The sequence below is a fragment of the Magallana gigas genome, chromosome 4, assembly GCF_963853765.1.
Source record: "Magallana gigas chromosome 4, xbMagGiga1.1, whole genome shotgun sequence".
NCBI lineage: Eukaryota > Metazoa > Mollusca > Bivalvia > Ostreida > Ostreidae > Magallana > Magallana gigas.
The window spans coordinates 40,943,418-41,015,506 of record NC_088856.1 but is presented as its reverse complement, the minus strand read 5'-3'; the positions used below and the strand labels follow the sequence as shown (position 1 = coordinate 41,015,506).

The following is a 72,089-nucleotide window of genomic DNA, read 5'->3' as shown; positions in this document are numbered from 1 at the left end:
ACGATGTTGTTTGTCTGGAATTATGATCAAACTCTTTAAAGGGGCATGGTCACGGTTTTGGCCAAATTCTATTTTTATGTATTTATTATTTACAATGCTTTGGAAATGCATTTCTAATGATCAAATGAATTTTGAGAGTCATTTGTAGAGTTATAAGCAAGATACAGGGCTCACAATTATTTGTCATGTAAACAATGCTCGTGCCCTGTTTTTGTTTACATAGGTTCAATATACCAGTAAAAATTCTTTTTCCAGCTTTTTTTCTATCTTTTTATTTATTTTAAGCATAGATAAACAGTTCCTAACGTTTAACACATTCGTTTTGGGTTAAAACTGAAAATTTTACTTCAACGTTCAAAATGGAAACAAACGCTTTGTTTACATAGCGAAGAATTTCAAGCTCTGTAACTCGCTTATAACTCAACAAATAACACTCACATTTCGGTTGCCTATTACAAATACCTTTCTTAGGCATCGTAAATATTAAAATCGGAGAAAACAAATTTGACCAAAATCGTGACCATTTAATCATTTTAAATTTCCTTTTATCAAATTTATTTAGATTTTTATTATGGTTTTTTTTTCATTTTTGAAATTCCAATACCTTTTTATTAATAAGGATGACTTTAAATGTGTAGCTAAAATGTTTTACTCGAAATGATGTAGTCATATCTAGAGACAGATTTATTTGATCCTTTCATTCCATTTATTGGATTATTATACGCGTTATGCGTCCCTCGTTTTAGGTTTTCTTAACTCTGATTTGATATTGCGAAAACTAAGAAATCATTTCTCACAACAATAGATTTTCAAGGTTGTGAGGAAAGCGCTATATGTATTGATTCTACTGTAATGACCACAAGCTACACATATTTCGATTCTTCTCATGAATAATTTGAAGCATACGTACAAACGTATTAAAAATTTGCGATTACTAATTAAACTCACTTGTGTATGCTTTTGCTAAAACGGAGTTCACACAAAGCAAAGCAACCAAACTAGCTTAATGCGCTTTTCATCATACCTGCGTTCTAAAACTTAAAACAAAATGTGTCTAAGAATAGCGTGATTTGTAGATTTTTTAATTTGAAAATAAATTATATGATTGTTTTATCATAGGAGCTAAATGCATGATACCTATTTTTTTTTACCAACTTGAAGCTGCATAATTAGTGTCAATATTTAAGGTGAATAACTGATTAACAACACCATAAAAGGGGCGTCAGATGTCCGGTGTAACAAAGAATATTGACCCGGGGATCAATTTTCAACGTTGAAAATTGAGACAAAAGTTTTGAAATTTAAACCCGGGTCATTTTTCAACAGCTTGAATTTTTTTTTCAAACTTCTTATGACATCGACACGTTGAAAATTGACGCTGTTGAGAATTGACTCCAACTTCAGAGTGTTGAACTGTCTTTGAACTGAACTGGAACTTGTTCTTCACGGTTTAAATATTATACATGTTATTATGTACTTGAAAGTTTCAGGTTCAAAACTTTAACTCTTTCATACTGTCCACTACATTTGCCGACTTGGGCGATTTGACATGTTTAAGATTGATTTTAATAACGACTACAACCATTTAATATTACACTGAAAACTTGGTATAATTGTATATCCATTCATTATACTATATGAATATGGCTTAGAAGAAGAGCTTAATTTGCTTCTGAATTAGACGGGTGGGTTGAGGTAGCAACTCAATTTTTTATACATAGCATATGCATGGATTTTCATGGATTTCTGTGCTTGCTCACATAGTCTTTTTGGGTTGTTTTATTTTTTGTTTTGAAAAATGAACTTGTTCTTGAGAAAATTACACCGAGATAATTAAATTCTTTAACTATTTCAATAGGTAAACCATTATAAGAAAAGACATATTTGGGTTGACGACCTTTAGAAAATAAAACAATTTTTATTTTACAAATATTAACAGAAAGTTTCCATGTATCACAGTATCTATAGAATTCATTAAGGGCAAACTGTAAATCATTTGCAGACTCAGCTAAAATAACAGTATCGTATGCATATAAAACAGGATAAACATTTTTAAATATAAAGAAGTTCCTTTTCAATTCCCTCAGTAATTGTAGACAGTCCTGAGTGAGTTACGTTTTTATCTAACAAATAATCTTCTAGATCATTAATATAAAAGGAAAACAAGAATGGAGATAGTCGTACACCGACATTACAAGTAAAAAGATCAGATGAAAAACCATTAATACATATTTTTGATGTATTATTTTTTATTTTATACCTTTGTACATATTTTATGTATTTATTTATGGTTACATTGAATTTAATGTTAAAACGGGCTTGGCCCCTGTGTGTAAAACATTTACCAATTATTCCACTTTTAAGAAGTTTGTACTAGAGCCCATCCTTCCATACTGTATCAAAAGTTTGTTTGAAATCTACAAATGCAACACCAACTCTTCCTTTTAATTGATGTAAACTCATCATAATCTCTTATAAATATGTCCAAAAATTACTGGCCGTTAACGTTAAATTACTTTTTAGCATCTCACGCATTGTCTTACCGTCTGGTAGATATAACAATGTTACCTCAGATTTATAGAAAATGAAAACAATTTTATATTGAAATGTCCCTAATACCATAGGCGTCGGAACCGGGGGGGGGGCCTTTTTTTGCTAAGTTAGACCTAACATTTAGGCACATAGCAGAAAAGAGGGTTCAGCCCCCCCCCCCTTTTTTTCGCCGGAAACATAATTGTTCCGTAATGTACCTTTGAAAGATTGAGAAGTTGGAGTGAAAGGCATACAAGCCCCCCCCCCCCCCCGCCCCGGAAAGATGTTTTGTTTTGGAAGTATAGGTTTACTCCCCCCCCCCCCCCCCCCCCCCACGGATTAGGATTTTCATGATTTTGGGAATTAGGTTTTTTTCTCTGAATATCTCTGAGGATGAATCTAGCCCCCCCCCCCCACTTTCAATTTGCTTCCGACGCCAGTGATTACAGTAACTTAAGAGAAGAATTCCTTTAAAAGTTTTATTATATTAAACCCTCTGTCTTTAGTCTTAATCTTAATTAATTCTATATATTGTCAACACAAAATGTAAAAGGATTTGTGCCATTTAGGTAAATATATAAAGAATGCTTTTGTGATCAGAAAACTTCATGTATCAACTTGCCTTTTTCAACTGAGTGACCTAGCTGTTTATATGTATTTTAACATGTGTATATTAATTGTATATATCTATATAGCTGTTGACCAATAAACAATACATTGTTATTCATTGTTATACAGTATTTATATCTGTAATACATACTGTTAATTTATTATTAATATTAAGTGTAATTAAACCTTTTGTTTTATTTAATAAATTTTAATCTATTAGTTAATTATATGCATATATAATTGTAAATCGATTATATAATTTCTACACGGATTATTGCCAAATATTTATTATTACTTCTATTTATTTTAGGACATGTCTTCTTCTTTAAGATTCCTTCATTCATTTATTTAATCATCTGATCATGAAATAAATCAACGAATATCGAACCCAGCAGTGCACTTTGGTTATTTAGACAAGTGACCATGATGACCCTGTTTCATTAACATAGCTATATATAGCGGGATTTTAACTGATAGAACTAGTGGCTGGCATATCATGAATATGCAATAATTACAAGAAATATCATAGTATTTTTAAAATGATTATACCCGGGATTTTAACTGATAGAACTAGTGGCTGGCATATCATGAATATTCAATAATTACAAGAAATATCATAGTATTTTTAAAATGATTATACCCGGAATGTTTGGTTTTGTCTTTTATTAAACCAATCACGTGATTATTTTACAAGGGAAGACTCAACATGGATACATATTCGATTTCGTCGCCATTTTGATTTGTAGGCCTGTTTATAAGGTGCGTAGTTAGATAAACGTATTACTGTTATTTCTGATTGTTGAAGATTTTAATCTAATGCTATAACCAGTCCAGTTGTTACTCCGAAAACGGAGTTGACGTCTCTGGCTCCTGATCATACATCGCGGTAAAATTGCGTTTCTAATGTAAACAAAGTGTGAGTTATGTCCCTTAGCTCTAATAAACTATCTTTAGTTTAACTGGCCAAAGACACGCCAAAAATTGAAATTTTTAGAAATTTAAATTACCTTCAATTAAAACATTGGAAAGTTTTAAATCGAGTTTAGGGGCAATACTTATCGATAAGTGGCTGCCAGTCAATCTGAATGATCGAACCACAGTACTCATACTATAGTGGCTTGTGTAGAATAAAAACATGTTAAAAATGTATGTACCTCGGAAGAAACATAACAAGGGAGAACGTCATCTTTATATTCTGTCCCATTGCCAAGATATTCTGGATTTACATTTTGCATTATATTTGTGGTATTTACGTCGGGCTCGGTGCCACTTAATAATAGAACTCAATTAAACTGAACACTAATCAGGGCCTTTATTCCCTTGTCCTGGAGACGTTCACACGTATTTCTAGGATTGAGGACCTGGGCCATCTACTGCTGACCTTTTGGTAAGCTTTAGTATAGATATATATAGTCACAAATATAACATTGGCGACGAGGATAAAAATTAGGTCACTGAAATTTACAATATTTACTTTAGTTACGTATTTTCCCGTACTTTCCCATTTTGGCGCTAAATTCAAAAATACAAAACAAAGATCGGGTTTTTTTTTCTCTCGTTATTTATTAGGATTTTTTCGTTTATTAAATATAGTTTGACGGTTGTTTACACAACAAGTTAAACTAATCATTTCATTTTTCTTTTTGGTCCCTCAATTTTTTTTTCCCTCTTTCATGTTTTCAAAGTTCTGTGTTCTTTAACAATGGGCACAATACATCTCCAAACTGCTTCAGAATTTGAATTATCGAAATTACCGTTAACTCACCATGACGTTGACGACATTATTAAGGTTAGAAAAAATTGTGCAACAGTTGAACCTAATGTGTTAGGTAAATACACAAACATCCCAAAAAGGAAATGGTTAGAGTGGGAGAGAAATGGATTAGTTTCTTTTGGTTCAGGGGATTTATTAGATTCAGATGGTCAGGGTGACAGGTGTGAGAAAGCACTGAATGTGAAATTAGAGAGACAAGGGGCAGAACTTCAGCTAGAGAGAGAGAGAAGATTGAAAGCAGAGCACGAGTTAGAAGAACATTTGAAACAAAAGAAACTGTTAGATGCGATTCCATCAGATGGAATTTACACCCCAAGATTAGGCACATTCAAAGACAAAATTGCATCAACACAACAAATGGATCATGCAAATACAAGGGGAAGAAAAACATATAGACACACGAGACATTATAGTTCTTCAGATTCAGATCAATCATCCTCAAGGTCTTCATCTAGCAGTATTAGTTCAGACAGTGACATGCGTGAACCCAAACACAGAAGACACAAACATAAAAGTCGCAGCCCAACATCAAAAATGAGTACATTTAGTGGGGATGGAAAAATTAGCTGGGACACTTTTATCACACAATTTGAGAGATTGGCCGAGAGGCATGAATGGGGAAAGAGGAAAAAATCAGACAAATTATTGAGTTGTTTAGAGGGGTTGGCATTGGAATATGTGTGTAAACTAAAGTTAGATAAGTATAGAGACATCAAAAAAGAAATGAGCAGAAGATTCAACACCAAAGACAATCCGATTTCTGCCAGAAGGAAACTTCAGTACATCAGACAACATGAGGATGAAAGGTTACAAGAGTTTGCACAGAGGGTTCACTTTATCACAATCGATGGATATAGTGAATCGGGTAGAAAAGCAATAGACCAAATTTCTACAGAAAGTTTTTTGAGGGTATGTAGAGATGAAGAGGCCGCTAGGTCGGTGATGGAAAAAAATCCAAAAAATATTCATGAAGCCTTAGATCTAATTAAAGCATCAATTGCAAATCAACAGGCAGTGTACGGTAGTAGCAAGGCATACTATCATAGACAAGTCTCTTTTGCCCCATCAGAACAACACACCGACACTGATCATGGTGAAAACAAATTTTCAATTCAACAGAAAAAAATTGAACAGTTAGAAGAAAAAATTACAAAATTAACAGATATGGTGTTTTGCATGAAAGAAACAATAGATGAAAGGTTGCCAGTGAATAGGTTTTCAAACAATACACAGCAATTTCAATCAAGGCTCAGATCACCTAGTCCTTACAGATTCTATGACAGGCAAAACGCACAGAACACTAAACCATATCAATCTTTCAGCAGGTCTTTGTCTCCTCTCAGATCAAATCCACGATCTCCTGCTGGTAGTCCATTTAGATCAACTACTAACAAACCTCAGGGCCCTACAAACTCTCCAAAAATGGTACAAGATTTAAACTCTGTCCAACCAGCCTAGCTGACCGTAGACTGGTTACCGAAGACATAGGTCAGGATCCTAGAATTAACCTTAACGATAACTCTAAAGGTTTAACCTTGGAGATTCCCATTGTTGTTCAGGGTCATCAAACTACAGCAGTTGTTGACACAGCAGCTATGATGACCTTGGTCAACAAGAAGGTCTTTCCAGGTAACAACTCCTTTGATATTACACCACAAGAGATTTCTTTGAAGGGTTTAGGACAGCAAAATGTTACTGGGCAGCTATTCAAAAATGTTGAGTGTCAAATAGGATTGCATTCTTATACACTAGATATGTGTGTAGTGGACATGAAAGATTCTGTCATTCTAGGGTTAGATTTTCTTGAAGCTCACAAGTGTATTGTTGATCTTAGGAGAAATTTAGTAGAAATTGGAAATGACAAAATAACAGCAAGTCTCAAACACATGACTAAAGAATCTGTTACAATATCAAGGGTCACAGTTCAGAGCAAAAGTATTATTCCAGCCAATTCTGTAGGTTTTGTCAGTTGCTCTTTAAAAACCCCTATAGATACCAAGTACATAGTAGAACCTTTAGAATCATCCAATTTTTTATGCTCATCAGTTCTTGGTCAGGGAGACACTGTGAAACTCAAAGTTGTAAATGACTCAAACAAAAGTGTTAAATTCAAGGTAGGACAACACGTTGGAAATGCAGAATCAGTAGAAATACAGTTAAATCAGTTAGATTCTGACATTGCCATTAACAAAGTATCTGTTGAAAACAATGCACCATCAAATCAAACACTTCCTAATCATTTACAAGAACTTTATGACAGGTCAAGTGAGGGGTTGAATCAAGATGAGTCTCAGATGCTATTTCAATTGTTATCAGATTTTTCAGACATTTTTTCTACTGGCGAAATGGATCTGGGTTGTTTGAAAGGTGTTAAACATCATATAAACACTGGGAATGCTACCCCAGTAAAACAAAAGTTCAGGAGAACACCATTGGGTTTTCAAGACCAAGAAAAAGAACTCTTACAAAAACTGTTAGACACAGGGGTTATAACACCATCATCATCTGAATGGGCCTCTGCTCCAGTTTTAGTTAAGAAAAAAAATGGCAGTGTTAGATATTGTATAGACTTTAGAGATTTGAATTCCAGAACTGTCAAAGACTGCTATCCCCTACCCCTGATTGCTGACTGTATGGATGTTTTGTATGGCACAACATTTTTTAGCACATTAGATCTAGCTATGGGGTATTATCAAATAGAAATAGATGAGAACAGTAGAAATAAAACTGCATTTTTGACAAAGTATGGGTTGTTTGAGCACCAGAGAATGGCTTTTGGTTTGTGCAATGCCCCAGCAACATTTCAGAGGGCTATGGGTTTAGTTCTGAGAGGTATGGACTGGGAAGAACTATTAGTGTACTTGGATGACATTATTGTATTAGGCAAAACATTTTCAGAATCTTTGGAAAACCTTCGAAAAGCATTTCAGAGATTTACAGAATACAATCTTAAATTAAAGCCAAAAAAGTGTTGTCTTTTTCGAAGAGAAGTAGAATTTCTCGGGAGAATTATCAATTCCGAAGGTGTACACATTTCCCCAGATAAGATCGAAACTATTAAGAACTGGCCCATTCCCCAAGACAAAAAACAGGTTCAAGCTTTTCTGGGTTTTGCAAATTATCACAGGGACCACATTAAAGGCTTTGCAAACATTCCAATACCCCTGTATGATTTACTTCAAAAGAAGACCAAATTTGTATGGGCCCAAGAACAACAATGTGCTTTTGACTGTTTAAAACAAACCCTCATCAATCCAGAGTGTCTTAAATTTCCATCTCCAGACGGTACTTTTCTACTGGATACTGATGCTTCAAATCATTCTATTGGGGCTGTTTTATATCAGATCAATAATGGTAAAGAAGAAGTCATTAGCTATGCTAGTCACGCCCTTCTTAAAGAACAGAGAAAATATTGTACCACAAGAAAAGAGTTGTTAGCCGTGGTCAAATTTTGTAGACATTTTCGCCATTATCTATTAGGAAAACCATTTTTGATTAGGACAGATCATCACAGTCTCACTTGGCTGATGAGATTTAGACATATAGAGGGTCAATTAGCAAGGTGGCTAGAAGAACTATCTTCCTATGATTTTCAGATTAAACACCGGTCTGGATCTTCTCATGTAAATGCAGATGCCCTCTCTAGAATTCCAGAAACTCTTTCAGAGTGTGCATGTTATGATGCTGGAAATTCTCCAAAAAATCTTCCTTGTCTGGGTTGTCACTATTGTACACGGGCTCACCACCAATGGTCTAGGTTTCAGCTTGATGTTGACGATGTAATCCCTCTTTCCATTAAGTCTGAACACAATAAAACACCTACAATATTAACAACGCAGTTAAATTCAAACAATCAACAACAACAACAACATGTAGGTTGTAATTGGTGTGACACTTTTCAAAATTTAGCTCAACTTCAGAAAGATGATGCAAATATTGAACCAGTTATTCATTGGCTTAAAAATCAAGTAGAACCAGCTGATCTTGAAATCAGGTTAACAAGCCCCGAAACAAAAGCTTTGTGGTTGTGCAAAGATAGGCTTCTCATTCAAGACAATGTTTTACATTACGAATGGCTGAAAGACCCCGATACAATTCTATGTCTTGTAGTTCCAACATCTCTAAGACAAGAAGTGCTGAATCTTTGTCATGATGTTAAATCTGCAGGTCATTTAGGCATTGAAAAAACATTAGCAAATTTAAAATCAGCTGCTTACTGGCCAAATATGACCGTAGAATGTTATGATTATGTAAAATCTTGCTCAGTATGCAACATAAATAAAAAACCTACTAAAACTGCTAGGGCTCCTTTGAAATCTTTTCAGGCAGGGTATCCCATGGAAAGAGTACATCTTGACATCTTAGGTCCATTTCCTCCTAGCGAATCTGGAAACATATATGTTTTGGTCATAGTAGATCAGTTTTCCAAATGGATTGAGTTAGTTCCTATTCCAGAGCAAAATGCAGAGCAAATTGCAAAACTGTTCTTAGAACACCTAATTGTTACTTTTGGTTGTCCACTAGAAATTTTTACTGATCAGGGTAGGCAATTTGAATCAAAATTGTTCAAATCATTGTGTGAGACATTAGAAATTGTAAAGAAGAGAACAACTCCATATCACCCTAGTTCAAATGGGCAAGTTGAAAGGTATAATAGGACTATTGTTCAAATGATTCGCTGTTTTATAGAGAATAAAGACAGACAGTGGGACAAATATCTTCCTCTTTTAGCCATGGCTCTTCGAGCAACTATACATAAACAAACAGGCTTTACCCCAAATCGGTTGATGTTAGGTAGAGAGGTGATACGTCCTTTGAACATTATGACGGGTGCTCACGATCAGATTTTGAAGACTGCTGAACCATCCTGTTGGGTACAAGAATTGGAAAAACATCTGTCTGAAGCTCATGAAATCTGTAGAACAAATCTCAAGTCTGCCCAACTTCGGCAAAAGAAAAATTATGATTTAAGAGTTTTAGAAAACAGTTATCAGATTGGTGATGTAGTTTTACTGTTTAATTCTGCCACCAAAGTTGGACAGTCAAGCAAATTGAAATCCCCATGGAAAGGACCTTATTTGGTAGTAGATTCAAAACCCCCTCTATATACTATTCAAAATAAAAAAAGGAAAGCAAACTGTACACCATGATAGAATCAAAATTTCAAAAGGCCCCATTCCATTTGCTGTCAGACAGATGCGTAACCAATTATTTCTTCCCAATGAAGAACAGGATGAGGTTGCCATTGATTGCTCAAGCAATAACATTCCTGGCACTTCTATAGATAATGCATCCCTCATTTCGGTACCCTGCAAAACAGATGACACTTCAGATAAAGCACCAGGGGTATACCAAACAAGAAGGGGGAGAAATGTCAGAGTGCCAGGATACTTGAAAGATTATTGTAGTTAAATCTTTCATTATTGTATTTTTTATGCTGATAAGTACTTTTAAGCAAGACTGGTTTGTTATGAATATTATGTACATATTTGATAAGGTTGAAATCTTAAAATCTGTTGAAAGAAGTTTACACTTTATTCACAGATTTAAGCATTTCTGAATATGTAAATACATGTATATATTTTGAGAAATAATAATTTTGGACAGTGATCTGTTGACTACAGCATAAAGTATTCAACAGATATACTTTTTCCCATTATTATAAAGATTACTTTTCTTGCGTATACAGATGTCAACATCATAATGGCTTCCACTGAGGGTCTTCTTGATCTCGTGTTTGATGAGATGAATTTTAAGCCTGATTACAGTCCGGATTCTGATGATGAAGAAAAGGAAAATGTGCCAGTTGTAAACATTTCTAAAAAGAAAAAGAAACAATGTACTTTATGCAAATTTCAAGCTTCTGTTATGAAGAGACACATTATCTTAATGCATTTACCTTGGTTTCTTTACCCGCTCACTGCATGTTGGGATTGTCAAGTACAACTTTCCACACCTTGTAAGCTTTTTCAGGAGCATATTAATGTTCACACAGTCAATCAAAAACATTTTGATAATGAACAATTTTTGAAATGGTGTTTCCTTATACTAGGGTTTCTGCACACAATTTCTAAATTCCTTGAGGTTCCATTTGGCAGTTTACTCTCTTTCGTACAGCAAAAGAAAGAACTGCATCCTTCACCAAGTAAAGAACCATCATTTACCTATGTTGAAACCTGTCTCTTCCAAGAATTTTGCAAAACAGTAGGTTATCAAGATATTCCAACTACTTTTACTGTTAACCCTCCGAACCACATTATTTCCTTATTACACTGGAAGTTGATTAGCAATATTCTAAAATTGTTCAGCAAAGATCAGCAATCAAAACTTTCATTAGTAAAATCAATGACAGATATATCTGGGAAAGAGTTCAAAGAAATCCCCTCAAGCGTATCTATTACAGATGTAGTAGTGGACTCCCATTTTCATCTTGATCAGTTGTGCAAGAGAAACCATGTATTGAATTTTCAAGTTTTGGCTGATTATTTTCACAAAAGCATTCATGTTTTAGATTTTGTTATAGCAAACTATGTTTTTCCCTTTTCTTTTCTTGACGTAGTCTGTGGTGATGCTAGTCCATATGTCTCGAATCTCACGAAAGAGGTCCTCTTTACTCCCGATCCTCCCGACCCGTGTCTGAAGCTTTCTCTTGATCAGAAGCCACAGATTTTCGATGATATTTAAATCTGGGCTCTGTGCTGGCCAACTTAGAGTGGAAATGTTATTTCAATGAAGGAATTGCTGAGTACTTCTTGCCCGATGTACCGGAGCATTGTCTTGCTGAAATAAGTAGTTTCCAGCAGGAAAATGACGGGCTACAGCCGGCCATAAATTCTCGTCGAGGATCTCCTGGTATTTTTCAGCATTGATATTACCATTTACAGCCGTAACAGTGCCTACTCCTTCCAACGTTACACATCCCCAAATCATCACTTCATTACATGGCTTACTTTATCTAGGTGTCACAAGATCAGGCCTCCATCCTTCGTCTTTTTTTGCCACACATGCACACGGGAATCGTGTCCTATCATGATTTTTGATTCATCCGAAAAAATAACTTTATTGCAATAATTGTTAGTTGTCAATCGTCTTTTTTCTCGACACCATGACAATCTTTTTTTTCGATTGACCTCCTTCACAACAACTTTCCTTTTGGAAACATGCCTCGAATATCCATGCTTATGAAGATGTAGCTGTACAACATACAGTGCGTTTAGCAACAGGATGGTCAACATTTTCATTAAATTTGTGTGTAATATCAAGCAAACTATCTCTTCTGTTCATGTTAACCAACCTTTCAAGTCTTCGATAGTCGCGAGCTGTCACTTTTGAGGGCCGGCCACTTTGTTTGGTGTTTTCTACAGAGCCTCGCTGAATAAAACGTCTTTTTAAACTGAAAATAGTAGTAAAAGGAATCCCTAATTGTTCTGCAACCTTCCGAATAGAGTTTCCTTGCTCTAATAGCCTCCGTACTACTTCTTTAACATCGCTCGATAACTCTTTACCCTTTCTACCCATCTCTCTTTTAATTTGTGTTTCCGGAAATAATGCATACGACAACAATAAATCACGTGATGTTTTGATGTCACATGACGCGTTTCGCTAAAAATAACAACCGGTATCCCATAGCTATTTTTAAAAAACATTTATTTATAGCCAAAGCAGAGACGTTTCATCGCGTAAGTAAACACGCCGCCATTTTGTACGAATACTTATTGCATCATACTGTATGAACATAATTCCAAGATTTCTCAGTCGAAACGCCCCTGTTAGCTTATTAGGTTTCAATACAATGCTAAAAAATGTGATGTCTATGGAGATTTTGTATTGCAGCAAGCCCGGATGCTAACGTTGTAAAATTGTGCGATGTATTCCGAATGGAGAAAAGATGTAAACATTCCCCATTATAGATCCCCGTAAGGAATCTGTTTTTGTTCCTGTGAATTTTTCCGGGTGAGAGATGATAATGTGTCTGACTCAATGAAATTATCTCGGAGATTATACCTTTCAACTATTTCAATTGCATACCGGTAATTTCTTTCACAGCGATATGTATTGTATTAATATTAAAAATCATCCAAATGTGCTGCATAAATATCTTGGGACAGACTATAGACATATGCACCGATTCGTATTCCTTCATAAATGATTATTCTTTGAGATCTCACCTCCAGTTTTAATCTATTTACGTCAATCTACATCAACAAATTTTATCATTTAAAATGATTTTCTCGCGTAAACATTCGAAATCGACAACTGCCTGGCTTTTTCGAAAACCAATCGTATGACAGAGATCTCAGGTGCCCTACTTTAATTTGCTTTCTGCAGAAGCCAGGGAGTTGTCAATTTTGAATGTGTACACGAGAAATCAACAAGTTTGCAGAGTTTTTCTGAAATCCGCCGGTCCCACCGGCAAAACCGGTTTATATTTCAAATGACCGGTAATTATTCTTATTCAATCGGTCTTAATGACCGGCCATATAAAAACTTTAGATTTAAGACTGTAACCTTTCTATGAGCAGAATCAAAATGTTTGCAAACACTTAGAACACTGTGCCGGATAATTATGCCAGTGCCATTGCCCAAGGTGGCATTTTTGCACCCGCTTAAGAAGCAGTTTTGGAAAAATTCATGCATACAATATGATAGACAATTGTCTAGAAAGTATATATAACCACTTTTGTTTTTAGTGTGTTTCACCTGACAGATGATATATTTACCTTAAGTTTAAAAATTAATATCCCATAGGAAAATTATAATTCCCATAGGAGAAATGATTCTCTGACAGGAAATATAATTCCTACAGGATTTTCTAAAAATCCTAGAGGAATTTTATTTCCTGTAGGAGAATGGTATTTCCTGTGGGAATTTGATTCAGACAGGCGGTAACTGAATTTTCTATAGGAAACTAATATTTCCTATCGGATTTTATCAAATCCTGTCGGAATTGAAATTCCTGTAGGAAGTTCTTGTATTCCGACAGGAAATTTCAATTTTCCTGTAGGAATATTTTTTTTCCTATGGGAAAAATTATTTTCCTGTTGGAAATTATTTTTGAAAGGTAAATATCTCACCTGACAGGTGAGTTACAATGATAACAAAGGTGGTTGTAAACTCTTTAAGCAATGGTCTATCATGTGGCATATTAGAATTTTTGATATATGCAGCTTAGACAGGTGCAAAAATGCCACCTTGGCACTGGTATAATTATCCGGCACAGTGTTCTAGGGTAAGCTTCAATTTGATTTAACGAGCGATTCACACTCTATCGACAAGAGTGACTTTACGCATTATAAGGAAAGGCTAATTAACAAAAAAATGTTCTTAACCACTGCTCTTAAACTGCTCTTAACCAACTTAACGGACAGCTATAATTTCCAATGTCTTGTTAATTGACTATGTTTTAATTTCATTACTAAATATTAAAAAAAATTAAAACCCTAATTATTTTGTTGTTGTGAATTTTATTCCGTTTCTCAGTTTCGTCATTTAGTAGGACCGTATTCCATATAAACAACACGGCTCCTGCCATTTAGTGCCCAAATGGGTCATGATAGCCTGTTTGGAATGTAATATCCCAAATTGTCAGTCAATCTCTTTAAACTTAGTTATATCTATGAGTAATTTTTGTTTAAAAGAATTTAAATGTCTTCCTGTCTTTTAAGCACTAAACACTGTAAAGTTTCCTGTTTGTAGAACATTTTTTTCTTCAGAAAATACCAAAGTTTTATTATAATAAGAAATAGTCAAATTGACAAAAACTTAAAAAGTGATATATCAACCTATGGCTTTTTATTTTTCAGAACATGTGTTAATTATAAAAGTATCTGTAATTCTGACCATGGACAAGAGTTGGGCCCAGGATGTGTTACGGTGTCATCTCTGTGAGACCCCGGGCCCCCCTATGTACTGTGACATTTGTCACATACATCTGTGTAAAGCCTGTGTGGGGGAACATCTCTCTGATCAATCCAAAGAACACAGAGTGTTGCCATTTGAAAAAAGAGGATCTACTCCTAAATGTCCAAAACATTCCACAAAAATATGTGAACTTTACTGTAAACAATGTGACATTCCTGTGTGTACAACATGTGCTTCTTTTAAAGAACATCATGGCCATATCTTTATTGAAATAACGAAAAGCACTGACATCAAGAAAGACATCATTCAAGAAGATTTACAAGAACTAGAGAAATCTATTTATCCTAAATACCAAGAGATTGCATCCATTATCCTACTCCAGAAATCTGCCCTGAATAAAAACTCCCAGAAATTAACAACAAAAATCGACAAACATGGAGAAAACTTGCACATAGAAATAAACACCATTATCAGAAACCTGAAATCTAACGTGGAGGAAATGGACACCAAACACCTGGCTGTCCTAAATAAAAAGGAAGATGAAGTCACACACACAGTTTCTGAAATCACACAGAGCATTGCTGATCTGAAGAAGTTACTGGACTCAAATGATGTCAGCCGTTTCTCTGCCTACAAATCCAGGAATGCTGAATTCAGAAGATTGCCTCCTAAACTCACAGTGTCCTTACCAAGTTTTACCCCTCAGAGGATCAACAAAGAACAGCTTTATCAACAGTTTGGTTCTCTGTCAGCGTTATCTATCAAAACAGAAGAACATGGCTACACCATGGAATCTCCCGGTGCTAAGTCCTCTCCCCTTGACATTGATGTACCACGGATCATCACACAGATAAACACCAAGTTTCCAGGATTAGAGAGTGTGTCCTGTCTAAGTGATGTGGAGATGTGGACGTGTTTTGCGCGAGAAAAAGTCATGAGACTGTTCAACCTGCAGGGGGAACTAGTGAAGTCAGTCCAAACCAAGTCAGGGTACACTCCATGGGACATAGCAGTGACAAGGAGCGGCGATCTAGTTTATACTGATTACGATGATAGAACTGTGAACATAGTGAAGAATAAAAAGATAAAGAGTGTGATCAAATCTAGAGGATGGGGACCTCGCAATGTCTGTAGTACCTCCTCTGGTGACCTCCTGGTTATCATGGAGAGTGTTAATGATAAACAAACAAAAGTTGTGCGTTACTCTGGCTCCACAGAGAAACAAAGTATTCAGTACGACGACAAAGGACGACCTCTCTATTCATCATGTTCTAACACTAAATACATCAGTGAGAACAGGAACCTAGATATCTGTGTGTCAGACTATGGAGCCTGTGCAGTAGTGGTGGTTAATCAGGCCGGGAAACTCCGGTTTACCTACACTGGTCCTCCCTCTGCTACCAAGGGATCATTATATCCATTCGGAATCACAACAGACAGCCAGGGTCGGATCCTGACAGCAGACTATAATGAACACTCCCGTATCCACATCCTGGATCAGGACGGACAGTTCCTCCGCTACATTGAAAACTGTCATTTAGACCAACCATGGGGTTTATGTGTGGACACCAGAGACAACCTCTTTGTGACTGAGTGGCATGCATGTAAAGGTACAGTGAAGAAAATACAATATGTCTAGAATATTACACAGCAGTGTACCATTGTTTATATGTATTACATGTTGACAAACTGACTTTGTGTATGATAGATAAAACATGTATTAGCATAAAGACAATTAACCATATTTTATAACAGATTCTTGCATATAAAATACACGTCGTCCATTTAGCTAATATGTCAACAATATCATTGTTTTGTTTATCATGTTCATACATCATAATAACAAACTATTTTAGTGTAGTGATTTTATCGTCAACAATTTGACTGTTTATGCATAAAAAACTATAATTTATGTACATTATAAGAATAGGAATCAGAAAACGTTGTTTGGTATATATGTCATAGAAAACATTCTAATGTTTAGAAAATGACACTAAAAGTTGAATTAAATATCTGTAAAAACGTTTTTTTAGCTCTCCTTTATATTAAGTTACGAGTTTACTTCAATCCTATTTCATAAGAACGAAAATATAAATCATACATTTTCTTTTCTCAAAGCAGATAAAATGAAGGTACCACATTTCTTGAACATTTGAATCATTGGTGTTTTTTTATCGTTGTTCCATTAAGATTTCTATAAGTAACTTTGGTTTCTTGCACACCAGTAATAAACTAAAATTAAACCTTGCAGTTGTACATTCTATACCTTAGATAATGTGTAATTATGACTAATAAATGATTTGTAGACACACCTATGTTAATTGTTTTAATTAGTTGTTTTTTTTACCCCATCGTTTTTAATATTACGGTATTAAAATGGACTTTCAGATTCAAAAGATTGGAGCAAAATGTCTGATTGTTTGCATGATCTGGTAAAAATTGTTAAAACTGTAACATTTTTAAATTCTCTCCAGTAATTGAAACAATGTTGTTGAATGTTTACTATACTTTCATGTTAAATACTAAAATTTAATTTGTTTAGATGCAGTTGATAATCCGCTCTATCACCCTTAGCAACACACTTGGCAACGGGTGACAATATATAAATAGTGCCTGTTTGGGAGGGTAACAGTTGAAATTGACACCCCGAGAAAACCATTGTCAACCGACAATGGTTTTCGAGGGGTGTCAATTTCAACTGTTATCCTCCCAAACAGGCACTATTTATTTTGTTATACTGAATGTCTTAATTTTTAAGAAAATTTTACTGCTTTTATATAGGAATAACGTGAATTCTACAGCGAACCGTACGCGCATAATTTTCGCGCATGTAACAATTTCTAATGTTACCCGTTGCTAACGCTGAGGGTAATAGAAAATATTATTAACTGCGTCTTAACCAATCAGATTTCAGTATTTAACATGAAAGTATAACAATTTTTAATGTTACCCGTTGCTAAGTGCGTTGCTAACGCTGAGGGTAATAGAAAGGATTATGAACTGCGTCTTAACCAATCAGATTTCGGTATTTAACATGAAAGTATAACAATATATAAAAAGTGCCTGTTTGGGAGGATAACAGTTGAAATTGACACCCATCATTGTCAACTGATCTTAACGGAGGTGTCGATTTTAAATGTTACCATCCCAAACAGGCACTATTTACTTTCTTATATTGAATGTCATAATTTTAGAGAAAATTTTACTGCTTTTATATAGAAATGACGTGAATTCTACTTCGAACTGCATGCGCATAATTTGCGCGCATGTAACAATATATAAATAGTGCCTATTTGGGAGGGTAACAGTTGAAAACGCGCAAACAGGCACTATTTATTTTATTATACTGAATGTCTTAATTTCAAAGAAAACTTTACTGCTTTTGAACTGGAATGACGTGAATTCTATGGCGAACCGTACGCGCATAATTTACCCCGCATGTAACAATTGGTTGTGTTACCCTGTGCCAAGTGTATTGCTAACGCTGAGGGTAATAGATCGAATATTCAATTGCGTCTAAATCAATCAGATTTCAGTATTTAACATGAAAGTATAATAATATATAAATAGTGCCTGTTTGGGAGGGTAACAGTTGAAATTGACACCCCGAGAAAACCATTGTCAACCGACGCGAAGCGGAGGTTGACAATGGTTTTCGAGGGGTGTCAATTTCAACTGTTATCCTCCCAAACAGGCACTATTTATTTTGTTATACTGAATGTCTTCTTTAAAATTTTTAAGAAAATTTTACTGCTTTTATATAGGAATAACGTGAATTCTACAGCGAACCGTACGCGCATAATTTTCGCGCATGTAACATTTTTTAATGTTACCCGTTGCCAAGTGCGTTGCTAACGCTGAGGGTAATAGTATACAATTATTTAATGCTTGAGCAGTCAATAGACCAGAATATTTTTCCCGAGGTGCAGGGAACAGCTCAGTACGATCTATTGCCCGAGGCCAACGGCCGAGGGCAATAGATCATACTGAGCTGTTCCCTGCACCAAGGGAAAAATTCTGGTCTATTGACTGTTCAAGCATTAAATAATTGTTTTATTACCTAAGTCCTTCTTAAGTTTTCGGGATTTACAATTTGCATATTGCAAATAGTTTTCGTGCCATTATGCAATGTATTAAGATTTTTTTTTTTCATTTTTTACGTGCACAAAACCTGTTGCATGCATTACAACATCTCAATTTAATATAAGTTTACACAAAAAAAGGGGGGGGGTCTTCAACGCATTATCTTTTAAATAGTCTTTTACCTTATATGAGGCTTTTAAACTGTTGATTAGTTGATTATTTGATACTCCATTTTGAATTTGGTTTCACCAAGTACTAAAAACAGCGTCTATGTAAAGGAATATACATCTCTGAGAACTATCGAAAGGATGTAACATTAATTAACATACCCGCGTTCTGAAATACGTTGCCGGTCCAATAGATTGCAGTCTATTGACCGGCGGTCCAATAGATCACAGTCTATTGACCGGCGGTCCAATAGATCGCAGTCTATTGACCGGCAGTTCAAAATAGACGCAAATATTTAATTTGTAATAAAACAACAAAATATCTTTGATTAGGTAATAATATATAAATAGTGCCTGTTTGGGAGGGTAACAGTTGAAATTGACACCCCGAGAAAACTATTGTCAACCGACGCGAAGCGGAGGTTGACAATGGTTTTCGAGGGGTGTCAATTTCAACTGTTATCCTCCCAAACAGGCACTATTTATTTTGTTATACTGAATGTCTTTTTTAAAATTTTTAAGAAAATTTTACTGCTTTTATATAGGAATAACGTGAATTCTACAGCGAACCGTACGCGCATAATTTTCGCGCATGTAATATTTTTTAATGTTACCCGTTGCCAAGTGCGTTGCTAATGCTGAGGGTAATAGTAAATATTATTAACTGCGTCTTAACCAATCAGATTTCAGTATTTAACATGAAAGTATAACAATAAATATTATTAACTGCATGCGTCTTAACCAATCAGATTTCAGTATTTAACATGAAAGTATAACAATGTTTAATGTTACCCGTTGCTAAGCGCGTTGCTAACGCTGAGGGTAATAGAAAGGATTATGAACTGCGTCTTAACCAATCAGATTTCAGTATTTAACATGAAAGTATAACAATTCTTTTTATTATACTTTCATGTTAAATACTGAAATCTGATTGATTTAGACGCAGTTGATTATTCGATCTATTACCCTCAGCGTTAGCAACACACTTGGCAACGGGTAACACAACCAATTGTTACATGCGGGGTTAATTATGCGCGTACGGTTCGCCATAGAATTCACGTCATTCCAGTTCAAAAGCAGTAAAGTTTTCTTTGAAATTAAGACATTCAGTATAATAAAATAAATAGTGCCTGTTTGCGCGTTTTCAACTGTTACCCTCCCAAACAGACACTATTTATATATTGTTACATGCGCGCAAATTATGCGCATGCAGTTCGAAGTAGAATTCATGTCATTTCTATATAAAAGCAGTAAAATTTTCTCTAAAATTATGACATTCAATATAAGAAAGTAAATAGTGCCTGTTTGGGATGGTAACATTTAAAATCGACACCTCCGCTTCGCATCAGTTGACAATGATGGGTGTCAATTTCAACTGTTATCCTCCCAAACAGGCACTATTTATATATTGTTGCATCGGAGATGTAATGCCCAATTTTCTTGATCAATGATTATGTTCCTTCGAGGAAGTGTGCAATCCTCTAAGATTGTAGGTAGGTGGGTAGATGATATGTTGTCATCAAACCCTGCATACAGGCTGAACATTTTAATAGCATTTCCAGCTCAAAAGGTCGATTGGTCAGTAGATTATGTCAATAAGAGTCTTGTCCAATCGATTTTTTTCGAGCATTGGTTGACTGACACCGATTCCGTCCACGATGTTGGTAAAGATGAATGAAGATTAAACATGCTGACAGGTGGATGAGGTCAAAGGTCACAAAGAGTAAGACGAAGGGCGAATAAGCTGGCGCAATGACTATTAATTTCATTTCTAATTTTTATTTCAATTTATTAAAACTGCAGGATTTAAAAAAAGAGTCAGTCTATATTTCTTTTTTTTTTTACAAACGCAAACTTTGGATTGTGGTTGAGCCCGAGTTAAATCTTAAGCGAAACTACTGACTTTTCATCTTCACTAGCAAAGGGTTTCTGATCTGCAGACCATACAGTGAACGTGTATTATTTATCCCACTCTTGTCCCCTCTCTCCCCTCCCTCTTTATGAATCGATGTTTGGGTTTATAGACTCCAAAATGAAGCTTAAAATGCAAACAAGACACTACATGAAAGTTCAATCTAAGGGCTATAGTATTCCAGGGACCGTCAATGCCTGTGGGTCTCTTATTTTTTTTCCTGAAACGTTTGGTTGAATGTGTTGTTCCAGCAAAAAAAAAATTAATGCAAAGTAGTCATAGCGTCAAGCATTTGTTGAATTTCATTGTTTTATGTGTTTTTAATAGCACGGAATTTCTAAAATGTGGCACTATTTGAAGACGTTGATATGCATAATACTTTAAACCTTGAAAATTAGCCGGTTTCAAAATAAGCCACCTATTTCTTGCAGTGAAAATTACTCAAAAATAAGCCCCTTTTGAAATAAGCCAGTCATGACAGTGCCAATTAGGAAAGATAAATGAAGTGTTTTTTCTACATGCAAGCTATTTTACCCAGTATTATTTTGATTATTTTATTGTAAAAATTCCATGACATTATGATTATGTTCAAAATAAAATTTCTAAATCTGAGTTAAACTGTTAAATTTAAAGATCGACGCGCAGAATTAAATACACAAACATTTTCATATATTTACATTTTCCAGTGTCTTTGCCTGTGATAACATTACGTATCGATTTTGTACTATATAACCCATAATACAAATGACGCCAAATTGAGGCCCAAGCGGGGTTTGCTTATTGATATTTAAATATATAATCGTACAAAGGCTTAAAATTATATAAATATAAGTAATAAGGAATCATTCTTTGAATATTATGAGATGATAATTTCGGTCGGAGTGTGATCAAATCTATCATAAAGCCCTTCGGGCTTTATTGGATTTGATCACGCCCCGACCGAAATTATCACCTCATAATACTCAAAGAATGATTCCTTATTCCTTATTTAACTCTTACAGATGTTTACCTGGATATCGTAGAACAAACGAGCACATATGCATGTAGTTCACAATCGATCAATTACAATTTATTGGTTTCATAATAAGACGTGATTTTGCTGCGTCGCTTACCGGTATTTTGTTTCAATAGTAAGCAATTATTTGAGAATAAGACGGTTTTGAAAATAAGCCCCCAATTTCTTACCAAAACTTAAAATAATCCCCGGCTTATTTTCAAGGTTTTAGGGTATGTGAGCAGCTGAACTCAGGCACGTAGCATCATGGGGGACCACGGGGGGCTCCCCCGACACACTTTTTCTCGCAGCAACTAATTTTTTAAAATTTACAAAAAAATGAATTATCATGGTGTTGCCCCCCCCCCCCACTTTTTTGGGAGTATTTAAAAAAATTGGAATGAAATAAGGAAATTAGGAGTAAAATTGAAGTTATAGATATACTATCCCCCCCCCCTCACACACACTTTCGAAAACGATACTACGTGCCTGGAACTGTTTTAATAAAACGCTAATAAAAGGATATTTCAATGCTGCGAGTGGTTAAAATATGAAAATTTATTAGAAGATTTTAGGTAAGCAAAATAATTTTTCTGATTATTAAGGTTGAATAACACATCATCATAAAATGGCTGACTTCTGATCGAAACGACATTTCGTTTTATTGAAAGGATTTTATCGACAACAACATGTGAATTATTCCATAGCCGGGTGGATAGAGTGTCGGGCTTGTGATCCGTATATCCCATGTTCGATCCCGGCAGGGGCTTTTGTTGTTACTTACTGAATTGATTTTTTTTTTTAGATATTCAATTTTTATCTCCAAACAGCAATTTTTTCGTTTATTTGACATATGTACAGTTTATTTATCATAATATCTTTCATAATAAAATTATTTACTGTTAATTTGAGTTACTTTTTTTCAGATGTGTTATTCCACCTTAAAGAGGGGCAATTACAATAAATTATCCCCTTTTGTTCCGCCGCTTCAAAATAAATGTAATCAATGTAATTCGGGTGATGTTTGCAAGATTTGGGATAAATCGGAATAAATCGGAGCATATTGTATAAATACCTTTTGTGATTACAAGGTAACTATGCTGATGAAAATAGTTTCCATTTCTGTTTTTTCAACAGTTACATTTATCACAAGTGTTGTATTGTTACGACTTCGTGCACTTTTCTCTCTTATAGAGGAATACTATTAGTACATGCACTCCATTGATATAAATTAATGCCTATTTTGATAAGTTAGTTGGTGAAAAAATATCTTTGTAATGGGGAAAGCATGAATCGCTCATGTGGAGACCTGTTTTACATTAGTATATCTTTGTTATCTACCCATTTCATATTCAAATACAACTTCTGAAAAGATAAACTTGAAGTGATATATCGGTACAAAAGGTACATGCAATTTACTAATGTATATATAGGGTTATTTTCGCCCCGTGTTATTTTCGCCCTTTTTCACTTGCCAACTTTTCGTCCAGTCTGGAGTTTACACAGACAAAGTTGTGAATAAAAAAAGATAATTTGAGAAATAGGAAATCGTCCAGTCTTATATTCGCCTGCTTACAACGAGGGCGAAAGGGGCGAAAATAAAACGGGGCGAATGTTTTTTTTTTTACTGTATACAGTATTCTCTTCCATGTTGCATGTACATGTACATCTGACGTAGAGTGTTGAGGCTTGACGGGTGCATGCAAATGAATTTAGCATTCCGTTTGTACTTGCAAAGTAGTAAATAATAATTTTCTTTACTTTATAAACTAGTTAAAAATATCGTTACCGTCTCGAAGTTCATATATACAAATGTACATTTAATGCCATTGAAAAGTTTATCTTTAGACTATCTTTTACCTGCCATTGTTATCAAAATTTCCAGTAAAAAACTAAACTTTTTGAAAAATACATGCACTATTATAATTCACAAAATATCCATAAACCCCTATCTACAAAATATTAGAGCATCATTTCTTTTCCCCTTGTTTGTTCGGAGTTTTTGGCACGATGCCACTTCCCCCGATGTACAGATTACGTGAGGCGAGACGAGGCCTCTCTTTGGAGTTCAGATTGTTCACGACCTCAAAGATCTCGTTCAACTTCTCGGACTGTTTCTCCAGCGCGCTCTTATACGTGACGTCATCCAACTCCGACTTCTCCCTCTGGAACTTGACTACGTCACTTATCCGACTGTACGCCATTTCCACCTCCTTCTTTAGCGCCAGTCTCTCTTTGTCTTTCTCCTCTAACTCCTGCATCAGGGTTTTATTTTCTATGGCAAGATGCTCCAGATCTATTTGACTCTGACAATCTTTCTCCTTCAGACGACTGTTCTCGCACTCCAACGTGGCCACCTTCTCTTGCAGTTTCTGAATCTGAGTTTTCAGATCGTCGTTAGCAATTTTCAGTTGCGCCCTCTCCGCGTTGGCCTGCGACAGTCTCTGCCATCTCTCATTCTCTCGTTCGCGCATTTCCTTCTGCATTTCTTTCAGTTTGTCGTATTTCTCCGACAGTCTATTATACTCCTCGTTGGAACGCCTCAGCTTCTCCACACTCGCCTGTAAGTTTGTGATGGCCGACTCATTCATCCTCAGAAGACTCGATTTCTCCTCGTTCCATTCTTTCTTGAACGACGCCAGTTTATCGTCCATCCGTTTTTCCATTTCCTGTTTGTCCTCCGCTCTCATTTTCTGAAGAGAGCTGGAAATGTTAGAGCTCAGTTTCCCGCTGAATTCCGTCAGGAGTCGAGACATTGTTATCTCCATCGCGGGGGCCCCGCCATAGCTGACCCCCACCGGACCGGAAGCTCCGGAGTGGTCGTAAGATCTGTTGCTCTGGAAAACATCAACATTTTTTTAATAAGGAATAAGGAATCATTCTTTGAGTATTATGAGGTGATAATTTTGGTCGGGGCGTGATCAAATCGAATAAAGCCCGAAGGGCTTTATGATAGATTTGATCACGCCCCGACCGAAATTATCACCTCATAATATTCAAAGAATGATTCCTTATTACTTATATTTATATAATTTTAAGCCATCGTACAATTAAATCTTTAACTATAAATAAGCAAACCCCGCCGGCGCCTGAATTTGGCGTCATTTGTATTATGGTTTATTTAATCTTCGCTAGCCAAGTGTCCGATTCGTTTTTCTCATCTTCGCTAGCCAAGTGTCCGATTCGTTTTTCTCATCTCCAAGATGAGGAAAACGAATCGGACACTTGGCTAGCGAAGATGTGTTATATAGTACAAAATCGATACGTAGTGTTTACACAGACAAAGACACTGGATGATGTAAATATATATAGCAATAACATCATTGTTTTAACTGGAATTGCTGTTAAAAGGAAAATTATATAAAAAATACTTGAATTGATTAATAAATAACAGATAAATTAAGATTGTGTTTTCATATCATCATCATCATCATCATCATCATCATCATCCGTATTAATGAAATATTTTGTAAATCACATATAAAGAGAGCTTACCATTATTATGACATACTATGTTTAAAATCCATTAGTATGCATTTTTAAAACAAAAATGTGAAATAGGAAAATTCTCTTCATTTACTTTCGTTTTATAAACACAACACACGCATTTTGCCAAATGCCCTCATCTTAAAATATATAGCAAAATGAGATTTTACACACTGCAATTAAAACATAAAGAAATATCTATCTTTATTCAACTTTCACTCGAAAAGCCCATTAATTGTTGGTGAACGTGATGTATGACATAAATTATGACGCAAAACTTGTGTGTGTGCATTAAAACGTGTGTGTACATGCATTAACCATGAAAAATGTGTACGCATGTGGCAACGCAGTTTGAAAACAAAATTCAAACTGCGTTAAATTTGGGACCAAGTTAACCCACTTTGAAAAGTTGTTTTTTTTCAAAGTGCGTTATGAAGGTACATCATTTTTTAGTATCGAGACACTTAACGCACTTTTAAAAAAATGTATAAATCACAAATTATGGAACTGAATTATCAGCTACTCTCTTCATCAGAAACCCTTAGCTAGCAAAGATGTACCGGTATATCAATTAAATAAGGAATAAGGAATCATTCTTTGAGTATTATGAGGTGATAATTTTGGTCGGGCGTGATCAAATCCAATAAAGCCCGAAGGGCTTAATGATAGATTTGATCACGCCCCGACCGAAATTATCACCTCATAATATTCAAAGAATGATTCCTTATTACTTATATTTATATAATTTTAAGCCATCGTACAATTAAATCTTTAACTATAAATAAGCAAACCCCGCCGGCGCCTCAATTTGGCGTCATTTGTATTATGGGTTATATAGTACAAAATCGATACGTAGTGTTATCACAAACTAAGACACTGGATGATGTAAATTTAACTCAATAAGCACATATATACTGTACATGTAGCATGTGCAGCTATATTGTAGTAGTTTCAACATATCAAATCATTAATGAAAAACACCATTCTTATACATAGAAGAAAGTTGCTGTACAAGTATATTAATATATAATGCATCAACATATATATATGTATACTTCATACTAACCATAGCAGACGTTCCCCGGGATCTGGCGCGCTCCCTGCTGTAAGAGGAGGAATGGCGGACAGGAGAGGTCCCTACAGGATGAAACAAAAAAACTGTACATCAAAACAATCTGAATAATCAAATTACTAGTAAGTGAAAACAATGAAATGTTATGAATTCTTTGAATACAGATAATCTTCGTGTCATGTCATTTGTATAGATTTATCCTGCCACCCGAAATAAATAAGATATAAAAAAATGCGTTTTCCAAAATCTACTGCACTTACATATACTGAGTACGTGTGCTGTATAACTTTGCCAATATTTGTATGCTATCAAACGAAACTTTGAAGAAATGACAGTTCTTTCAAATGAATTTCACAGGAGTGTGTACTAAAGTATTATTTAACGGGGAACATGATTAATTATCCACTGGTGCATAAATTTCCATGTCATTTGTGACACAATGAAGATTGTATTATTCCATTTCTACGAGGACAAATGCTACTACACAATTTCTTTGCACTAATAAGGACCCTCTCAGTTTTCTTCTCTGATAGAGTTACAGTATGCACATCATGCGCGGATCCAGAAATGTTTTCCGGGGGAGGGGGGTGGGGGGTCCGAGGCATATTTTTGTTATTTTTATAATAATAATGTAATTTGAACTATTTTGAAGAGATTTGCATTTTATAGGGGTGTGGGGGGGGGGGAGGGGCGCGGGGTGTCCGGACCCCCTTATCCCCCCCCCCCTCCTCTTCTAGATCCGCGCAAGCATACATATTTATCATCGATTCAGAGTTATGAAATATGACAGAATACAAAAGCATAGCCGACTTCTTAGAGCCTGGTATCGGTATACATCGAAGTCTAAACTTGATTAACACATTTACAGGTACAATGTATATATTTACACGTGCATGTCCAATTTTTGTTTGAATTTGGTATTGTTTTAAATTACTCTCATTATATCTTCTAGTTTATAAACCATACATGTACATTGTACATTTCGTAACATTCGTGCGCGGATCCAGAATTTTTTCCGGGGGTTGGGGTTGAGTGGGAGAGATATATTTTTCCAGGGCACATTTTCCCTTATAGTTTACTACCTAAACTTAAACTAAACTTAAAAATTTGAATTTTCAAGGGGTGGGGTGGGGGTCCGGATCCTCCGACCCCCACCCCACCTGTAGATCCGCGCATGCATATGGTGTACATTTTGTAACACTCTATATATCTATATAACTGCATGCTGTACATGACTTACCACTAATGACAGTGTTCTGTAACCGCTCCGCCATATAGTGATGCCTCTCCTCAGTCAGAGCTTCCAGGAACACGAAGTATGTATTGGGTTCAGGCGACGCCAACAGAAGCTGGATGAATTCATTGAACTTTTTCTGCGGGGTCGCTGGGCTAACGTGCTCGATCTTTTCCCGATGTTCCAGAGAAAAGACATCCTTTTCTATGAGTCTGTCAATGATAGGGTCCAAGTCCACGAGACGTTCCTTCAGATTCGTGATGTTTTGAGTGATTCGCTTTCGTTGTTCTCGGTTCATGGTTTCCAAATGGCCGAATGACAATTAAAGTATAAGAATCCGAAAAGAAAAGTAAGGAGAAAAAGACATTAGGGAATCCCCTACATGTCAAGTATAGGTCCCCTTCTTTTCCTCCTTCATGCTCCAAAAAATGCGTCTTAAATTGTGATACCTGACAGTTCCATATCACTCATGTCAGTAGAAAGCGCTCAGAAAAAGGCTCATTCGTTGCTTTTCGGATGTTCGAAAGTGGTCTGTAAATAAGCAATTCAAACAAAACAGAAGCTAAAATCAATATCTGTACAGGTGATTTACAAGTTGGCACACAGTTCGTGGGTCCATACAAGGGGCCCCCTGTCGGGGACGGGTTGATAAATTGCATTGAACTTTTGTTTGTATATAAAGTGTTTAAATGTGTCACTATTGATGTGTGCATTACGCGAACAATGGTGTAAGAATACACAACTAAATCCGGAGTAAATGGACTTCTCCATATCGATTCACCGGACGTTTGGTGAAAATATTTAATGGCAATTTAATTCGCTTTTCAACAAGAGCTTAGATGGAAACGAAATCTATTTATCTAATGAGCTCATATATTCTTACATTACGTCATAATTTCAAGATAAAAAAACACCATCAAAACTTTATTTGATAAAAAGTTTAAGTAAGTAAATAAAGTTCAAATTTAAATTTGATACAGTAATAAAGTAACCTCTATTTACTCCGCATTTTCTAAATTAATGTTAATACGTGTATGTTATTTTAAAAATAAGGTAATCATTTGAGCAAACTGATCCATTATTGGCGCCAATAATTCTACAGTTAATTAATCATAAGTTTGCTAAAAACTTTGAAATGAATATACTTGTCATTCCTGGTGTATGTGTGTGTGTGTGTGTGTGGGGGGGGGGGGGGGGGGTCATCGATTTTAAGAGGCCCGAGCTCTACTTAAGTGTTCATTGTCACTACACTTACAAATCTTTAAAATTAAACAGAACTGCACATGAGTCACGTTTCAATCTAGGGTCTTTTTTTTTAATGACAAGTTCATTGTTAGTGTGCTGTCACAATGTACATCATCTTTTAAAGGTTAGATAGTCCTCTGACAAGAAAGATAATCTTCAAATGATTAAATTTTTTAAACCAATTTCTGTCGAATTTTGCATCGCAGGGTTTTCCTAAGCACGCGGGGATCCAGAAGGGACCGGATTCACCCCCCACCCCCCAATCTCCTGGAATTTTTAAAAATAATCTAAATAGTAAAATTAACAAAAGAATGCCTCGGCTCGGACCCCCCTCCTCTCTTTCTCTCTCTCTCTATGGCAAAAAAGGACCCACTCATGGAGAAAAAAATCTGGATCCGTGCATGCTACAGTAAGCAATTGAACAATGATTTTACAAGTCATTTAAATAAATCAAAAACATAAAATTAATTTGGATTGAGTGTTTACAAGGTTCATTATCTCTAAAATAGTTATGCATATACATGTATATACTGTACTTAACATTTTGAACATTGTCCTTAAAAACATTCCACTGTATTGATATTTTTAAGAGCATGCATATTCTCTCTCTCTCTCGGTGTATCCCCTTTTACTCTCTATAGAATAACGAGTATGTTTGTGAGATAATGCACTAGCGTCGGACGCAAGGGGGGGGGGGGGTGGCTAGACTAATCCTCGGAAATATTGAAAAAAAAAGAAACCTAATTCTCAAAATCATGAAAATCCTAATCCGTGTGTGTGTGTGTGGGGGGGGGGGGATACCTATACTTCTCCAAAAATTCTTACCAATCAAAAAAAATAAAAATTCCCAAATCATGAAATTCTTACTCCGTGGGGTGGGGGCTAGTAGCATGCCTATGACTCTATATTTCAATCTTTCAAGGTAAATTTTGGAACAATCATATTTCCTGCGAGAAAAAGTGGGGGGCTGAACCCTCTATTATGCTATGTGTCTAATGGTTAGGTCTAACTTAGCAAAAAAGTGTGGGGGGGGGAGGGGGGTAAGCCCCCCTACCCCCCCCCCCCGATTTCCGACGCCTATGTAACGTATTTGGCCCTTTATTAGACGGGTATGGAACGTAAATGACCTTCAAGTGACTTTTTGTGAATGTCCTTGACATGAACACTTCCCAGCTCTATTTTTTCTCACAATTTACAACAAAGTTTTTTTTAACATGACATACACAAAAAATCCTTATCATTTCTCATTTTATCAAGAACCATCCTAGTTGTTTGAGATATAAATATATGCATATATAAGGTCCTAACCCAAAAAAAATTAGGAAGAGCTTTTGAGGTCAACAGTACAATATTTATTCACGGATGAGTTAAGTCATGATATAAATAAATTTCAATATAAAAGAATGTACAGTGTATTAGACATCAGAATGAAGTTGTGAACTTTGTGACGATTTATCTGTTGCATAGAGATTACTGTATACAGGGTTATTTTCGCCCTGTGATATTTTCGCCCTTCTACACTTGCAAACGGTTTAACACTGTCTCAATTTCGCCCAAATGTGATGTGTTAAAATGAATATTATTTGCGTCAATGGAATTCGCCCAGTCTTAAATTTGCCCATTGTCAACACGGGCGAAATGGGCAAAAATATAACGGGCGCCATGTTTCCCTGTATACAGTATCTCCTAATTAAGTAATTAATTTTTCTTCTTAACAATTCATGCTGTAGACTGACATGACTCTACTGTAAGGCCACACCAATATAATTTCTTGATCGTCGGACATCTAGTGAAAAAAGACATGAGCGGGCGAGCGATTAAATAGTCCATAAATTTTGTGCAGACAGTTATATTTTTTTCCTCTTGTTTCTGGTTTTTAAATTAAAACTTTTTAAAATGCAAAAAAATAGAGCGGAAATAGAAAAGAAAACAGCACAGAATTAATTTGATGCGGGAAATTAGTAATAATATTATTTGTTTTAAATTAGTTTTATTTTAAAATGAGAGTGCGGGGTCCGACTAACAAGAAATTATATTGGTGTGGCCTAAGTATTAAATGAATTTCAATTGTAAAGATCTAGTAAAAGAGAAAATCTCTAAAGAAAGTTAAGCAACAAATTCTTTTCATAGATGAATGTTGTAAACAATTTTGGTTTAATAACGAGAATAAGAGCAAAGTAATTCATTAATGACAGTAGAAGTTGTTTTTTAAAAATGTCACTTGAAATAAACAAAATCCAGATTGCCTAAAATTCTCAAAAAAAAAATTCATCTATTATGTAAACTATTGACCCCTTCTGACAAAGTTTATCATACTGAAAATGGGTATCATGCCAAATTATCAAAAATCTTCACTTTTTACATAATTCACTTACTTATATGTTAGGTACAAGAACAGATATTTCAAACTACTCATAAAATGAATGTATTTTAATAACTAATAATCTAGCCCTGAAATAATTTTGTTTACTAAAGATCTTTACGTTAATTTAAATAATCTGAAAGTTTTAATAATAACTCTAAACACCCAGAATTCAGACAACCTTACAAGAACTGGTAACTGATATGATAATCATGAACTTTACAGTGAAAATATCTTTTTAAAAAGATTGGTTGTAAAACTGTTGAGTGAGCTACAAATCTGACAAGTCATAAAACGTACTTCTTACAACAAAATCTCAACGGAAAACATTACATAAAAAGTCTGATAGAACGACAAATTAATATAAAACTGATAAAGCCTTGCTGTTTGTTGTCCATCATAGTGTAAAGCACTTCATAAAATTGTCCATGTACTGAGAGTCAGGTAGCACTGTGATATAGCTGACGAATCGCAATTACGTGCAATACATTGTTCACCAAAATCCATCCATCTTTGCGAATAAGTTGATGTTTAACTTTGCTGGCTCTGTTACGGCGCAATGACAAACCTTCCATGTCTGTCACATTCGTCATATTCCGTACATGTCCCTCATGTTGGTGCGGCAGGCCTGGAGCACTTCCTGTACGGAGCACTGACGGAAAAAGGCCACCCTCTCCGCCACGGTTATAGCCATGCCTGGGTGGGACAGGGCCATCTCCTCTTTGGGGATCTATGGACATACAATAGTATACATTATATCGTAGTAAAGGAAATATAATACAAATAGGATCTCTCATGTTTGGTGATTGTGTATAAACTTTATCCAACAAATTGCAAGTTTTCTACCCAGGAGCCTTGGCTCTGGAATAAAAAACACTTAACTGCATGTATTCATGGACATGAAAAATTAGATCTATTGGGACTTGAAAGAACCTGTCTGAAAATGATTAAGTTGTAAAATTGTTCTATAATTTTTTGAAGGGATATTAGTTATCAGATTTTCCCATTCACAAATTCTTAGAACCATTTTAACAAGACCTTGGACTTTCAGTAGGACGTAACGATCTATTTCTTGCATCAAAACAAGTTAAAATGACGCTAGTTTTAAGCGAAATATACACAGATTGGGTAGTCTTACCCAAAAGCCAGACTAATCTTGTTGATTTCGAAGAGCCACAGCTGAGTGGCCTACAATGAAATAGACAGGCCTACATCACATTGCCATTTGACTCAACTACCAAAAGTCCAAGCTCTTCTTAAAATGGTTCTATATGTACAATGTAATTTGTTTTTACTCTGACTTATCAATTTCTCCAGGTTAAATAAGCTAGGGTACAGGTCAAAGACACTTGGACATTTTCCTTATTAATAATTATATCAATTTCAACTGTTCCTCAATCTAATCAAGAAATCTGAAAAAATTTTAATGAGAAAAATGGAAATTTGGAACAGATTATAGATTGGAAATGAAAAACTCAATTTTTTGAGTGTGGAATTTTAAAAATTTCACTTTCACATTTTATTTACATGGTAAAATTTCCATGATTTGATACCCCGTTAATTTTGAATGGATAAAATTAACTTTACAATGTATGCTAGATGTGACAGCCTGCACAGCAACAACTTTTTTTAGGCGAGAACTAAAACACTAACCTTCTTAGGCAAGAAGTATGGAGCGTCGGTCTCCAGCAGGAGTTTGTTGAGGGGGAGGTAGCGGGCCACATTGTGGGTCTGCACACACTGTCTGTAGGTGACCATGGGGGTCAGTCCAATATACAGCCGTGGGAAGGCCTCCATCCACCGCTGGGCCCCAGAGTAGTCACCCGTAAAACAGTGACAGTGGATCTTGTAGTTTCTAGGCACCATCTACCAAGGAATGGGGAATACTAGGGATATATTAATTCAATTACCAGGTACATGTAATATTTGATATGGCCAACACAGAACATTTATCTAATACAAGAATGAATTTGTAGACCAGAATTCGGATCGATTCTTCAGACTCCTGGTCTGAAAATTCCGCAATTCCAAAACTGTAGTTTCCTAACTTTACAGTGCTGATCACAGTACTTAATTTTGCGTTTTAACTGTTTTTCAAAAAATCTTGAAAATATTTAATTAATGAGAATGCCAAATTTTCATCATAATTTCAGATCCGTCCAAAAAATAAGAGTGAGATTTTCAAATCCACAAGATGTCCTTTTAAAGAGTTTATGCGGATATTTATAAATATTTATAAATCTTGATTGTCAGACCATTGGATTTCGGAGTCTTACATTTTTTTTAACACTGATAAGCAAACACTAAAGCCTTCCTAAAAGATCATTTTTTTCTTTTAATTAGGTTTGGCTTTATTTCATGCATGTTATATATATGTAATGTCATCTTAATCAAATAACCTACATTTATTTGTAGACAGTACCTACTATTTTTAGTATCTGTAGACAATTAATGTGTGTCTTACTCTTTGTAGTATCCGTGAACATTGTTACTTTCACTTTGTCAAAATACAGCTTCGTACACTGCTCAGGGTGTATAAAGTGTAGACAATGAATATGTGTGTTTATATTCCTGAAGTATCTGTAGACAGCGGGTGTATATCTATTCATCCTTTGTATCATTTGTAGACAGTGTGTTAATGTGTATCACCTCTAGTAGCATTTGTTGTGTTTGTACACAAGGTCTTAATGGAAAAATGACAATAACAAACCATCAACCATCTCAAAAATCCATAAAACGAAATACAAATTCAAAGCAGAGCAACACGGACCTCCAAAAAGATAGAGTTACATTGTAGGATCAGGTGCCTAGGAGGAGTGAGCGGTCACACCCGACGTGTACTCTTTGTCGTAATTGGGGGGGAAAAAACAAAAACAAAAAAAAGGAAAATTAGGTGATGAATTATGGTCTAACAATTTGTATAAAAAACATGCCTTATCTCTTGTAGTATTTATGCGCAGTGTGTTAATGGGTCTAATAATGGTAATAATTAGATCATATCAAGTAAAATTCATGCCATTAAAAAGGGGGCTGAGGGAGCGGAGCGACCGAGTTCCTTCTTAAATGCATAATTTTCTCTTTATATGATCTAACTAACTTAAAACATAACCCAGTTTTTCAAAGTCTGATCAAAAGTTCTGTGCCAATAAAATAACACCTCTCTTTTGCTTTCTCTATCAGCTGCCAATCTAAATGTGACAAAGCTGTGAACTTAGAGAAATTCTTCACATGTCAATTAAATTTATCACTCAATAGAATATTTAGCGATTGCGGATTGGATGAAAAAGGTGGATTATGTTCTAACCTCTTGTAGTATCTGTAGACAATCATCCTCAGCATCTCTACAATGGATGACCAGTGGTTTCTTCATCTCTAAGGCCAACTGAATCTGTCTTCTAAACACAATCTTCTGGACATCCATGTGTTGTTTAAATCTGTAACACAATTCAAACAAAGTGGTATATGATGCCTCATTAATCCAGTTCTACCTTTTTAATAAAAATAACAGAATCTGTTTATTCATTAATTTACACATTTGGTGAAATAAGATCTTTCCATATTCATTCTTGATGAATTTCCATTGATTTCATGCGGTGTCTGTTCACTTTCTACCAATTCAGATACTATATGTACCATATACATTTACCTCACCATGAAATTCCATGTAATATACACTTTCAAATGTTCAGTGTGTTCACAGTTACATATTATGTACTCTTTATTTTTCCTTTCTATAAGATATAGGGGATTCTAAAACACTGCAAACCATTTGGGGGGGGGGGGGGGGTGCAAGTTTCATTATCTTAAATCAATAAATTACAGAATGTCAGAAACTCATTTTTAAAAAGAAACTGTCAAGAGGAATACCGTAGTTACTGTGATAGATGATGATATGAAATTGCAATAAATATGTATCAGCCGAGGTAGATGACATAAATAGTTGTCTTAGCCACGGATCATGTGTACTAACGTTCCTGAGTAATCCAGTCCTATTTCCCCGAGGGCCACCACTTTCTCGTGCTGTAGACACTCCCTCAGTCCGTTGTAGCACTTTAGGGAGAAGTCAGTGGCGCTCTTAGGGTGACAGCCAAAGGCCAGCCACACATCCTTCTCATACGACACGTCCCTCCAAAGCCCTAGCAGATGCGACATAAAATTAATACAATGTAAAGCAAATGTTGAAGGTTCTTGAAATTAGCTCAAATTCTTGGAGAGTGGTATGAAGAATGTGATGTAATCTATCACAGTATTTTAAATTTATTAGATTCAGTCAAATATTTCTCAAAAATAGAGATTTGTCAAAATGTGAGATATCCTAAATGATTTTCAATGGTTTTACCCTCAATTTCTGCTATTACATGAGTGAGTTATCCCTCTTTCTCAACAAATTTGTCAACATTTCAAAGCATGTTATTGAGTTCTATGAAATCAATTGTCAATGAGTAATTGTATATATGTAGTATTTCTAAATCTTTATAGCATTTCATATTCAGCTGAGATTTTGCAGATTAGTTAAGGTTTCCTTACCCTCTGATTTAAAAGTGAAGGGATTACAAAACACTGCCACACAGCCTGCAAAGTTATCAGGGAAAGTGTCCGAGTTAACTGCCTTAAACCGACTCCAGGATCCAATGAACCGGCCACGATTGAATAGGAAATCCAAATGGCAATGGGAATCTAAGTACGGGACACCATAGCTGCCGCTCGTCTTCTTGAAATTCTCCTTCCAGTCGTATGTCAGAGAGTTGGAATGGGGCGAGAAGCTGGAACTTAGTTTGGAATTCTGATAGAAGCGCAAACGACTCGGCATTAAACTAGCTCCCGTTACACTGGTGGTATCGCCAGAGAGTCTGAAGGTGTCTTGTGATTTCTGCAGATCTGGATCGACGTTTCTAAGTGGACAGTTTTCAGGGGCACTGATGGTCCGGAAGTGTTTCTTTAAAGTTGATTTCCCTTCTTCATTGGCATCATTTTCACGTTGGCCCATCAGTGGAGAATACGTGGAGTTTCCACAACTAGCCCAGAAAGGATGTCTAGGGGGTGTTGCTTTATCTGCAGTTTTACCGCCCACTTTCCTTGGAACACTGCCAAGTTGATTGGTATTGGAATTATATAGATAATTTCCAGTTAATTCTTGAGCATTTTCACTCCTATCTATGAAAGATTTCACAGCTTCTGATGACTTTGACTGCAACATTCCCTTAGACTTCACTAAAGTTATAAAGGATCTAAGGGACCTGTCAGATTTATTCTTTATCCTTGGAGATTCATAGGCTGGAGAATTACTGTGAGTAACTCTAGGACTTGAACTCACTACAGAGACTGAGGATTTAGGCTGTGAATTATGGTAAGGAGAAAAGCCCAAACACTGGCTCTGTTTTACTTCAATCTTGCATTCCTCTCTAACATCTACTCCTGATTTTTTGCCATAGTGCTTGCTCTCAAAAGTTTCTGTCATTCTTTGAACATTTATAGCTGTCTCTAGATTCCTCCTTGCTGTAACACATCTCGTGTCAATCGGTCCAATTAAACAAGTCGACACACTTACAACAGAGTCTTTCCTTTCCACCAATTCAACCCCAGCTGCTTCACATTCTGATTTTGCTGCCACTTCCTTTTCCTGTAGACACTTCCTTTTAACCTTTACTTCCTCCTTCTCTCTCTCACTATCCTCTACCTTCCTCTTTTCCCCAGCATGACATGGCGACACAACATCCGACAATGCAGCCTCCTGTTCTTCATCTGACGAGTTACTGCTATCATCCACACCATAGTCTACCAAGTTTTTTTTCAACACGACGACTCGTTGCTGACTTGCGACCAAGAACTGTCTGATCGTGGCGAGAGCATCTTTCGGAGAATGGTCAACCGCAGCGTTACAGTTGTTATTGGGGTCTGTCTCTACAGATAGAAGACGGTTTCTGTTGATGTCTCCATTATTACATGTCTTAGACACTGTCACAGCGGACAGACTTGGAGTCAAACCTGTGGGGGCCTCTGTTTAAAAAGATAAAACATATTTACAAGAATCAAAATTTCTGTGGCCAGGGGTGTATATTTGCAAATATTTAGAGAGACTAGTGAATACCAAAATCAAGATCAATTAATCTTTCTTCAAAAATATTAATGTAGAATGAACAAAATATCAAAACTCTACAAAGTGCAGCTTCAATCAAGGAGTACAGCAACAATATAGTTCAGTCTATAAACATTATGCTGTGAAGAACATCGATTTGAAATGAAGATAATACAATACTATTAATCTTGAATCAATGTCTTATATTGCCTTGCATCAGACAATCAAATTATTCTGGATAATTATCTTTTAATTTTTTAAATAACTGTACCCTGCAGATAAATCAACAGAAAAAAATCTACAGCCAAGTATTTTAAAATTCTTAATAGTTCACTTTTAACAATACTTCATGTGCATGTATAGAAAATAAAGCATGTACTGTTGAGCCGATTCCTGGGGGTCAGGGAGTCTTGTTGGGGTGGGGAGCTCATTATAATTCTCCGGGGGGAGGAGACCACCACCTCGTCTGTTTCCGAGACTGATGAGACCACTGAGTGGGGGTTTACCCTTCCAAACTTGTTACTCCTAATAAAAGACAGAAAGGATTAATTAAAACTGTTAACAATAATTCATATCAAGAGTGTAAACTTATTTTATTGACAGCCCTTGCCAAAGATTGAAAATTAATTGAAAACCAACGGCATGGTCAGTCTCGCTTCTCTTACTAATATTGTTTTGTTTGTTTACACACCAGTATTAACCAAGATTTTTAAAATCAATTTTCCTTGGTCCTCCGAAGGTTATATAAAATTAAACATTCAAATGTTAAGCGCTATTTTTGGCTTAGTGACCCACAAGAAGAAAGACTGATGCAATAGACCTGTAACTCTAATCATACGCCAATAACCAATGAAGGTGAGATAAGGATACATTTTGATTAACAATAATAATAACTCTGTAACGTAAATGAGTGAGTTGAAATTGTTTATCCTAGAATATGTCAATAAAATACCAAACTACATACATGGAGTATGCCTTGGCGTAGTAGCTGTGCCACCCGGAGTATAACACTGACCCAGACAGACTCGACAACACATCCATTGAGTGAGCCTCTCCCTCCACATTTGAGTTCTCATCTCCATGCAGCACCTGTCGATTGTCTCCACCCTCTTCATTTTGATTGACAGCTGACCGAACCGAGTAGGACTCCTGTGGAGACCAGAACTGGACCTGTTGTTCCGTTTGCTTTGCCAATGGAGTTGCTGTGACTTCGAGCTGAACTCTGCGAGTATGGTCATTTTTGGTCCTTGCGGAGGCCGGAGATATCTGGAACCGCACTGGATTTTTCTGGTTTCCTTGGACCTGCTGGTGTTTAGGTACCCCCTGTGAGGCCCTACTTATTGATAATCCAGTTACTGAAAACTCCTGATTTGACATGTTCAATCACTTATCTACAACAAAAAGGAGATAGATATATTGACATTGGAAAATTTGATACTTTATCAACTTTAATCAAAATCACTAAACTGCCCAATAAATAATTCATTTCACTAGGCCTATACATGTAATTAGATGTGTAAACTGTTGATCATTAGATCTACAGTCTTTGAATGAGGTTTTTCCTGTATCCCTTGGTTTTCGAAAAGACTTTAACAGTTACTTTAACAGACTTGAAAAGTAACTCTTAATGCTTTTCCTAACAATGACACATGCAAAAGCAGCATTACACAAACAATTTTAAATGTTTTCATCTTATCCTCTCCATGCCCAGGAGGACATATAAGGCCATGGAAGAAACAAGTATTTTTTATAAAGGTCGAATGACCGGCATGTAATATCATTTATAGCTCTGTTAATGTAATGCGAAAGCATAACAGTACATGCAAACAACATGATAAATAAGATACGGAATATCGCATCAATTTGTTGATTTCAGTCAAATACATGTAGCAGGGCATGAATAAACTTTACTTTTAGTAGGCAAATTGTACTTACAATTGATATTCTTACGCATGTAAAGAGAAAGGTGATTTCAATCACAATGTATATGTATCTGTATAAAATTATGTTACTCTCAAGGTAAACGCATTTTAAATGAAAACATTATAATTCATCATGAAATGATTAAATACAATATTCAGATATACTATAATACATAACAATGAAAACATTATAATTCGATCATCCTGAGATGATTATACACCTATATCATACAGAACTACCATGATTTTCATAAATTCAAATAGATTTTCTTGATAAAATTTGCAATAATGATATTGTAATGAAATTGTATGGGAAGTCAAATGTCTCATCAATGAAAAATGAGTTACCGCCCCTGTTTTTTCAACGATATTCTAAAATTTATGTTTTGCTTGTAAAATGAACCAGCTTTCTTAGTTTCTACCAACTTAAGATTAAGACTACTTAAGTGCAGTTTTACCTTACAGGCCCTCATAGATGCGCTTACATTTTAAGGTCTAAGGTTAAGAATTTGTTAAGTTTTGTGCGAAAGCGTATAGAGCCAACCGTTCAGATGGTTCAACAAAATTACTCGAATAAAAATTAGCCTAATGTACGTTAAAATTTAAAAGAAGCTAAACCGTAAGAGATGAAAGGTATTTGCAAGATGTTGTTCAATGTTGACTTTTTATACCAAAAATGAAGTCATGAAAGCAACTTGTTGCCCCTTCTTTCCTCGCTGCATCCTAAATTTCTTATCTCCTACTACTGAAGAGCAAAATTCAATTTAAATGGCGCGAAAATTGCTTCAAAGAAAATCCAGCGGACTGCACTGCATCAGGCACGTAGCATAGTTTTTTAAAGTGGTATGGGGGACAGACTCATCCCAAAAATCTTTACCAGAAAAAAGAGAGGGAAAAAGATTACTTTCCAAAATCCCCAAACCCTGAAAATCCCAATCCGTATGGTGGTGGTGGTGGGGGGGGGGGGGGTCCATCATGTATACCTTTAAAGCAATATGAGCTGCATTTTCATGTCGAATTGTTTTCTTTACAAAAATGTTATTTTCTATTTAAATGACAAATGATATCATGGTTTTTAAATTTCTGTTAGCCATATTTTTTGTGGCCCGGAATGCCGCTTAGAAGCCTTAATTGTAGCAAAATTGAATTATTGTCAGGATTGTCGTCCTGTACAAAAATTGATCCTCTAGATATTCATTAGAAGAGAAATCTTTCTTCTGACAAAACTTGTTGGTTTTTTTTTCAAATCTTGTTTATCATAACAGTTTAAGTTACATGCAGATTTATGATACTGACTAACAGGTTTTTGCAGCAAAATAATATTCTAAAAAATACAGCTCATATTGCTTTAACTTATTCTTTACAGACTCACAAAAAAAAAAATTGGAGATGGCAACTCCATGATAATCAATTTTTTTACAATCATGTAAATTTCAGGAAATTAGTTGCTGCGAGAAAAAGTGTGTGTGTGTGTGGGGGGGGTGCTGCCCCCACCCCCCTCTTGTTGCTACTTGCCTGGCAACAAAAACTATCAATTTGAATGTTGACCCATTTTTAAAAGGTTTACAATAATTCCTGTTGGATTCATCTTCAATCTGACTAAATTCAGGTTTTTTTTTTACCCCGTCTGACAAATTTGATGTCGCTACACAAACATAGCGACATCGAGTTTGTCGGAACGGATCAAAGATCTGATTTTAATCAGATAACATCTTCACAAGGTTTTCTGTAGAGCGGAGCGGATCAGAAACTCTTGCCTTTGAAAGTTGTTTATGATTTATTAAGACTTGAACGAAATTGAAGAAAACTTTTTATTAAAGATATGGCTAGAGTTTGAAAGAAATCAACTTAAATATTTTACATTATACCTTAATTTTCCTGGCAAGTGACTTCTGCTTCGAGTGAGGCAACGCCCTCCACGTCGGAAAAGCCGTATGGTGGACGTGTTTATGAAATTTCATAGAAACTCTATATTCTTGGCAAATAGAAAAGTATTATATAAAGTGAACTTCGTTTATGGAATTATATAATGGAGATATTTATTTGCTTAACTGTATTTTACGTCAATCTCAAAGTGTGGTCAGCAACAAGCGCGCTAGTTTGCATTTGTCTCAAAAATTGTTGTCCTGCATGTCTAGATGACCGATTGGTTAGCGCTCACTGCTACGAAAATTGGTTCCGCAGGTCTGGAGTTCAAAATACCTACAGAGCAATGGTCCATATCTAATGATAAATTATAATTTTACAAAAGTGCATTCTGTTTAAATAAAACAATACTGAAATATATCTTTTCTCACCGGCCACTTTCTTATAGACATTTACAATTTAAATTTTATAATTATAAATATATAAACAATGTATTTTCAGACGTCTTTGCACATGTGGGTACGTACAGCATGTATATATATGGTACAGTATTACATAATATCAATTTACAAAGACACCATTATACATGTACCTTTTGTTACATGTTAACTTTAAATTATTTACAGATGGTTACTGACATGCATATACAGAACAATAATTGATTTATTCTGATAGTATTTTTTTCTGTATTTTTTAAATTATAATATATTACTTACACTTGGTTTACAACCTTATTTACCCTCCTTTTTATACAGATTACTGATGATTAATTCGCGGATCTAGTCTAGGGGGTGTCGGGGGGGGGATTTATTTAATTTACATAATTAACTTAAAGCAAATATGCCTCGACCCCCCCCCCCCCCCCCCCACACACACACACACTTTGGCAACCCCTACGGATTAGGAATTTCATGCTTTGGGAATTGGGCTTTCTTATTCTTTCTTTCTTTCTTCTTCTTTTGTTTTTTTGCTTGTCAAGATTTCTAATGATTAGTGTAGCCCCGCCCCCCTCCGACTTTCAATTCGGACCCCACCCCCCTGGAAAGATTTTCTGGATCCGCGCATGTGATTCACAAAAAAGGAGAATGAAAAGTAAGAATCACTACTCTCGTCTGTACTAGTAAAGAGAAGGGGGTTGTTTTGATCAGACTGCTCATACATGTACCCATATCACTTGATAGGCCGGGAGGTTTAAATCTAATTTTAGATCAACCAGGTCTCGTATTTTCTCTCTCTGGTCTCAGGGCGTCACTAGGTTACCTTGCTATAGAACTAAAGGTAAATTTGAATAATAATTTGTTTGATGCAATACAAAAGTCATAACATATATTTCCAATGACGGTACAGAAGTTTACACATTTCCTAGCGTGTTATTGGATTTACATGCATTTCAACATTAATATTTTAGTATATACATGTGTGTAATATTTTCATTGTACTAAACCGAAAGTAGTGGCCATTTTAATAGTTACATAGTTCCATGGTCAGATATCCAATTTTATTATATTCATCTAATTGTTTTGCACTTGTTAATAAAAAACAACAAATAATTGATTTAAAAAGGAAAGCTTTTTACCAAAACTGATTAAAATAAGATTGTCGCGACGTCGAATTTGTCGGAGAGTGTTGCGATTACGTAAAATTGGTTACGTAATGTAACGTAAATAAAAATATCCAGTTTTAAAATTTAGAATTTATTAAAGTTCAAAATCACAATTAAAGAAACATCATTTTAAAAAGAAATCCAAAGTGAGAGTGTAAAATAATTATCAATCCCGCATGCCCCATCTTTGACAACTCCTCCCCTTTTTCTATAAAGGACCAATGAAATAACTCCAAGATGGAACCAAAATTTGGGGAACGCTCAAAGACATAAATTCTCAAAACAGGATACAGGAGGGAATTACTATAATAAATTCAAAGACACGCCAGTCTAAGATCTGACCATCAATCAGATAAACGAAAATAAACAAATGGCAATAAACAGGGGATCACTGTGAGAAATGGATAGGGGAGAGGAGGGAGATGTCAACATGAGAGATCACAAACAGATGCGGCAATGTATTTCTAAAATGATCAAACAAATTAAATTTCAAACATAAAATACCACTCGGTTTATAAAAGGAAATTAATTCAATATGAATGAAATGTATAAGAAAGTTGTCTTTATCAATAAAATATACGTATGTATATAACATCCGCCCCGGAAAAAAAAATTGACATTCAACTTTAGATATAAAAAAAAAAATGATAAAGACAATAAAATCATACTGCACAAACATAAAAAAATTAACATTACTCACCATATAAAAACACAAAACTCAAGTCATGCAAGTAAACATTAAACACAACTGAAAAGATAATGATCATGTCACCCGAAAATTATTTTTATCACTTTCACACTGTACATGATTTGGCCAGTACATGTACTCAAACATACTCCTTACACTGCAATGCCATGGTCATTATCCTAACTTTTTTTATTTTTTTTTTCTTTACATTTTTATTCTTTGCACACAAAAACTACTGAAAAATTTAACAACTAAATTATATCAATCTTGTCTTGAAAATATTTCAGTCACCATAGAAATGCATAAAATATAACCCTGTCGGAATAACACATCCTTGGTTAGAAACAGCAATAACTATGTCAATTATTCAAGATTTCTCAAACACTATAGAATTGCATAAATTATAACCCTGTCGGAATAACACATCCTTGGTTAGAGAGAGCAATATCTATGTAAACCACAACAAAAAGTTGCATATATTTTTATATGACATAAACAAAAATGAACTCTCAATATATCTCGACTTGTATCATAATTGTTAAACCTTGTCGATGCATCCATCTAAGTTAACACAATACAGACAAGATACATTTCTATTCTTAACAATTCATTTATATTTCAAAAGTTGTACATGTCATCCTTTTGAAATAAAACATCCGTGATTACATACAATGACAAAATTTGTAAACGGTTATCTTCATAAATTACTACAGGTCAAACATACTCTGTAGTAAAATGAAAATACACACAACTAAATATAGCACACTGTCAATAAATATATCAACAGAAAGCGTAAGAAAATTATAGATTAGGTGGCGGTCTTATTTCAATTACGCGTCTGGCTTTGTTGTTAAGTGCAGACCACGGAATCCAAACTTTGGGAACATTTTGAAGAAATTAAATTAATTGTACCATACGAATCCAAAAGTGCAGACATTGAATTATAACCAAAACGTACATGTAAATACACAAATTTTCCTTACTGAAAAATGTCACACTTATCGGCACCATTTAATACATCATTCTTGGAGCCTAAGACAGATACCGCATTTATCCCGGGCGCTGTGCGGTTTTTTTTGTTCGGAATTACGGACTGTTTTCTTTGTAGCGAACGGACGACATTCCGCGGCGGTATGTCCGGTCTGGACACATATCTGGCACTTTGCTTGAGACTTTGGGGAACCGTGCCCGGTCCAATTACAGCTTCGTTTCAAGTGTCCTGCTCCCCCACACGCGTGGCAGGTAGACAAATCCAGGTCACGTCCAGTCCGCGGTCTAGAAGTTGGTGCCTCTAGTTTTTCTAGACGGTGACTGATGTCGCGCAACATGCTAAAGAGGTGTTGATTATGGTCCTGGTTGGTGTTCGACTCTGCTGGCTGTACGGCTGCGACCATTGGTGCTGTGGCGGAAAGGGATCTATATCCATAGGCCTCGCCTAACTTTGCTTGTTGCAGAGCATCCTTGAAAGATTTAACGGACGCTAAAATCACTGTTTTGTCCTCGTACAGGCGTTAACATTGTTTTGTTTTGTTTTTTAACTCAATAAATTAACACAAAAATAGTCAAAAAGAAGCACAATACGAATTTAGATTGTCCACCATGTTGTGATTACGTAAAATTGGTTACGTAATGTAACGTAAATAAAAATATCCAGTTTTTAAATTTAGAATTTATTAAAGTTCAAAATCACAATTAAAGAAACATCATTTTAAAAAGAAATCCAAAGTGAGAGTGTAAAATAAATATCAATCCCGCATGCCCCATCTTTGACAACTCCTCCCCTTTTTCTATAAAGGACCAATGAAATAACTCCAAGATGGAACCAAAATTTGGGGAACGCTCAAAGACATAAATTCTCAAAACAGGATACAGGAGGGAATTACTATAATAAATTCAAAGACACGCCAGTCTAAAATCTGACCATCAATCAAACGAAAATAAACAAATGGCAATAAACAGGGGATCACTGTGAGAAATGGATAGGGGAGAGGAGGGAGATGTCAACATGAGAGATCACAAACAGATGCGGCAATGTATTTCTAAAATGATCAAACAAATTAAATTTCAAACATAAAATACCACTCGGTTTACAAAAGGAAATTAATTCAATATGAATGAAATGTATAAGAAAGTTGTCTTTATCAATAAAATATACGTATGTATATAACAAGAGGATCAAAGATCTTATTTTTATCAGATTGCTATTTACCTTTTATTACATTCTATATTTAGAGGTCGCGTCATCAAGCTAACACTGTCGATGTGAGGATCACGTGACCTGGTGTACACATTGCCTTTTGTTATACTTTCATGTTAATTACTGAAATCTGATTTGTTTAGAGGCAGTTGATAATCCGTTCTATTACCCTCAGCGTTAGCAACACACTTGGCAACGGGTAACACAACGAATTGTTACGTGCGCGTAAAGTATGCGCGTACGGATCGCCGTACAATTCACGTCATTTCTATATAAAAGCAGTTAAAATTTCTCTAAAATTAAGACATTCAGTGTAATAATATAAATAGTGCCTGTTTGTTAGGATCGGTTGACAATGGTTTTCTCGGGGTGTCAATTTCAACTGTTACCCTCACAGGCACTTGTGGCACTTTTCTGGGAAAAAATTTACCCTATAGTATAATGATAACAGTGTTATTATTATACTATAGGGTAAATTTTTTCTCAGAAACAAGTGCCTGTGGTTACCCTCCCAAAAAAGCACTAGTAATATAATGGTATTCCGGCATTATATTTTCTGCTAATTATAATATAAATATTAAGACATGTACACAAAAAAATGGATTTGGGCATGTACATAACTAAGATAGAAAAGTTGGAAATACGGAATGGACAAATAAATTGTCTCTACCTCAAAGTGTGACATTATAGTGCATACCGTTATGTCATAATTCCTACATGTATCTGCTGAAGATTATTATTAATCAATACATGCTAATCTATTTGAATACCTGTATGTGTGTGTAGGGGGGTGGATGGGTCTTAAATTCGGAGTTTTTAATGATTTTTGATAACAAATACAATACATGAAATACATGTAGCCTCCACTAATTTAAAGGCACTTTTACCATTTCAGATGGCATTTTCTGAATCCCAAATACCACCCGAGGCCCAGCATTATTTGGTGTGTGGCACTGAAGACTGTGATAAGAACTGCCAGTTTTACTGCAATGACTGTCACCAACCAATGTGTGAACAATGCAGAGATGAACATCAGAAGAATAAGAAAACCAAGAATCATGAAGTGGTCCATTATAAACAACGCAAACGTCGAATTCCTGTAGAGAAATGCAAGATTCACCCCACAAAAGACAGAGATCTTCGCTGTGAGCAATGCCAGATTCCCCTTTGTTCTAAATGCACAGCCACAAAAGAACATCGCGGCCATGTTTTTACTGATCTAGAAATTGTTTTTGCTGAAAAGGTATTGCAATATCAAGAGGAAATTGACAAAATTCGAAATTATTTTGAGCCAGTTTCTCAAGACGTGAAAATAGAAATTGCTGGAGATGTCACAGAAATAAAGAAGATCATGGAAGGTATAAAAACAGCAATGGGGACTGAAACTGAGTCTGTGAAAAGAATGGTAGATGCCGTCACATCAGATAATATAGAACAAGTCGACAAAATAGAACAGTCATTATTACAAACATTAAACGGCCAAAACCAAGAAATAGATGACTACATCAACTATCTTAATGATTTAATCCAAACATATTATGGGTACCTATCTCCCTCAAAAATAGAAAATTTAACATCATCTCTCAAATCAAAAAGCCTTAAAATTCGACCTGTGCCAGAGACATCCAAATCAGTCCCACCCGTATTTACTGCTGGTCAACACAGCAAGGAAGATGTCGCCAAACTACTGGGTAAAATAACTGTTCCCAACACAAAAGCAGAAAACAGAAAAATAAAGCCCATGGAGACTGCCTCTACACAGTTGAAACCTACAGGGAAACAGAGGAAACAAGACAGAGAGAAATCTGACGTGAAACAAACACTGTCTCTGTCTTCGTCTGTCACCAAGGTCAGGGAGTATACAGTACCAGGTGTTTGCAGTGTATATCATATATCACTGGGTAAATCAGGCAGACTCTGGGTCAGTGATTATATAGGTAACCTTGTCCAAACAGATCAAAAGGGGTATCAGCTACAGAAGATACAAACCAGTGGCAGAGATGAAGGCTACCACACAGTCACGCAGGACGGGGATCTGATCTATACAGACAAACACGTCAAAGTCATCTATAGGATTACACCGGATGATACAATCACTGAATTCATTAAAACAGGAGACTGGGAATCACTCAGTATACACTCCTTCCACACCAACGGGGACATACTGGTGGGGATGATAAAGGATGGAGAGCCCTCTAAAGTCACCAGGTACAACAAGACAGGGACAGAAATACAGAACATACAGAGAGACAACAAAGGACAGACACTGTATGGTACACCACACTACATCACAGAAAACATCAATGGTGATGTCTGTGTGTCAGATCATTACAGTGGTGTAGTGGTGGTGGATAAATCAGGACAACACAGGTTCTCCTACACAGGTCAAGGGTCATGGTTTAGACCCTATGGAATATGTACTGATGTACTCGGTCACATCCTGGTGTGTGATACTTACAGTGACACAGTTCATCTCCTGGATCAGGATGGTCAGTTCCTGTCTCTACTACTCACAGAACAACAAGGGCTAAAGTATCCCTATAGTGTGTGTGTGGATGATGAGAACAATCTCTGGGTGGGACAGTATGACACCAACACAGTGACAGTGTACAAGTATCTACAGTGATCATTATACATGTATTTCCATACAATAATTATGTACTGTGTGTATGTTGTGAGACAATGTAACAACAACACTGTGATAGTGTACAGTTACTGGTATCTACAGTGTACATTGAAGTACATGTACATCATTTATCTAACCATGTTTATTCGTATATGTATTTTTTTTAATTACTGTAATGAATTAATATTTTCATTGCTGATTAATAAACAAATAAATATATATGTATTGACATTTTTTTATAGCTATTGAAAATTATATACCTGATCAAATCTTGACAATGAAAAGCTATCAAAAAAGACTTGCTTTACATATGATTTTTAAAATATGTTATATCGAACAATGATTTTTAAAATTATTGAGAATATTTTTCAAATAATATTTTAAACAGTGGCATTAAAAAGCAAATATTAATCCATCAATTATCATTCATACGCACTGATTGCTAAAACAATATTCTTCCTCTTTATCTGTCCTAATCTAATCAGTGGTGGAGTCTGATAGGGGATGTACCCGGCGTGCTCCCCCTATAAAATTGTCAAAATAAAGTTAAATTATACTCCTTCGATCAAACAAAATGTAAAACTTGCGAGTCTTAGATATGAACTTTTTGGAAACTCATGGGATTTTTCTGCATTAAACTGATTTCAACAGTGAGTATAAAATAAAAATAGTCCCGTGTGTAATTTACATAGAAAGCCCATTTTAACTACCCTCTTCTTGGGTTTAAATGTGACCAGTCATTCGACTTTAAGTAATTTGTTATATTAGGTAGGGTTTAAAGCGACCCTTCCATGTTTATTATAATATATACAAGCTGGCATGGTTATCTTTGTTTCAACTTCATAAACATCGTCCCATTGAACTTGATTTTTTTAAACTGATTAATTTACAGCCATTCATAAGACAAAAAGTAAACAGAAATGTTCCTTATATTTCTGCATGGCGGATGTCTTTGCTGGGATTTTGCAGGTCTTATATTTACAAACGTTTAGAAATTAAAAATCGTCCCCTGGGCCCCTATCAGGGTTGCTCAGACCCTTTACCAGAACTGGATCCCCCCCCTCCCAAATTCAAATCCTGGATCCGCCCCCTGCTAATAATTTTCTTAAGATTGCTGAGAAAAACAGATTGCGAGAGGAAATATCAATATCCCAACAGTGTAATTTTAAATACGTCATTCTGTTTTTACCCTAGAATATTTAATCTTCAAAATGCAGGGGCTTCCATGGGCTTTGCAATGGACTAGTGAGGGGCCCCCTTCAGGCTCTTGGGCCTCCTGTTTATAACTAGTGCCCTCTTTAACTTCAAATCCGGGATCCATCCCTGGTTTAAAACTCAAGATTTGAAAAAAATAACCGGATAATTAGCCTTAAATGAAAGCACTGTGGTTATTCCCATCCCCCCTCCCCCTCCCACGGATTAGGAGTTTAGGAAATGGCGAGAATGGAATTCCTTTTTAAATCTATTTATTTATTTTATTTTGTTTTATTTTTGTTTTATTTTTTTTTTTTTTTTTTTGCTATTCAAGATTTTGGACAAATTAGTACTTCCGCCCTCCTATCGTTGGTAATTAATTCACGTGCGATTTACATCAGTTCTTTTCGATCATCACTGAGGGAGCTTGTGTACTAAAAGGTTACATGGTTTACGCCGATAAGACAACACCCCCCCCCCCCCCAACTTTCGATTTGCTTCCAACGTCAATCAGAAATTTTATTGTATTATATGTATGTAGGAACATGTACGTGAAAAAAAAAACCATGGGTTCTCGAGCCTGTTTTCAAATATCTCATTGAGTTAAAATCAGTATATATTGACTTGTCAACACAAGTCTAATTAATTTGTACCACATGTGCAAACCATCAATTTATTTATTTACACATTCATTTTTAGCTCACCTGAGCCAAAGGCTCAAGTGAGCTTTTCTGATCACAATTTGTCCGTTGTCTGTCATCGTTGTCGTCGTTGTAAATTTTCACATTTTCGACTTCTTCTCAAGAACCACTGGTCAGATTTCAACCAAATTTGGCACAAAGCACCACTAGGTGAAGGGGATTCAAGTTTGTTCAAATGAAGTGCCACGCCCTCTTTAAAGGGGAGATAATTGAGAATTATTGAAAATTTGTTGGTATTTTTCAAAAATCTTCTTCTCAAAAACTATCAGTCCTGAAAAGCTTAAACTTGTGTGGTGCATCATCAGGTAGTGTGGATTCAAGTTTGGTCAAATCATGCTCCCCGGGCGTAGGGAGGGGTCACAAGAGGGGGATCAAGTTTTACATAGGAATATATAGAGAAAATCTTTAAAAATCTTCTTCTAAAAAACTATCAGGCCAGAAAAGCTCAAATTAAAATGGGAGCATCCTCAGGTAGTGTAGATTTAAGTTTGTTCAAATCATAGTCCCCGGGGGTAGGGTGGGGCCACAATTGGGGGATTAAGTTTTACATAGGAATAAATAGAGATTTTTTTTTAAAAAATCTACTTCTCCAAAACTATTAGGCCAGAAAAGCTCAAATTTGAGTGGAAGCATCCTCAGATAATGTAGATTCAAGTTCGCTCAAATCATGGTCCCCGGGGGTAGGGTGGGGCCACTATTGGGGGATCAAGTTTTACATAGGAATATATAGAGAAAATCTTTAAAAATCTTCTTCTCAAAAACTGTTAGGCCAGGAAAGCTCAAATTTGAGTGGAAGCATCCTCAGATAATGTAAATTCAAGTTCGCTCAAATCATGGTCCCCGGGGGTAGGGTGGGGCCACAATTGGGGGATCAAGTTTTACATAGGAATATATAGAAAAAAATCTTAAAAATCTTCTTCTCAAAAACTATTTAGCCAGAAAAGCTCAAATTAAAATGAAAGCACACTCAGGAGGTGTCGATTTAAATTTGTTCAAATCATGGTCCCCAGGGGTAGGGTGGGGCCACTATTGGGGGATCAAGTTATACATAGGAATATATATATAGAGAAAATCTTTAAAAATCTTCTTCTCAAAGCCTATTAGGCCAGGAAAGCTCAACTTTGAGTGGAAGCATCCTAAGATAGTGTAGATTCAAGTTTCTTCAAATCATGGTTCCCGGGGGTAGGGTGGGGCCACAATAGGGGGATCATGTTTTACATAAAAAATATATAGAGAAATTCATTAAAAATATTCTTCTCAAAAACTATTTGGCCAGGAAAGCTCAAATTTGAGTGGAAGCATTCTCAGATAATGTAGATTCAAGTTTGTTCAAATCATTGTCCCCGGGGGTAGGGTGGGGCCACAATTGTTGGATAAATTTTTATATAGGAATATATAGAGAAAATCTTTTTAAAATTTTCTTTTAAAAACTATTTGGCCATGAAAGCACAAATTGGCGTGTAACCACCCTCAGATAATGTAGATTCAGGTTTGTTCAAATCATTTTCCCTGGGGGTAGGGTGGGGCCACAATGGGGGATAAATTTTTATATATAGAGAAAATCTTTAAAAGTCTTCTTCTCAAAACTATTAGGCTAGGAAAGCCCAAATTTGAGTGGAAGCATCCCCAGATCATATAGATTCAAGTTTGTTTAAATAGTAGTCCAAGGGTAGGGTGAGGCCACAATGGGGGATGAATTTTTACTTAGGAATATATAGAGAAAATCTTTAAAAATCTTCTTTATAAAGACTATTTGGCCAGAAAAGCTGAAACTTGTGTAGAGGCATACTCAGGTAGTTTTAATTTAAGTTTGCAAAATCACAGTTCCTAGTGGTTTACATAGGAATATATTGAGAAAATCTTTAAACATATTCTGGGAAAGTTTTCGGTCCAAAACTCAGTACTTCGTGTGAAATCAAAGGTTATGCAGATTTAAGTTTGATGAAACCATGATTCCCTAGAGAAAAGTGGGGCCACGAAATGGGGGGGGGGGGGGTATATAGGAATAGAGAAAAATCTTCTTACAGGTACAACAACAAAAGGGGCTTGGTATTTACCAAAAAAAAAGAGGTGGATAAAAATTGGCAGATTTTCAATTTTTTTTTTTTAGCAAGATCTACTGTAGTCAGTTGTCAAGATATTTTAATACTGTAATATAATTTGGCCAGAATTAAGGCAATTGTTGGTCAGGTGAGCGATGTGGCCCCTGGACCTCTTGTTTAATGTACCTACATGTACTATGATGAATAATTTACAAGTCGATGATGACGACTATGAAACCAATTTGAAATATGACGCTAGTTATTTCCTCCCTACACGATATACTTTAATACTTGATACACGTGCCAACATGTTCGGACGAGTTCATGGTTAAATTATAATCTTGATATCAATGTCATACTAGAGCTGGCTTACCAATACCAGAAACTGTAACCACGATCTTATGATTATTTGTTAAGTTCTCCATTTCATTGAACTGAAAAGTTACGGGATGAAATCTTTTCACAACACTGAGACAGCAGCCAGCAGAGGAATACAATATATATGCAGTCATTTAATATGATACGGACTACGTATACGATATCCGCTTATTGCATACTATACTGTCAAAACCTTTACACAGTATTCAGTCGTTTTCTAGTCTATGCTGACCCCCTTCATTATATATATATATATATATATATATATATATATATATTCGTCATTTACTTCAAGAAATTTTGTTTACTGTATGCTTCACATCCAAAACCTTATGTGCAGTTGTCTTGGCTTCAAATACATATAACATAAGAACATAAATTGATATATAGAGGAAGATACATCAGTTACAAAAACCATCTTCTTATTTGCCAAATTTCTAATCTCAAATCGGTATTATTAAGATGATGGTATTATTTAGGTAAATATCAATTGCCGTCTGTAAAGCTTTTGATGGATCACCATATCGTGATCAAAATCTTCTTTGTACATGTATGGTGTTAATGTCATGTTAAATCACCCAATTTTCTCGTTAAAATCCACAGCAAATCAATTTATTTCTTAAATGCCCGTTTTATCGGAAAATAAGAATAACAGTTAAAAATTGAATCAATTAACATCTTTGCCGATCGGTCAAGGGACACTGGGAAGAGTGTACGGGTCTTTACTGCTCTCTGTTATTCTGACTTTGTGTTCTTGCTTTATACAATTTTGTGCTTCAAAAGTTAACCTGGTTATTTGAATAGGATTCAATGCCACTTGGAAAATTTTTCATTTGTTGAATCTAGAATAGAAAAATTGGGTTTTATTAATATTCGTTATAATTTCGGATATGAAAGTATTGATAACTGCAGAAAAAGTACGGGTTATGCGGATTATGTATTTTTTTTTCAATGTCACCGCCTTTATATCCCACATGACTACAAATATTACTGAAACCACATTATTCTCTTTTTTAAACTTTTTTCTGTTATAAACGACACAAGTTTTGGGAAAAAAGAATATAACCCCGGTTAATAAATGAAATATCCTTACGATCTGGAATCGTTGGCATGTCGTGGCCACGTTCTGTTCCGTGTATAAGGAGTCACCGCCTCGAATAAGGCGACAATACGTCCCGGAGACGTCTATGGCGTTACAGTGAGTGTTATAAATACAGTTGGTGATGCACTCAACGCTTAGATAAAAGAAATTCGTAGATACATTGCAGATAATTTGAATGGCGTTTGGAGAACGTCTTTCGTATACTTTAAAATCTCGCATTGTTTCGTTCTGTAAATTACAGAGAACACAAGTTACAGAAGGACTTACCGTGCCATGATCAAAAGAATAACTAGGCGTTGGTTAAATTTTTGTAGATATTGACAATTAAAGGCATGTATGAAACTTTTAAAATATGTTGACTATGAAATCAATCTGAAAATATGACACTAGGTATTTTCTAGCTACACGATACATATGAATACTTGATAAACGTGCTTCCAAATTCGTACTTCGTCGTAGTTGCATTCCAATCTTGGTATCAATTACACACCAAGAATTCCCATACCAAATTAACTACATATATCTTTAATCACGGCATCATGATTTTTTAGCTATATGACCTGCAAAATAATTTCAGAATTGCGGTTTTGCACAATATTAAATACTACATCATGATGTCAAGCTTCATTTTCCTATAATTGGCCTCTATAGCATGTTTTTTTTCCACTACACTTTGTTTTGAAACAGTTTTTATATCGATGATTTGTAGTTGTTATAATATAAAACGATGTAATAAGTATTGCATTCACCAAAAATGCTTGAATTTTAAAATAACCACTCTATAAATAGTTCAGTTGCGTTCGTTGATATTCGCTCGCATATAATTTGAGAGCTTTATATTTGTATTTTAAACAAATTGTATACGATTTTTACCTTAACCCAACAGTATTATCTTCAGCATGCTATCATAAATAGATGTTTAAATTCTCGTGTAAAATTTGTTGCATTGTATTCATTCCTAAAAAAAGAACTAAAGCAAAAGTACATGATACTTATTTACTTTAGCCTAATATTTTCACATACATTTTTTATAACCCTGTGGTTACCCTTATATTTACTACATGAGTATTTAATGTAAAATAAGTAATAGAACCGAAAAATTAGCTTCTTGACCTACTAAAGACAACAGTATTCTTTAATCATTATAGAAAATATAACAATCATATGAAGTATACTTTACCGTTAACACAAAAATCATCTGTTAGTAGGCGTTTTCATATATGCGTTGCGCCGTCGCAGCAAATGTACATGATTTTATATTTATTTGATCGGATTAATTTAAGATGGCTTACTACACTTAAAATAGTTCCTCAAATCAACTCGATTACTCGAATATGGAAGAAGAAATCATGGATTAGATTTATATGTCAAATAGGCGAAAAAATTACAGTTTTGGATAAGAAATAATATTTTCAAAAATTTAGTTCAGACAATATGAAGAAAGCCTCAGGAAGATTCAAACTCACAAATCCGATGGTTTAACCACTGAGCTATGACGATAATCAATCAAGGAGATTGATACAAACAATTAATTAAAGCATTTGACCCACCATCTTGTGATGTAGTGTCTTAGTGTAAGTCTATGTTTTGTAGGGTACCTTAAGATAAAGTTGCAAATCTTTTAAAAACAAAATTGTAAGACTTACAGATGAAAAGTAATCAAAATGATCAAATAATGCGAATCTCTTTTTTGAAGATTTGACAGAATGTTGAATATTTTATAAGTATGGTTTTAAAGCGAGATTTCTCTTCTAAAAATTAATATGTTCAAGGCTTTAAATTTTCTTTAAGATTGCTTCGTTAACTATATATATATATATATATATATATATATATATATATATATATATATATATATATATATATATATATATATATATATATATATATATTTTATGCAATCTTGTCAAAGTCTGAAATAAGGAAGTTAAGATTTTATATTTTGGTTAAAAATCTCATGTGTTCTGTTTTTCAAAGGTTCAATATTTCAAAAGTTTTATGGGAAAAATATCGAATAAATTAATAAATAAATGAATAAAAAACAAGAAACCGATAACGCTAATTTAGCAGTTTTGTTATTAATATATGTTTATTTTATTTCAATTTGTCTCCTCTCATGGTGTCTACCAAACACAACAATATGAACAAAATACTTTTCCAATGTTTTATTTTGATAAGCTGTGCTGTGAATTCATTTTCTATGAAACAAATAAATAAATAAATGACTTTAACTAACAGCAATCAAAGAGTTCAATCACGACAGTCTCGAAGTACAAATACATGTATAATACATTTTTTAACAGTAATTGACAATGTACTAGAATCGTGTGAATATTTGTTTTAATTTCACTATTTGCTACGGACATGCAAATGGCCAGAGTTCAACGTAATCAATCGCAATGTCCCCGGTAAAGCTAGATCCTTTGGTAGCTTCTATGATAATCTAAAATGAGACAGGAAAAACAATATCAAGTTGAATAAAACCAGATGTATGCGATAGTTAAGGTAAATGTTTTGTCGCTGAATTTAATTTCATACTTTTGTTTGGGAGTCCAAAGGAACGTTGACCCCAGACAGATGGTGCCAGACGTCACCTTGGTTACCTGACAATGTCCAGCGGTCTATGGCGGCGCTGTTTCCTCTCTGAGTTCTGATGGTGAGAGTGTTTATAGTGGCCCCATACATGTGGTAGTACATCGTCAGGCAGTAGGTCTTAACTAATAAAAACGGAAATGTGAATGACAATGACTGAAGATACTGCACATTTTATGTGTGATCTGTGACTTTAAATGGGATACACGAAATGATGAATCATCAAACGAGATCTATATAGTTTCTCCTTAATAGGCCGCTAATGGATTGATGATTTTGTTGTTTAACCCCCTAAAGAAAATTATTTTCAAGCAGGATGTTATATGTATATAAAAGAATTAATAGAAATCTATTGCTGCTTATTTTTTTTTATCCATAAAATGTGAAATTGATTTCCTCTTGTGATTACATTTCGTTACACGGGTAGGTTAAGGCAACTCCGATTTTAATGACCGTCAGAATTATAATCAATATAAAAAGTAATTATTTGTATGAAAACGGTGCGGAATATTAATACCAAGTGAATGTGTTCACCAATATATTATTTTTCTACTTCGGAATCGACTCTATCTTTGAAGCTGTTGTGCCATGGTATCACGTGACAGTTCAAAATAGATCACTTTTTTACCTTAACAAAAAATCAAAAAGTGTAACACTACCCCGTTCATTTGTATGTTTACTACAATAATTAGATTGGCAATTAGTTCATGTGTATTAGTATTATTGCTAGAATCCTTTTGTTTATCGCATAAAATAAATATTGTAAATATTTACCGGAAATCCTCTCAACTTCTATAATTTCATTGAAAATACTACGTATTTATCATTTAAAACAACAAAGCACAGGATTCTTGCAGCACTTTTCAAGTAGTTTAGGTCATATACTGTTGAGGCTGGTCAAGCCATATAAATGTCGATCTGCTTACCTTAAAACACTCGCTGATAAAACAAAATATCCATGCCTGTATTATCCTGCTTATATCCTAACTGACATTCACCTAAATCGTAGGTATCTGAATTTAATAAGTCTTATTTCGGCATTGTTTACACCGCATTTCGATAATTTCTCTCCCGACTTGATCTTCTCAATTAAACATGCTTGTGACGTCATCAGTGGTAATTATACGTAATAGAGATAAATCAAAGATATATTCAGTTAGAAGAGCTACTAGTGATATTTTATGCCTGTAGTTTTTATAATTTAAACCAGAGATAAAGTAAAAATCGACATGTTTCTGAGTAAAATAGACATCATGCTGCTTATTGTGACATCATATCGATCAGAGGAATTTGATCGCTGAGAGTTGCCTTTTCATACCCGCGTACTTTTTTTGTAACAGATGACTTTTCTTCTTTGTATTCATAATTATAAACATGTATTGAAATATGAAATTTATGAGAACTCTCTCTCTAAATCCAGAGGCATTGATTCCATCAGTCTATTATAAATAAACAAACTATCTATCATGTGCATTAATTTTTAAAGGAAATCTTCTAACTTTTAAAAAGATATAAAAACAGCTTACATTATTCCTATTCTTTCCTTATGTAAAGAAATGCACACAGAGGAAAGGAACATTACCTTTTATTTGTAAAAACTCGACCTGAAAGACTGATAGCCAAGGTTGCTATGGGCAACATTTTGTTGAAATTGCACTCGCACAAGGCCTTCAGCAAACCGACACAGACAGAAAAATTGTGATCGTGTAGCTAAAATCAGTTTCATTCTACGCTATACACTGATAGTAAATAAAAAATGTCCAACATGAGTTTAAAGAACAACTTAATGTGAATAAATGATAGTAATATTATGAAAAATAATGTGAATATTTTAAAAACATTATAGCAATATTTCGATCTACCTTGAAATGCCCTTGAACTCTGCAGTATTGCTTTGTCTCCAGCAGATCCAGAGGTTGTTTCAATGTATTTGTAGTACATTCCCCGGTACGCTGCGGTAGGGCCCGTGCTCGAGGATGGTGTCGAACCCTATCAAAAACAAAGGTGGTCTGTTTATTCTAAGTTTGATTGCAAACAATTTCATTTTTTAAAAGGTAAAAAGCTGCTATTTAAAATTTTAAAATAGTTTTGGTTATAGGCTTTGTTTTATTAATATCAAGATTTTTTGTTAACAGATTTTATATTAAAATGTTCATATGTTTTGTGGTAAAATCTTGCAAAGGTTCCTATAATTTCCACGGTTTTTTTTCTGTAACACAATTGTGCAAGCAAATTATTAACTGTTGGATAGGTTTTTTTTAAATGTTGCAATTATTATAAAAGAACCTAATCTACTGGAATAGATATTTAATTTAAATATTGACACACTTGATACTTTTCTGTCTTGATCAAATTATTCGATTTTCGTATAGAACACATGTCTTTAAAAACTCGTAATGTATGACATGACTAGAAGTTTAAAAACATACTCCTAATATAATTAAGCCACAGCTAAAAAAAAAAAGGTTGTGTAAAATGTTGAAAAATCGCGAAGGAAAAAAAGACCTGTTACATTGTATCTTATACTAATATATCTTGATCTTTGATTTGAAATGAATAATGTGTTATCGCTCTTGCGTCCAAAAAGGTGACATCATAGATAAGAAAGTTATTTTAACAATATTTTATGACGCTTTGTGTATTTATTTTCAAACGAAATGTTGATCCTTTTGGTTCATTTTATTCTCGATACATTAGTAATTGTATATTGGATACTCTATAATGACATTTGCTCTACTTTATGCTGTGTAAAAATAACAGTGTATATTCAATAGTGTATATTTACCATTTGAACCATAACATTTGAATCATATAAAAAGTTCAAATTTTTTCTATAAAAGTAATAATATAATTACTCTTAAAAGACTGTATCAGTCTAGTACATTCACAGGATTGTAGCCTCTTGTCTAAAAAATTACTTACAGATTTTCTGGTCCACACAAAGTTGGAAGAAGGACTTGCGGGGAGAAAACAAGTTGATTCTGGATCGCTCTCGAAATCGCAAATATCTAAAACCAAAAAAAAATAATGATAAAGAATGAAAATAAAGAGGACTAGACTAGTAACCAAGCTTGAGGAAAATCATCTTAGTATAAATGAATTTTGAAGTAAATATATGTTTGTTTCTAAAAAATGACCTCTAATTAATGTTTATGACTTACCATGCTGAATACAAGACTCATTTTGTCTGTCAAAGAAATATCCATCCTGGCAATTCTGCAAAATAATACCATATAATATCAATAAAAAAAACCCACAACTATTAATGATGCCATTAAAGTTTGGCCAAAAAACCCCAACTAAATGTAACCCCACCCAAAAACAATTTGAAAATAAAACCTTCTATGACAGCACAATTAGCAAACTGGACAATAAAAATTATCGAAAACTAAAAAATCTCTTGTCTTTTTACTATCTTTTAAAAAGCATTACTTCGATAAAAAAATAATATGAGATAAACATTTTTTGAAAGAAAAAAAAAATCATTCAAATTTTTTTTTAGAAATGTACCGCACAAATTAAAATTTGTTTTGACGACGCAAAACATATTCTTTTTAAAAATCCACGTTTTGTCTGCCAAAATAGGGAAATCTTAAGTAAGAAAAGAACTCATTTATTTTGTAAAATATGAGAGAGAGAGAGAGAGAGAGAGAGAGAGAGAGAGAGAGAGAGAGAGAGAGAGAGAGAGAGAGATTTTACCATTTGGAATCGTTGACACACTCCTTCAGAAGTGCTTTCTGTTGTAAGAGGTGTCCAACCTCTAATTAATTTGCACTTCAGATTCTCAGAACAGATATCAATGGCGTTACACCTTATGTCATTAGTACATCTTGAAGCACAGATGCCAAAAAGTTCATCTTTGGAAGATCCTGGGTAGGTGCCTATCACTTGAGCATTGTCTGAGAAAGATACCTCACTTGAGAAATCAAACTGAATGCAGCCATGGATCAACTCAGAAAAACCGACCATCAGTTGCAATCCTCTTAGCAAATGCATTTTGCTCCAACGTATGAGTTATTGAGAAATTGTTGGCTGTTTATAAAATGAAGTGTTGATTAACCTACGGTTAAATCACATATGATTTAACAATTATTCTATATGAAGGTTTAATTTAACACTAATACCGTATATCTTATGTGCGTCTTTAGGGAGATATCATTTTGTATAGAACATGTTTAATCGTTAAAATGCCCCCACAGGATCTGCAGAAAAGTAGGCAGAATGAATTATTTATTGCATTATCGTGACACAATTTTCGATACCGAACAACCTTTTAAATAAATTATATCATACACGATTTATTTATCAAACACACTGATGGTAACTTTAAGACTATGCTTGGCCAAGATTGAGATTGTATAACAACACAACAATGCTTCACAAACCAGCAATATTTAATTGTATTATAGATTGTTAAAAACAATATTTTTAAATCAAAAACATTTATATATAAACAACGTGTATAAAATTATTTTCAAGACGACACTCAGGAAATCACATTTATGTCTGAAAGAGTCGTTTTAAGTATTTACTATTGAACAATAGTTTCCTTTGTTAAATATCCGTTATGTTGAACAAATCATGGTTTTGAAATTTGTACGAGGGCCAACCAAAAAATACGAACACTTTTTCAACATATATTTAGTTAGTATAGGATGAAAAATGATATATTTGACTATTTGAACCACTCTAAACCAAAGAAATCCGATTATATATATGTTTTACATGTATTATAGTACACATATTACTACTAAGTCTGGTAAACACAATTTATCGAAAGGTTCCAACAATTTAAATGAAAAAGGTAAATTATTCCTTTATTTTAAAGAATTATTTAGAATTTAATCATGCAAAAATGAGGTCACGATTAAAATGTATGCTATGTCAACAACAAATCAATAAATATAATGTACTGTATAAAGTAACATCTCTATAAATGAAGCTAAAAATCTATAATATTGAATACTCAAAGTACTGTCATGACATTTTGTGTACCAAATAATTACGAAGTATATTGATTTGTTGAACAGCTATCAGTTACTAGAGACATAAAGCCCTCTTTAAAATTGAATAAAAAATGTGACATCGCCAGATGTCAAGGTGTATTGAGAATTACAAACAGTATGTCTTTAGCTCAGAAAAAGCTAAAACAAATTGTGAAAATTATATACACTGCAAGCAAAAATTGTTTATACATGTGTTTAACCGTAATGCATTTTGTGAGGGTGTTGATACTTGTATTTTTGACATTAATCAGTCCGATCGAGAATAAAGTGTCCGTTAATATTTGGTCAAGAGAATAAGTAAAGTCATCTAACGTTCAGATTTTTCCGTACTGTAAACTGAGAAACACACGGTAAGAAAAACCAGAAATTTGATGATTCTCCAACAAATGTGACCGAATGAGACATTCACTGTTACAGTGGCATTTTGAGTTGTAAGGATAAAGTCAAAAGATACCGAAAGGGTATAAAAAGAACGGACATTTCTAAAAACTTTGCGTACATCATTTTCGGTATGTTTTGAAAATTATCGTGCTCCGTGGTGACAAACATGGTTTTTTTTTAAATTTGGTAAAAAAAATCGCTTAATCAAATACAATTAGACTGAAACTTAACATAGCAATGAAATAAGTGTCGATGCATAGATGTATACTTATATGTTAGCTATAGAAAAAATATATACAAGTAATTTACAGCCACATTGTCCTCGTATTGTTTAATTGACCATCGTATTTTTTAAAACTTATATAATATGATTAAGGGAAATGTTAGTCCGACTCCTTGATGAATTTCTAAAAGGCTTACCATGCTTTGATTATAATCAGATCATTAATTTATCATTTTTAAAATTATTAATTATTTTATATTTTAAATAAAGCGGCTATTATTGTGTGGTTCAGACGCGTAAAGGTGAGTGGTGGTAACTGATGATGCCTAACGTCTTTTTATCTTCAAAATATATATCAATACCATATTTACTATACAATTACTCTTATCAATACTACTATATTAATATTATAGGCTCGAATTTTTGGGCTGTAATACCGAGAAATCGGAAGAGTACTGTCTTTTGTTATAAATATTTTAAACATTTTTGGTACTTGAAGATTACCAATATGTTTTTATTTCTTCTCAATCAAGCTTTGCTAATTAATAATCAAACGAAATTTCTTTTAAAAAATCCGGAAATCATCTGGGTTTTTTGGATTTTACAATCTTGCGTATGTCCATTACATTTACGCTAAATAACGGGAGGCTTCTTAGTTAGTTTCCACAATATCATATTTGCACGAATAAACTCAGAAACGATAATACATATACGTGTAAATTTTCATTGAATTAATAGCATTATTGACGGCTTAAAGCTTGGTTATGTAAACATAAAAAAATACGGTGTGTCGATGTATCTATTTCGTAAATGTCCGATACTACATGCAATGTCAACCCATGCACGCACGGGTCAAAGTCTAGTGTTTTATTAATTCCAGAGATCGTTGTTGTCACCTTTTGTAATCTAAAACGTTTTTGATATCCAATTCTGGTATATAAGTCTTTACTTGATATTCTTTTGTGCACAATGTTATAGGTTTTGATTAAATATTACCTTAAGATAATAAATATTCATCGACAGATAGTAGTAACCTAAATATATAGGTCACACACGTTACCCTGTTTTTGTGTTTAAAATTCATATACAGTATAATCGGATGAAATTATTTCACTCTGTCTTAAAGGAAACAGATGCGTAAATATATCTTTTGTAACATTGAATATAAATGTAAATTTTTTTTCACGCTTACCGTGTTATAAAAGATCCAAATATTAAAATTGATCAGATACATGTAAAATACACATTCACTACGGAACAAATGTTAACACCAAACACTAAAAGGTCCACAAATGCTACAATACTCAATCTGATGACGATCCAATTTAGGAAGATATTAAGCTTATTATTATAAATGAGATAAAAATCACCAATCCATTATTTAATTGGCTATTTACGTATGATTTTAATCAATGATATCAGATATTGACGCATTATTCCGATACTGTGTAAGAAAAATGACCGAGATTCAACATTTTGACAAATAACTCACTACAAAATAAAACTCGAGTGTTCTGTTTATTAATGAAGCGGTTTTTTTCTGCATAATTGTTCAGAAAACAATCAAACAAAAGGATACAAAATCAATATTTCTGACAATATTTGATTTAAAGCGCTTGTTTTTCACCTAGTTTTGAGGAATAATATAGAATATCAATAATTTAGATAATTCTATCCTTAATGTTTATACAAAAAAAAATAATTTAAGTGCATCAAAAAAAATTCAAAGAGCGTTGAGACAATGCATCTGTCTTCAGATGATAATTGGTAAAATTAATGAAGAGACCCTCAAAATCTACCCTTGGTTCTAATGAATATGTACACTGTACATTGTTAACGCAGTAATAATTTGGATGATAGAATGTTAATGTTAAAAATTATCATAAACTTCTAGCAGAGATTATTACGGCAAAGAACTACTAGTATATATGACATTAAGTCAAATTTGGCCTTCATAATTCGTTATTTTTTAAATGATTCATGTACATTAATTTTTTGTGTTATCTTATAAAAGAGTTGACATGAAATATGTTTTTCACTTTTTTATTTAATCTATATGCACTCACTGGCAGTATATGACGTCAGAAGTGACGCTTTTTTTATAATTCAATCAAAATCAATCAAAAATTGACATTTTTCTTATCTTTTTTCGAAAGGGAAATATAGAGCGACTCTTTGAACAAGAACGAACTTTTTGTCGCATAAGTATTGGAGAGAAAAAAACTCCAAATGTACATTTGTAAAAATTAAACAAAGAATTACAGTAAAAAGACAATGTTCATTTTAGGGGGTCATTTTAGGCTCAAACCATATATTGTCCTTTAAATATACAAACATTATGTATTATAACTTTAATACATATGCAATATCTCATCCCAATTTATGTATATATTCCAGCAATGTATAAAAATCATAAACATTACTAAAATACATTTCCGGAAATAGAATTAACATCTGCCAAACTAGCACTGTTTTAAAAACTCGAAGACTGTATATGGCTTTTAACTTTGTAAAGGCATGACATTTCAACTAAGCTACCAAAATATAAAGAAAATGAGTAAAGCATTGTGAATAGATACTATTTTCGTAACTATTTCCATTTGATAAAGATACATTTTTACCAAAAATACAATTACTCAATATGTGAGAAAAAGTTGTCATAGTCTAGTTCTAATATGTGACCTAACAATATAAAAACCGTCAGAAATGTTCACTTGCAGAAGAAATAGAAGACAAAATATGTGTTTTATCAAATATATTTAAGGCATAAACAAATAACTTTATCCTCATACACGTTAACTAATGTCTAGATATGACCCGCAAATAGTTGCATAAATCAATTTCAAACGCTGACATTATTTATTTCCAAAACATTAAACAAAAAAAATTAAATGGTTTTTCATACTATCTTGTTTTTCCTCACATATATAAGAAAACCGCTCAGCACATTTTGCATATCTATTCTGTATAGGATACTAGTGCTTAAAATTTAAACCATAATGTATACAAAACAAAACTGAAATTAAAAAAAAAAACCAAACACATTTCATCTGGTTAAGGTGAGCTAAAACAATTATGGCTATTGTTGTCTATTACGAAAATTTAAAACATTATCCCCGGGAAAACACGTCTCAGAGGATTTTTAAAGGTATCCCAAACACAACAACAATTGCAAGGAAGTCCAGCAAGTCAAGCACTGCCAGGGCACGCATACGGCCAAAGCTCTACAAAATCTATGGCAATATCTCCTCTGTAGTTAGTTGCTTGTTCTCCTGTTATTAAAACCTGTAAAGTATAGTGTTTATACTTTTATATATTCAGTAAAATCTAGTATTAAGTTAGAATATTGATTTCCCCAGCCCTTTAATGGTGTTGCAATTATAGCGATTTCATCAAATGCAGTTGACGATATATTTTCAATAACAGTTTTTCGGCCATTTTATATGTTGTTAACCAACTATAAATTGATAAATATCACACACGAAGTTTTCTTTATTATAATAACATACCTACTTACTGCCTAATTTATTTTCATCGGCCTCGCAACGAAGTGAATTAAACTTGGTATCGTTCAAATAGTCAGTAGATGGGTATTTTATTATACCGAAGGAAACTTTATGTGTAAACATTGCAGACCTTCTTAATGGTAAACAAATTAAAGTTATCGAACTTTTGAATTTAAGGTATCCAGTTGGATTACACCAGAGGTGTTCCCAGTTTAAAAACGAAGGGAATCGAATGCCGCCGGTGAATAGTTTCGATGACTTTTCACCTTGGGCAGACACATGTACCACGGAAACTACTTTACGGTAAGATATAATAGCATGTTTATTCGTTGTAAATTTACATGGAAATTAGTAACAGAGGTAAAATAATTTACATTAATAGCAACATTTACATGAGTATACATTCGTGGCTGACATCAAATTTTACAATTTCAATGGAATCAATCCTACACTAATTCAATATATCGAGTAATGTACGCAGTAAGTGATTGTATGCTAAATACAAGTTAATGTCGATAGAAAACCTTTGTCTGTGGATCTAATCGAAGATTAAGTCCCAACAATCTGTTCCACGCGTTTCCTTGGTTACCCGTCATGGTCCAGTGGTTCACAGGGGCATCAGTTCCATTTTGGGTGGAAATAATCAAACTTTTGATATTGCTGCCATACATATGATAGTAAAGCGAAAGACAGTATATTTTATCTGTTGGGAAGAAAAAGAAACAAGAACCAGGATTTAAATGTTCATCTAGGTTCCTAATGTTTCCATTAGTAACCATATATTCTTATATGAAAATTTATGTTTAGTAACTAATTGTTTTCCGTAAATATTTGTAAATTGTCAGAATAAATTTACCATCAAAGTGTTCAATGCTTTCGAGAGTGCCCCTGTACACGTAACTAGAAGAATATGCTGACTGGATATACTTGTAATAACTTCCAAACTTTGCCGATGATGGACCAGTATTATAATAATAATTCGCAGTTAATCCCTGTGAAACATTAATATCAACAATTAGGCATTCAACTGCATTCACTTATAATTATTTGTTGTGAACTAAATGACAAAAAGTGTAAATATATATACGAGGGTTGTTCGGAAATTATTGAGATATTTTCTCTTATTCTTTAAGTAAAAAAGATAAACTCTTGAAATTTTACCAAAACGTAAATCAGGATAGAGTTTATCGATGAGAAACATTTCTTGTTCATGGCATGAATAGATCATTCCTAGTACGCTGACCAACGTGCCTTCGTCCTGTAACCCGGCGCAACCGCAAACTTTTCGCAACGTCATTTTAACGCTTTTTTATTGCTCCCGTGTTTTAAACACCTTACAAATGAACTGAAATAAGAATTATCCTTTATTTCTCATCTTTTGTTTTAATTTCAAGATGTCATCATTTACATTTTCTCTCATTCTTGTTTTTTTTTAGAGAAAAAATCGAGTTATTTTTACCCGAAAGTCTAATTTCTGTGAATGTCTCCTGCAGTCATTTTTTACATATTTTAGAACTGTTGACAACAGTGAGTGTGTCAAAAGTTGTTAATTAATCCCTGTGGCCTAACTCTAGTTAAACAATCAGTGAAAAAAAATATGATGAACTGAAGTTCTATACCTTGTCTTGTCATCGTATAGTTTTTTACGCCATTGCGTGGCTTTAAAAGGTCTTCTCCTGAGATTTCCACCAGTTTAATGGTTTTCGTTGCGCCGCCGTGACGTCAAAATTCAATGTAAAGTCGTTGTCAGATTTTTATTGTTTGGTAAATATATGTGTACCATATCCGTATTTCAACTCGAACATCAGTGAAACTTAATCAACAGTTAGTCGCAAAGAATAGCAAAATGAACATATTTAATTTGATTTCTTTTATCATTAACTGTAATTCTACGGACACTTATAAAGTAGATGTTTAAGTTGTTTAATCTCCAAGTTCATGGCTGCGCCGGGTACCCCGACCACCGACTTGTTTATCTACTGTCGTTAACAAAATATTAAATATTCTTTTAATATTACTTTGTTTTATTATTTGTTGGTGTTTCGTCAATGTCTATGCCAATTTTCACCAAAATTCGTCACTTAGAAAAGAAAATAATCGATTTGTCTCAATAATTTCCGAACAACCCTCGTACATATGTAAGTAGAGCATTTCTCAAAGCAAAGACTGACCGTCGGCAATTTTACTCTATTCAAAGCCCCTCTCCCCACTCCGCGCCCTGTAATTTTTACCCTTACAATAAATTTTGCCCAGACACTGTTGTGTTTGAGATGATAACTATAATAAATAATATTAAAAATTAAATGATTATACTTTTTAATTATAGTAGTTGATAACTTGTTGAAAATAAAAAGTATAACATAATGCTTCATTCAAAATATGAAATACAATATATAACCGATTTTCGAGTCCAGTCCAAGTTGTCTGTTTTTGATTCCAATAGAAAGCATGTTGTTTCTGGCACCAATTCAAAATCACAAAAATCTATAATCAAAGGGAAACAGATGAAATTTAAAAATAACAAACCTACTCTCACTGTAGCAAATCATATCAATGGTTTGTATTGTTGTACAGTTTCGACACATTAGAAGTTGAGGATTTAAAAATCAATACTGATATGAATTATTTACTTAAACAATAAAATGCTTTCTTTTATGATTCATTCGGGATATGAAAGTAGCGACATTGCTGGAAAAATACATAGCCCGCGTTAGCGGGTTATGTAATTTTTTTCCTGCAATGATCGCTACCTGCATAACCCGCATGAATCATCAAAGAAAGCATTTTATTGTATATATTAACATCTTTCTTTAACTAATTAATAAACTGATTATGAAAAGTTAGTAAAATTCACTAAATTACTGTTAATATACAATAGTACGTTAGCTTAGAGAAACAGCCAAATCGTCTCCTGTGAGACTTTGAGTCTGGCATCGTCATGATTATTTCGTGCAGTCCGGGATTTTACTAATGTCGCTGTAGGTTCAGATCAATCAATAAACAGGGCGTGTTAATTTCAGTCCTGTCACTTTCAGCCGCTGTAGATTTCGACCAATCGATAAATAGGGCGTGTAGGTTTCAGTCTGGCTGTTTCTATAGAGCTATGAATTAACTTTAAGTTTCCGTAAGAAATAGAGGAAATTATGCTTGGTAGATGTAAATATAGTACCATAATTGTTCTTCATTTTAAAACGTTTGCCATAATGCATATTATTTTTGTATGAAATCTGTTTTGTAATTCAATCATTCACTATCCTTCGACATGTATCATTTCAGATTAAGTTTATTCTTAAGCAGTCCATCTTATTATTCAGTTCAAAATTATGAGTTTCATAATAAAAGTCATTAAATACAGAACACATAGCTTTTAGAAGACTTGCTTGTCAACAAATTAAAATCAAATCCACCTTAAATTTTAAAATATGATTTGTTCTGCTGTCAACTATTACGGAGTAAAGAAAATATCCATAAATTTTGCATTTTAAATTTGGGTATGTGTTATATATTTTTATACTGAACTCTTCTTTTAAAAGAGATCGATAAAGTCTAAAAATCGCTACGACCGTCGAGCCCTCTAAATCCGATACAATGAATTAACTTACAGTGACGAACACATCTCTCTGTTTGTCTGTCGTAATAATAACCAGCATCACAGTCCTAAAAACAACAAAAATATGTTACGTTGCATCATCCTATTTACGTATTCAAGTAGAACTACTGTATAAATTTGATTTAGAAATTATGGTGGCATAGAACTACCACCACTTGTCAGATATTATGTAAACTTCTCATATGATAATGCCGACTTGTCAGATATTTATGTTGACTTGTCAGAAAATAACCATATTGACTAGAGACTCAATATTTTGTTGTCAAAGCGCGTTAGTGCCACTGACTGCCATTTACTTGTCATCATAATAACATATAAGTCGACATAAATATCTGACAAGTTTACATAATCATCTGACAAGTCAACATAATTATCTGTCAAGTCGACATAAAGATCTGACAAGTTAACATAATTATCTGACAGAAAAAATAAAATGGCCACTAGTTTAAAGAAAATTATCATTCATATTGTAAGTCGACTTGTCAGATAATGATGTTATCAGGTCAGATGTTATGACGTCTTGTCAAATAATTATGTCGACTTGTCAGATCCTTATGTCGACTTGTCAGAAAATATTATTTCAAATGGATGTCACAAATTGGGCGTGGAAAGGTTAAAGTGTTGAATTCTTAAACACGTGAATGAGTGACAAGTGGACTTAAACACTGACAAGTGAACATAATTATCTGACAAGTCGGCATAATTATATGACAAGTTGTGGCAGATCTATGCCACCATAAGAAATACTCTGCATGTGGTAAATATTCAAAATGGGTCATAGTGTTTATGTGCTACAGATTTATAAGAATGCAACGTAAACAGCGGTGCATGGATATATCTTTCATATTGTAATAACCTATCACAACATATGCATATATTCCATCGAAAAAAAGAATTTAAAAAAAAATGATTTATAAAAAAAAAAAACAAACAAGAAAATATAAAAAACAAATTGCTTCAAGGAATGTTTACATTTCTGTTAAATAAATGCATTTAAAATTTTTGCACCGCTTCTTTTACATAGCACATCAAAAAATGAAATGGAATGTATGTTTATCAATATCGTTTGTTTTTAAATCTTTATTTATAATGGAAGAATAAACACAAGAAAACAAGTATGTCGACATCGATACTTGTTTTTATTTCCCTTATTTGATTTTTAATGTCGCAATCGTCATTCTTTTCGCGCTTTTAAAATCAAACAATTAACGATGTGTTTTTATTAATTTGACTATTTAATCCCATTCTCACAAGCACAATATATATTTTCTATTAGTTTGTACCAATTTGACTTTATCAAAAATAATTGAAATCACGAATAATTTTTACCACAGAAATAAAATATTTGATGTTTGAATAAATTGCCCTAAATTTCAGGTCTTACGATTTGATGGCGTTCACACATATCCCCAGATACACTGTCTGTATACACTGGAAGCCAACCTCTGATGGTTCGGCACTCGCCATTACAAATGTCGAAAGCATTGCATCGTAAGTCCTTCATACACCTTGGGACACAGATGCCGAACAGTTCCGTCCTGGAAGCGGCCGAGAAGTTAGATAACACCTGTATGGACTCAGTCGGCGACACTTCCTGTGCAAACTCAAACTGGACACAACTACTAGAGCAAAGGGTTGTTCTGACAAAGAGGGTTAGAAAAACCAAAACTGTGCAGAACATTTCAACTACGTTGTCCTAATTCTCTATATGGCGAGTTGAAATAAGTTGTTTATAGTAAACAATGATTGTGATTACTTTTATGTTGGTCCAAGCCTTTTATTTGGTTTGTCGTCCGACTTAAACTATATATCTTCCCAAATTGTGAACAAAGCTGTCAATAACCTGTTAAAATGAGCAAAGTTCTAAGCTCGTTTGTCATGGCCTTTAACCTGATATTATTGGTCTACTTAATTCCGCTGTTTTTGTCTATTAATGATCTCCTGTGGTTCACCATATTGGGAACATATTACCTGCATATTTTGGGGACATTATCGTATTCTTCGCCCCTGGGTTTAGTGTCATGCAAGCTATGTATTATGATACGTTTATTTGATTAGAAAAGCTGATATCGAACTTCTTTTTTTTTGTCTGCGTTGAAAATGGGGATCAATATACAGGTGCAATTTAAATGTGGAATTTGGACAATTTAATGATAAAACATTGACAATGAGACAACACGAAATACATGACCGTGTATAAAAAACGTGGTTTTAATCATAACAGTTTACAAATAACATGTACATTTAGTTTTGAAGTTCACAGCGTTGCCAAACTGTCCTTTAAAAAATGTTTTATTTCATCTACGAAGTTTTTTTTTCATTTTCTTTTTTAAATAAAAAATGGGTATTTAAAAAAAATTCCATATCATGTATAACCTTGAATTAGATCCTTTATATTCTACATGAATCTTACTTTACCTTTCGATACTATTGATACAGTGAGACTAACTTGAATAACATCCTATAAATATTGTTGATTTTGATTATCGGAATATAAGTAGTTCAAAAATAATCTAATTCTTTAATTTTCAAAGTAAAATAAATCCATATAAGCCACTTGATTATCTGTTATGTTTGAGACAACAGTGATTCTGTGTATGGTCTCTATCAATTTTCAACGTATAAAGGCTGTCTAGGTCATTGCTAAACATGATGTAACTCAAAAGTGTAACATTCCGTGTTTTATATCAGACACATAATATAAAGATTGTCCTGATCTCTGGTAAACATTAAAGTTGTCAGGTGATCACGGTGGTTTTAAATATAAACAACATTAACTATATTAGCTACGAGCAACGAGTACAATCACTGAATCCTTCTTCGTCATTCCAATTTGCAAATAAGCAATTTATTTCAATCAATGTATTTCTGGGATGAGTACATTTTAACAGCAAAATTGCAAATAGGATTTAGATATTAAGAAAATGCCAAACATTGAAACAAAATAGACAGGAAGAAACATCTTTGAAAACAGTGTGCTGTTTATAATATTTTTTTATCTTTTTTTAAGAATTGAGAATGTCAAATGAATCCAAGAGTGTTAGT

At 34.3% G+C, this 72,089-nt stretch overlaps 6 protein-coding genes and 1 long non-coding RNA gene across 8 annotated transcripts; 2 read left to right on the top strand and 5 right to left on the bottom strand.

Moving 5' to 3' along the window:
• Window positions 1–5,442: 5,442 nt before the first annotated feature.
• Window positions 5,443–10,953, bottom strand: LOC105322017 (uncharacterized). Its single transcript, XR_010713220.1, has 5 exons — window positions 10,815–10,953; window positions 10,588–10,733; window positions 9,690–10,224; window positions 9,207–9,301; window positions 5,443–8,734 (listed from the first exon to the last, which is right to left on the bottom strand). It is a non-coding gene; the product is annotated as an uncharacterized lncRNA (long non-coding RNA).
• Window positions 10,954–14,723: 3,770 nt separating this feature from the next.
• LOC136274803 (tripartite motif-containing protein 2-like) lies at window positions 14,724–17,101 on the top strand. Its single transcript, XM_066082460.1, has one exon. It carries the CDS (start codon window positions 14,757–14,759, stop codon window positions 16,413–16,415), a length of 1,659 nt encoding a protein of 552 aa, XP_065938532.1. The 5' UTR covers window positions 14,724–14,756; the 3' UTR covers window positions 16,416–17,101.
• Window positions 17,102–23,402: 6,301 nt separating this feature from the next.
• Window positions 23,403–28,306, bottom strand: LOC105341069 (chromosome partition protein Smc). The gene is made up of 3 exons (XM_011447369.4): window positions 27,731–28,306; window positions 26,485–26,555; window positions 23,403–24,769 (listed from the first exon to the last, which is right to left on the bottom strand). The coding sequence occupies exons 1-3, from the start codon at window positions 28,020–28,022 to the stop codon at window positions 23,903–23,905; spliced, it is 1,230 nt and encodes a 409-aa protein (XP_011445671.2). The 5' UTR covers window positions 28,023–28,306; the 3' UTR covers window positions 23,403–23,902.
• Window positions 28,307–30,295: 1,989 nt separating this feature from the next.
• LOC117682125 (uncharacterized) lies at window positions 30,296–40,099 on the bottom strand. 2 transcript variants are annotated; one of them, XM_034449097.2, is made up of 8 exons: window positions 40,001–40,099; window positions 38,372–38,798; window positions 37,787–37,932; window positions 35,859–37,328; window positions 35,302–35,467; window positions 34,636–34,765; window positions 32,985–33,197; window positions 30,296–32,061 (listed from the first exon to the last, which is right to left on the bottom strand). In XM_034449097.2, exons 2-8 carry the CDS (start codon window positions 38,782–38,784, stop codon window positions 31,921–31,923), a joined length of 2,679 nt encoding a protein of 892 aa, XP_034304988.2. In that variant the 5' UTR covers window positions 38,785–38,798; window positions 40,001–40,099; the 3' UTR covers window positions 30,296–31,920. The 2 variants fall into 2 exon arrangements, with proteins under 2 accessions (XP_034304988.2, XP_034304990.2); XM_034449099.2 differs by having other exon boundaries at window positions 38,423–38,798.
• Window positions 40,100–42,414: 2,315 nt separating this feature from the next.
• Window positions 42,415–48,528, top strand: LOC117682034 (tripartite motif-containing protein 3). The gene is made up of 2 exons (XM_034448754.2): window positions 42,415–42,473; window positions 46,579–48,528. Exon 2 carries the CDS (start codon window positions 46,579–46,581, stop codon window positions 48,307–48,309), a length of 1,731 nt encoding a protein of 576 aa, XP_034304645.2. The 5' UTR covers window positions 42,415–42,473; the 3' UTR covers window positions 48,310–48,528.
• A 7,394-nt stretch (window positions 48,529–55,922) lies between these two features.
• Window positions 55,923–60,505, bottom strand: LOC117683286 (MAM domain-containing glycosylphosphatidylinositol anchor protein 1-like). The gene is made up of 6 exons (XM_034452427.2): window positions 60,018–60,505; window positions 59,480–59,534; window positions 59,241–59,326; window positions 58,181–58,307; window positions 56,265–56,443; window positions 55,923–56,169 (listed from the first exon to the last, which is right to left on the bottom strand). Exons 1-6 carry the CDS (start codon window positions 60,312–60,314, stop codon window positions 56,083–56,085), a joined length of 831 nt encoding a protein of 276 aa, XP_034308318.2. The 5' UTR covers window positions 60,315–60,505; the 3' UTR covers window positions 55,923–56,082.
• A 3,045-nt stretch (window positions 60,506–63,550) lies between these two features.
• LOC117682426 (MAM domain-containing glycosylphosphatidylinositol anchor protein 1-like) lies at window positions 63,551–70,898 on the bottom strand. Its single transcript, XM_034449911.2, has 6 exons — window positions 70,429–70,898; window positions 69,037–69,091; window positions 67,833–67,918; window positions 66,291–66,426; window positions 65,959–66,137; window positions 63,551–65,213 (listed from the first exon to the last, which is right to left on the bottom strand). The coding sequence occupies exons 1-6, from the start codon at window positions 70,723–70,725 to the stop codon at window positions 65,118–65,120; spliced, it is 849 nt and encodes a 282-aa protein (XP_034305802.2). The 5' UTR covers window positions 70,726–70,898; the 3' UTR covers window positions 63,551–65,117.
• Window positions 70,899–72,089: the final 1,191 nt, after the last annotated feature.

Bases quoted from the DNA above. Each gene is read 5' to 3' on its own strand.
- LOC136274803 (XM_066082460.1), top strand. From the start codon at position 14,757: ATGGACAAGAGTTGGGCCCAGGATGTGTTACGGTGTCATCTCTGTGAG.
- LOC117683286 (XM_034452427.2), bottom strand. From the start codon at position 60,314: ATGCATTTGCTAAGAGGATTGCAACTGATGGTCGGTTTTTCTGAGTTG. The intron at 59,535-60,017 runs GTAAAATCTCTC...ATTATTTTGCAG, and splicing joins TGTGTCAACGATTCCAAATG to AATTGCCAGGATGGATATTT. The intron at 58,308-59,240 runs GTAAGTAATTTT...TGTTTTTGATAG, and splicing joins TTGTGTGGACCAGAAAATCT to GGTTCGACACCATCCTCGAG.
- LOC117682125 (XM_034449097.2), bottom strand. From the start codon at position 38,784: ATGTCAAATCAGGAGTTTTCAGTAACTGGATTATCAATAAGTAGGGCC. The intron at 35,468-35,858 runs GTAAGGAAACCT...CGCATCTGCTAG, and splicing joins CTTCACTTTTAAATCAGAGG to GGCTTTGGAGGGACGTGTCG. The intron at 34,766-35,301 runs GTTAGTACACAT...ATTGTGTTACAG, and splicing joins GGACTGGATTACTCAGGAAC to ATTTAAACAACACATGGATG.
- LOC117682426 (XM_034449911.2), bottom strand. From the start codon at position 70,725: ATGTTCTGCACAGTTTTGGTTTTTCTAACCCTCTTTGTCAGAACAACC. The intron at 69,092-70,428 runs GTAAGACCTGAA...TGTTGTTTTTAG, and splicing joins TGTGTGAACGCCATCAAATC to GACTGTGATGCTGGTTATTA. The intron at 67,919-69,036 runs GTAAGTTAATTC...CTTTGATTATAG, and splicing joins AGAGAGATGTGTTCGTCACT to ATTTTTGTGATTTTGAATTG.
- LOC105341069 (XM_011447369.4), bottom strand. From the start codon at position 28,022: ATGAACCGAGAACAACGAAAGCGAATCACTCAAAACATCACGAATCTG. The intron at 26,556-27,730 runs GTAAGTCATGTA...TTCATCCTGTAG, and splicing joins ACAGAACACTGTCATTAGTG to GGACCTCTCCTGTCCGCCAT. The intron at 24,770-26,484 runs GTTAGTATGAAG...GATGTTTTCCAG, and splicing joins CCCGGGGAACGTCTGCTATG to AGCAACAGATCTTACGACCA.
- LOC117682034 (XM_034448754.2), top strand. From the start codon at position 46,579: ATGGCATTTTCTGAATCCCAAATACCACCCGAGGCCCAGCATTATTTG.